At 36.9% G+C, this 72,089-nt stretch overlaps 2 protein-coding genes and 1 pseudogene across 2 annotated transcripts; all 3 read left to right on the top strand.

The window, feature by feature from the left end:
* The first annotated feature begins 17,059 nt into the window (after positions 1-17,059).
* Positions 17,060-29,786, top strand: LOC140974882 (uncharacterized; annotated as a pseudogene).
* A 12,259-nt stretch (positions 29,787-42,045) lies between these two features.
* On the top strand, positions 42,046-42,459 carry LOC140974881 (uncharacterized). The gene has a single exon (XM_073438370.1). It carries the CDS (start codon positions 42,046-42,048, stop codon positions 42,457-42,459), a length of 414 nt encoding a protein of 137 aa, XP_073294471.1.
* Positions 42,460-47,092: 4,633 nt separating this feature from the next.
* On the top strand, positions 47,093-50,352 carry LOC140974880 (uncharacterized). Its single transcript, XM_073438369.1, has 3 exons — positions 47,093-47,755; positions 48,905-49,268; positions 49,814-50,352. The coding sequence occupies exons 1-3, from the start codon at positions 47,093-47,095 to the stop codon at positions 50,350-50,352; spliced, it is 1,566 nt and encodes a 521-aa protein (XP_073294470.1).
* The last annotated feature ends 21,737 nt before the right edge of the window (positions 50,353-72,089 follow it).

The following is a 72,089-nucleotide window of genomic DNA, read 5'->3' as shown; positions in this document are numbered from 1 at the left end:
TGTACCGGACATGCCGTAAGGATACTAGTAGGACAAATCTCATCACCAGAGGGCAACATAATATTGAGTGTAATGGCATAACAGTAGGTTCAAAAAATATAGAATGCATAAACACTTCAGACATAAAAAATGGGTTGCACCAGTATCAATCAATGTGAGTTCTTCCTTGCCATATATTAGAATATTACCTGATATGACTGAAGAATCCGGATTGGCACCTTCTTTTGTCATTGTATAGATTCTGCCCTGAACCTTTCCTTTTTCAGAGGAGAGAGGACATTTCAATGATGTGTGCCCCATTTCCTTGCATCTATAACATCAGCCACTCCAAACTAGACACTCACCTTTTTGTGGCTTGCCACACTTGGGACATAATGGTTGCTCCATAACTGAAGAAGGCGCGGAAGGTTTATTGCTTTGCTCCATTGATAGGATCGGTTTGGGGAAAAATCATTGAGCTACAATATCTCGGTTCTTGAAATATTGAACACCGATGAATTAAATTGAGTTTGATATGAATTCAAGTGGAAAACACTCGAAATAATCCTTCGTGGAAACAGATTAAATATTTTATAAAGAATTTAAAATATATGCAAGTTGAATGAGTAAAAATATTTTAGTTGAAGCATTTTATCAAACACTTGGTATGCAATATTTTGATATTTGAAGAACACATAAAATGCTTCAATAATGTATCTTTAAAACTATGAAAATGATAATTAAGTGCAATAAAAAATAGACACGAATTTGATTATGGATGTTCGGAGACTTCAAATGCTCCTACGTCACCCCTTCTTCCCCTTGGGAAGGTTCACTAGAAGACTTTGATTTTTACAACACCTTGTACAAACCCATTCAGCTAGGACTTACCTACTACCTAAACTGAACTCCTAGCACTCAAGATTATAGGCAGCACCTCACAATCAGCATATTGTTTAATGTCTCATATGCAAAGACTACACACACAAGTTTATTGTATTTGTGCAAGACTCACTCAACTAATCTTTGAAGTTCAACTCTCTTGCATAGGTGTGAGTGATTGTGTGTGTCAAGAATTTATACTTTACAGTGTACATCTCAAATGTATCCTCACACAAGGGCTTGTGCTCTCAACTAGTTGATATATTCATGCTAACTGCCCATGCTTTGAATCCCATTCAAAAGATTTTGATTGATCTTCAATATGTTGTATTTATATGCCCAAACACTGATAAATACGTTAGACTCAAGAATATGATCGTTTGGAAAGTTTCTGTACTGTTTCTGAGATTGCAACGGTCAAATTCTTCTTGCTGGACATTTTCCCTACTAGTCAACTCTGGTCAACTAGTCAACTCTATTCAACTCAACTGGTCAGCTGCTGGTTTAGTTCAGTTCAGTTAGTCAGCTGCTGGTTCGGTTCTGTTCAGCTGGTTCGGTTCGGTTCAGTTCTGTAACGGGCCCGTATTTAGAATTCGTAATTTTGCGGAATTATTTAAATTTTTTCTCTTTAAATAAATAACATGCGTCATTCATAAAATAAACTGATAAATGGATTTAACTTTAAAATAACAGCGGAAATAAATATTGTGTTTCAAAATAACAACTTAAAAATCATTCAACATATTAAAAACTGAGTTTGAATATAAAAAGATGAATAAACTGAAACATGAGGTCCTCGGGTTCCTACTACTGCTGACCCGAGCTAGCTCACTGGTCTCCGCCCTCGATCTCGACCTCATCAGTACCTACAACAATCAAGTCTAGTGAGTCTAAAGACTCAGCATGCATATATCGTGAATAACAAGTAAATATATCATAACATTTCGTGTAACGTAAAAAAAATATCGTATCGTAAAGCGTAAGGTTAAAATCGTGTTATGAGTAATTATATATACGTGCATATCTGAAAATCGTACGTAAAAGATTTGCTCGATAGAGCCCTGTCATAAAAATACCATATCGAGATTTTTCTAGTAGAGATAATGTTTCAACGCAAGTGGCCCGTAACATAACATGAACGTCTGATCAGACTAAACCACAGTATACTGGGCGCTATAGATCACCACAGCCCTTGGACTGGATGTCCATACCTATACATACACATAAACCAGTCGTAAGTCACCGGGTAGAGATCCCATAAGCGTGAGGTGGCTAAAAGACATATCATATATATCTCAAAATAAACATTTTATATTTTATGCATGTAATATAATTATAACCCTGCTTTTACCGAATGAGTTGGATCGTTCCCAGGCTTTCTGCGACCCAATTCTAACATGAGACGTATGCAAATAATCTCAACTTGAGAACAACTTCATAACCGAACCAAAAACGAGACCAACACTCTAATGAGACCATCGTTTATTCATGATCAAAATGCACCTAACATGATGAAATAATATCTCCAAGAATTGTATTCCACGAAAATTAGTGAATGGAGGCCAAAATCATGAAACGCTCTTTCGAGAGTCACTTTGGCACATTGCACCGTAAATTCTCGTACGAGCTCTAAACTTAACCAAATCACAAACAGACAAAAAAATGACCTTCATAACTCATTGAGGTACTGTCCAGTCCAAGGCCATAGGCTAAAAGCCAACCAATAACTCGAACCAACCTTCTGAACCAAAACATTGCTGCTGTGAAAAGCACGGTGGCAGCAGCTGTGTTTTTGCTGTGGTTTATGAAACTAATGACCATTGGGGCTTGAACCACCGACCAAGGTGTCTTACCAACATCCTAAGAGGTGGCTTGGACCATGGCTAAGGGCTAAAAGCCAACCACAAGCCAAGAAAATACCTAGGACAACTCAAAGCTCCAACCGAGAGCACCAAACTTGCGTGTAGTGTGATGTGTTGAATCGTTTGCTGTCTTGTATCGTTTCGGTGGCCATATGACCGACCATGGCTCGATCTAGATATGATGAGGTATTGTGTGAACCATGGTTAAAGGATAAAAGCCAACCAAGATCCAACCCAAACCCCAAAAGCCGAAGCTTCATCCGCACATAATGACAGAAATGAAAATCGAGGAGCACTTGGTTTGTTGTTGAAAAATCGTGATGGAACCGTGGACCAAGCCTTGAAAGGCCATCTTGGTCACGTCCTAGACATGCTAAGGGAGGGTTCTAACCATGGTTACAGGCCCTGGGCCAACCAAGATTCGAACTCTCACCATAGACAGCCAAACCAAAAAAAAAAAAAAACGTGACTCCAAGTTGCAACTATGGGAAAGTTGTTGTCAAACCTTCGTCCTGCGTGTATGGGCTGAAACCAATGAACCAACATGACTCTAACACACTATAATACATGCCTAGATGCAGCCTTGAACTCTGGAACCGACCAACTTCCTGCAACCAACAAAAACAATCCAAACCGTGAAGCATAAAGCCAACCAAAAGAAGCCGAGAAGGGGCTAAGCAGAATTTGTTGCATAGTTGCTGTCATTTCGGTTTTTGCTCCTTAAATCATGAACATATAATGTTTTAAATTGTATATAGGACTGGATTGAAAGAAAAGAACAATATATACATGCCTGGAAATCGGTTTTGAACAAAACAAAGTAATACGACGAACACGGCACGGCGGAGACAAAGTATATTTTCTTTCTTATTTCCTTGCTGCTACTCACGACTCTATCTGTTGTTTCTTTCGGAAATTTTCAAATGAGAGGGTGGGGAGATGCTAAGGAATGAAGGGGAAGGTTACAAATTAAATGGGTCAAGAATGCATCTAGATGGAAGTTTCATATGAGGAGATTGAATGGCAAAAAAAGAAATGCTTCTTTTCCCTTTCTAGTTGCACGAAATGTGGGGGGGAATTAGGGGGTGTGATGACCAAAATTTGATGTCTAGATGCAAGGTAAAATATTGCTTAAATCTCGTATTTTAAATTCTTAAAGTTTTAAACACTCATTATCTATTTTAGTAGATTAGTAAATTAAATTAGGGTAACAATTTCTTGCATGGCATGACTTGGTCTAACAATTAATTATTAAAATGTTAGGTTTTAATTTCTTGAATATATTAGGCCTAGATTAATTTATCCCAATTGGTTATACATTTTAATTTAGGTTTTTAACTAACTATTGGACATAGAAGAACTTATTTAATTACTTAACTCCAATTAACTAAATAAATCTTAAAACATTCTTTATCATTAAAATAAATTATTCTTAGGCTTAAATTAAATTTAGGAATATTTTCTTATTATTAATCTTATCTCTAGTCTCTAAACTCCAGTCCGGCCTCGCGTATTTAATCAAAAAGATAGAACTAAACCTCTGCGCTTAAAATAAATAATCACAACTTAACGATTTTAAAATGAATTAAACACTTTGAATATATATATATATAAATCATTTTTAATTTAAATAATAGCAATTATGCATGGCTTATACGTAATCTGATTTTTGGATTCTACAACTCTTCCCCCCTTAAAAGAAATTTCGTCCTAGAAATTAAAAATTACTGAATAACTCGGGATATCGACTCTTCATTTCTTGCTCAGATTCCCATGTAGCTTCTTCCTCGAAATGATTAAGCTACTTGACCTTCACTAGCTTTACCTTTTTGTTCCGAAGCTTTTTGTGACACCCTAAAAACAAAGGTGCATAAATGCAGTTTTATTAGTATAAATTTTACTATTTTCATTTTTAAAAAAAATTATCATATTATTTGTCGGTAAAAATTTTATTTGTCCAAAGTATCTAGAAATACATTAAAATGCATCACAATACACTTAAAAATTCATCAAGCACTATGTGATTCCCATTCCAAAATCAAATACCCAAAATATAATAAATTATTATAATTAAGCTCAATACATATGTTAAGTAATTAAGTACAATAATTATTAGGTTGAATGTAATACATAGGTTTAATATAATATAATACAAGAATATAATAATATTAAGTTTGGATAAACATCATATTTTAATAAATAAATAAAAAAATAAAAAAAATTAATAATAAAATGAAACGGATAAACATGGAATTCTCAGCTATATATAACCGAACATTTCTTTTCCAACCAACCGAGAGAAAGAGCCGAGAAGAAGGAAAGTAAGGAAGGAAGGAAGGAAAGAAAAAAGGGAAGGGAAAAAGAGAAGAAAAATCTATACCTCTTTCCGAAAAATCCCAATAAATCACCAACTATTCACCTCATATCGTAAAGCAATATAGCACTGAAGGTGACGTAAAAGGATCACTCAAAAACGAGAAAATCAAACAAAGATATTTCGCAAAACGGCAACGGTATCCCGTATTCAAGCTAGGTATTTTTCGCTCATTTTTCTTATAACTACACACCAAACTAGAGGTCGGCTTGAACATGAAAGTTGTACCTCTTGTTGCATAGATAACGTACATACTGCCCGTCGTCCCAAAATATTGCCGGAACTAACATTTTCGGAATGCCGGAGTACCTTAGTTAATCATACGATGATATTTAAATTTGGTATTGATCGGGTAGGAATTTGAAAATACTTTCAACATAAGAATTCAAGATCATAAAAAGTTACATATGCTGAAAAAAAACCGGTCGCGTGTGGCTGCCGGAAGGCCACTCACACGCCGGAACAGTCTGCGCGTGTACTGCACGCGCCGCCGTATCGTCGGTTTTCCGGTGGCCGAACATTTCTGGTGATATTTCCGACTTTTTGGCCAACTTTCGTAATGTTTGGAGATGTTTTCTAATTAATATGAAATTTTCAATCTTAAGTAAAATCATCCGGGTTAAATTTTGAACAAAAAAAATAATCTGGAAATGATCAGCTAGTTACTTAAAAACTCTAACATATAAATATCATTCATAATATATTTTTAGGACTTGTTCCAGCAACTCGAATTATTAATCAAGCCTAAACTGTAAGTTATCAGGTGAGGAAATTACTTTGGCATTTGGCCTGGAAATTTCAATAGCGATTATTTATATTTCAAATATCATCTACAGTTCATTTCAATTACTGATATATTTTCTTGCATATTTATGAATGGATTGATATGCCATTAATGAATGGAGTCATGGACCACTGGACAAAATGGCTTCGGCCCGGAAAATGAGTCCAATGAACAACGGGTCAAAAGTCCAGGGTATATGGTTCATCTGAACAACGCGCACCGAATATTTCGGTCCAGAGAATGTTTCACCTGGCTCGTAAAAAGTGCTTAATTAGAGCCACCAATGTTAATTTATGAAATTTTCATTTTATCTATTATTCCATTGCATAGCATTCATAACATCTAAATTGTTCTGCCTATTACTTCATGCATAATTATAATGAAGTGCTATTTTAATTTATTTAAAAGCTATATACTAATTTAAACTCACTAAGTTCTTAAAGACTTAACCCTCTGTTTCTTTTCGTCTATTGTAATTTCCAGACACAGGAACCCCAGAATTGGAACAGGAGGAAAATAACTGAAGCTGAAATAAGAGCATTTGAAAGTTCGGATGATCTGTTTATAAATAAATGTTAAATTTCCGCTATAAAATAATTTTACATATTTGTAATAAGAATGTAAATATTTGTATATAATATTTTAATGATAGAAGAAAATATTTAAATTTTTACCCACGATATCTTTTTAATAATAATAAAAGAAAAATTAAAGATAGCAGTTCAATAAAGAAAGATTGAAAAAAATGTGGCACTTAGTAAGGAAATAATTATGAATTCCTAAACCGGGAGCCACAGAGGTGGTATCAGAGCATGGTTTCTTAGAGTCTAGAGACAGGAGCCTAAGGTTTATTATAATGTTATATGTTAATTTTTATGTTTTCCTCATAACTGAAATGTCTCCTTTCAGGATGATGGAGTTTAGTGGGACGTCAAAGAATAAACAAACTATAATCATCAAACAAATGGAGGAAGAGATAACAAAATTAATCAAAGAAAACTCGGATTTGAAATGCCTAGTGAATATGTATCGAGAGCATTTTGAAACCTTTGGAACAACTGAAATTTTTCATGGATTTATTGAAGAACGGATGAGGGCTGATAATCTAGCATATCAGGGAGAATTGGGTCATGTACTGTATGAAAGAGACCGCACTCTTATATACTTACTAGACATGCATGAATTCTATGACCGAGGTTTGATTAGTTTCTTAAAAGGAGTCTCACACCCTTCGATCCACATTGACCACTTAATCATGCATGGACGTGAACTGGTTAATCAATCTATCCACGGAATGGAACCTGGTGTTATCGGTCCATCTTACTCAAATCAAGCTAATCAGACGACAACTCCTCCCATCACTAGCACATTTGAAACCGGAAGTAGTAGCTTGATTAACAATATTCCACCGTATGTACCAGCCCTTTTTGTAGAATATCCTGGAGTCATGAACACAACAATAGATAAAACCCCCTTTATGGTAAATGATTATCTGTTGCAGTCACCGGAAGTTGAAATCCTTCTTGACCCCATGTGGGAAAACTTTGTATTTGGAGTAGATGAACTTGTTCCAATGACTATCCTACCTAAAAGTGAAAATGAAAATGAGCTTAGTTATGAACCAGACCCTGTTGAACCACATACATCAATGCCGAATACGGATCAAAATGTTACCATGGGAACCACAGGCACAAATGAAGGCTCGAGCCACACAACTTCTTTAGATCTCTCAGACGACAAATGAAGACAATGACTATTTTGCACTAGTATATAATTAGTATTAATAATCATCATCTTTTGTAGGTATGATGATTATCAAGGTCATCATTTTTTGTAGCCATGATGACTCAGTTTGCTTGTTCTGTTTGTATTATGCTTGTGTATTGTAAATATTTGAAACATGTCCTGTTTATAAATAAAACTGACTGTTTACCCTCTGATATAAATATGTACATTTATGATATAAATATAGTGCAAGATATGTTCGTATTTTATCTTTATGTGTTTAGAATGACGTCTTCACAAAATAGTACTCAAGCCAGAATCGGACAAGACATTCCCCCTCAAGATGACCACAACTCGGCAACTGGTGGAAATTCCAGAAACGCTCAACACAATCGCCCCAAGAACAAAACATACGAAATATGTTTGAAATAATGCATCAATTTGTGAAGTTTTGTCAGCAAAATCCACCACGACCTCATGATCAAGCTCAAGAACATCACATTGAGGCAAATGATTGAGCTCTTGAGAGATTTTTGAGATTTAAACCGCCAAAGTTTGAAGGAAAACCAAATGCTTATCAAGCAGAATCTTGGCTAAGCAAAATCAACAAAATATTCTCTATTCTCAATTATTCTGAAGAACAAAAGGTGAATTTTTCCACTTACTTATTTGAAGAAGCAGCTCATAACTGGTGGCGTACAGTGGAACATAAGTGGACAAAGAATCACACCCCAAAAACGTGGGAAAATTTTCTGCACGAGTTCGAAGGTAAATATATAACTCAAGTTATATTAAATACCCGAGAACGTGAATTTATGGATTTTGTCCAAGGTGACATGACAGTAGCTCAATATGACGAAGAATTCCACCGTCTTATACATTATGCACCACACTACATGGAAGATGAGGTAAGAAAAATGAAAAAATTTGTTCAAGGGTTAAAGCTAGATATTAGTTGGGCAACATTGTCCACAGAAGTTGCCAGTTATGTCTCTGCTGTCAATCAAGCTCTACGAGTGGAAGAAGATATCAAGGCACTTCTTAAAAAAGAGGAAGAAGATAAGAAAATCAGGAAGCCTAACCTTTTTGAGGATAATAACCGGAAAAGAAAATTTGAAAAGAGAACAAAACCAGTCAGGCAAGGAGAAACTGTTAAAGGAAAAGTTCCGAGGAACAACAATAAAAAGTGTGGATATTGTGGATTACTAAATCATGAAGATGAAAAGTGCTGGAGAAAAGGTGGGAAATGTCTTATTTGCAGAAGTGAGCAACACCGTATTCAAGATTGTCCAAAAAGAACGCAGAAGACTCAACCCACAACAAAGCCAAAGATACCTGCTCGAGCCTATGCCCTCTTAGGAAACAAAGAAGAAGAAGATGACCCCACTGCATTTGTAGAAGGTACTGTTACCATATTATCGAGTTCTGCAAAAACTTTATTTGATCCGGGAGCTACTCATTTTTTTATCTCAAAAGTTTTTGTACGTAAATTACGACTGTTATTGGAGCAGCTAACATATAGCTTCATTTGCTCAACTTTAGGGACAACAATGATTACTGACATCATTTACAAAAAATGTCCCTTAAACTTCCAAGAAAAAGAATATCTAGCAGATTGATTGAGCTGCAACGGTTCGAATTTCAAGACATGCGAAGGATTCGCCATGTACTTCTTTAGCATAGAGACGTGGAACACGTTGTGTACTCCGGCCAGATTAGGCGGAAGAGCAACACGATAAGCTAACGTCCCAAACCTGTCGAGGATCTCAAATGGTCCGATGAATCTCGGACTAAGCTTTCTTTTCTTCCCGAACAGCATGACACCTTTCATCGGTCCTATCTTCACGAAAACATGGTCGCCAACGGCAAACTCTAGATCTCTCCTCCTATGATCCGCATAACTCTTCTGTCGACTCTGAGCAGTCCTGATTCTATCACGGATCTTGACTACTACGTCGGCAGTCTGCTGAATAATCTCCGGACCTAATTCTGATCTTTCCCCTACATCATCCCAATTAATAGCTGATCTATACTTACGACCGTACAGTGCTTCATATGGAGCCATACCTATAAACGACTGAAAAATGTTGTTATAGGTAAATTCCATCAATGGCAACTTCGACTCCTAACTCTCTGAGAAATCGATGACGCATGGACGGAGAAGATCCTCCAAAATCTCGATAACTCTCTCTGACTGACCATCTGTCTGAGGATGGAAGGCTTTGCTAAACAACAACTTCGTACCCATAGCTGAATGCAAACTCTTCCAAAAGGAGGAAGTGAATCTAGAATCTCGATCAGACACTATCGAAACGGGAATACCATGAAGTCGGACTGTCTCCCGGATATACAACTTTGCATACTGAATCATGGTGAAAGTCGTCTTAATAGGAAAGAAGTGCGCTGATTTGGTAAGGCGATCAGCAATCACCAAGATAGCATTTGACCCTCTGACTGATTTCGGCAAACCGACAACGAAGTCCATGGTAACATTCTCCCACTTCCACTCGAGAATAGGAAGAGGCTTGAGCATACCTGCTGGTCTCTGATGTTCCGCTTTCACTAGGTGACACGTCAGACACTCGGATACAAAACGTCTTATATACTTCTTCATTCCGGCCCACCAATACAACAACTGCAGATCTTTGTACATCTTCGTACTCCCAGGATGAATAGAGTACGGAGACATGTGGGCCTCAGATAAAATATCTGCTCGAATAGAACCGCCGCTAGGAACCCACATTCTGTCTCGATATCTCGCAATACCGTCGCTAACTGTATACAAGATACTGCCCTTGGCCTCATCTCATTCTCCACTTCGCCAACTGCTCATCTGCTGACTGCCCACCGCGAATACGGTCTAGGAGAGAAGACTGAATCTTCAAGGTAGATAGACGGGGAACTCTACCTCGAGGATATGTCTCTAGATCAAACCTCTGCATCTCAAACTGAAGGGGTCTCGGAATCACCAAATGAGCTATCACTGCGACTTTCCTGCTCAATGCATCCGCAACTACATAAGCCTTTCCAGGGTGGTAGCTAATGTCACAGTCATAGTCCTTCACTAGCTCCAACCAACGCCTCTGACGCATATTCAACTCTTTCTGCGTAAAGAAGTACTTGAGGCTCTTATGGTCGGTAAAGATCTGGCACTTCTTTCCGTACAAATAATGCCTTCAAATCTTCAAGGCAAATACTACGGCTGCTAACTCTAGATTTTGGGTAGGGTAATTCTTCTCATGGATTTTCAATTGACGAGAAGCATACGCTATCACCTTCCCATGCTGCATCAAGACTGCGCCTAAACCGAGCTTCGAACCATCGATATACAAAACAAAATCTCCGGGGTCTTGAGTTCTACCATCTCTGTCGGTGCTAATCGGTATGGTGCTTTTGAGATCGATGCGGTACCTGGCATAGGCTCAATAGAAAATTGTACCTCTCGCGCAGGTGGCATACCAGAGATGTCGTCAGGAAAAACGTCTAGAAAGTCCCTAACAATTGGGACATCGGAGGCTGACTGACTGAGTGCTTCGGGAACAGATACAAAAGTTGCTAAAAACGCGCGGCACCTTCTTTGTATGAGCATCTTAGCCTTGACACAAGATATCATACGTTGTAAATGAAAGTACCTGTCTGGCTCGAATAAAAACTTCTCTTTACCTAGCAGTTGGACTAGCACAGATCTACGCTGGAAATCAATCAAAACCCTGTTCTTTAATAGCCATTCCATTCCAAGAATGATGTCAAACTCCGGCATCGGCAATACGATAAGATCCACATAAACAAGATTACCATGAAGTTCGAGGTCTATGTCTAGGACCACATTAGTAGCTGTCAGCTCTTCTGCAGAAGGCAGTACTACCGAATACGCTATATCTAGCCAGATGGTCTTGACCTTGAGGAAATTTGCAAAGGTCTCTGAAATGAACGAATGAGTAGCCCCTGAATCTATCAAGGCATTCGTAGCTGAACCAGCTATAAAAAGTCTCCCTGAAAGATTGGGACATCAAGCTGAACCCAAAAATTACAAGAACTAAACTCATAGACATGCGAAGGTCAAAGTTCATATAACCTAAATTCCCGAAAATAACACTGATTAGAGCATCCAATCCTATCACAAATTCTAAGTTCAAAATCTTAACCCAGACTCCAAAAACATTGAATTTCAAATGCAAACTTGAATCTTTACGATACCTGTCATGAGCATTGTCTCCGGGTTTGCCTCCACTGCATGGAGAGCAAAAACTCTGCCTTGGGTCGGCAGACTCCCCTGAGGGCAATTTTTCAGTAAGTGGTCAGGACTACCACACTTGTAGCACTTCCCTGAGCCATACATACAAGCTCCAGCATGACGGCGTGTGCACTTAGCACAGACTGGATACTCTGAGGTCCTCGGGATTATCCGTCCCTGTTGCTGCTGTCCTCTGTTCCTGGATGGGCCGTGGAAGAGCTTCTTACTCTGATTCTGCTGATGAGGAGGGCGGTGCGGCACTTGGACTGGTCGCTTGCCCTGACAATCTCTCTCAATATCATTCTGATCCTGCTCTGCGGTTAGAGCTTTGGAGACAGCGACATCATAGGTAGTAGGGCCAGCCACCGTAACATCACGACGCAAGATCGGCCGCAGACCATCCAAAAATTGTCTCATCTTGGCACCAACATCATTGGCGATCAGGGGCACAAAATGGCAACCCCTCTTGAACTTCTGGATAAACTCCGTAACAGTCATGTCTCCGTGCCTCAGGGTCATAAACTCCCTGGTCAACCTGGAACGCACCTCGTCAGTAAAATATTTAGAGTAGAATACCTCTGTAAAGCGCGTCCAGCTCAGAGTGGCAAAATTCAAGGCTACAGATGCTCCTTGCCACCACAAACGAGCGTCTCCTCCAAACAGATAGGTCGCACAATGAACCCTATCCTCATCTCCAAGCCCCATGAATTCGAAGATAACTTCAAGGGACTTAATCCAGCCCTCGGCAATCATAGGATCTGTCGTCCCTGAGAACTCCTTCGGCCTCATCTTCATGAATCTCTCACAAATAGCCTCAGGACCCGTCTGCCTGGTTACCACAGCGTTGTCCCCCGCAAACGGTGCGAAGAACCTAGTCATCCCAGCTAACATCTGGGCGTTTATGTCTGGTGGAAGGGGTGGAGATACATTTCTCTCCTGCCTATGATCCTCACCGTCTTCCTGGCGATGTTCCTCTCCTCCCGCGTGATCGTTCCATACATAACCCACACGTAACCAACATTCATAATTCTATTATTTTTTTAAATTTAAATAAATGGGTACCGCATAATCGAAAGCTTGGCATGAAACATTTCATGAAAACATGCTGTTAAAATATTTCATGCTTTAAACGAAATGCGCAAACGTAAAACTTACAGACCGAAGACGTGACTTCATGAGCTTCTCGAGATCAGTAGTAGTACAACCCTTTACAAGAACATAGGCTCTGATACCAACTGTAACGGGCCCGTATTTCGCATTCATAATTTTGCGGAATTATTTAAAAAAAATTTCTCTTTAAATAAATAACATGCGTCATTCATAAAATAAACTGATAAATTGATTTAACTTTAAAATAACAGCGGAAGTAGATATTGTGTTTCAAAACAACTTCTTAAAAATCATTCAACATATTAAAAACTAAGTTTGAACATAAAAAGATGAATAAACTGAAACATGAGGTCCTCGGGTTCCTAATACTGCTGACCCGAGCTAGCTCACTGGTCCCCGCCCTCGGTCTCGCCCTCATCAGTACCTACAACAATCAAGTCTAGTGAGTCTAAAGACTCAGCATGCATATATCGTGAATAACAAGTAAATATATCATAAAATTTTGTGTAACGTAAAAAAAATATCGTATCGTAAATCGTAAGGTGAAAATCGTGTTATGAGTAATTATAAATACGTGCATATCTGAAAATCATACGTAAAATATTTGCTCGATAGAGCCCTGTCATAAAAATATCATATCGTGATTTTTCTAGTAGAGATAATGTTTCAACGCAAGTGGCTCGTAACGTAACATGAACGTTTGATCAGACTAAACCACAGTATACTTGGCGATACAGAACACCAAAGCCCTTGGACTGGATGTCCGTACCCATACATAAACATAAACTGGTCGTAAGTCACCGGGTAGAGATCCCATAAGCGTGAGGTGCCACAATATCACATATATCTAAAAATAAACATTTTATATTTTATGCACGTAATATAATTATCACCCTGCTTTTACCGAACGAGTTGGATCGTTCCCAAGCTTGCTGCGACCTAATTCTAACATGAGACGTATGCAAAAAATCTCAACTTGAGAACAACTTCATAACCGAACCAAAAACGAGACAAACGAGACCAACACACTAATTTTCAACCATGAATCCGTACCAACCTGAACCAACATCGAACCATCATTTAGTCATGATCAAAATGCACCTACCACGATGAAATAATATCCCTAAGAATTGTATTCAGATAAACATAAAAATTGTACATTAATTAAATGTTTTATAATATAATTATATAGTTTTTGTTTTATTAAATGTTTAAATATTATATGTTTTATAATAAATTGTATAAAATATAAGTTGTTGTGTAATTACAAGTTTTTACTATTTTTTACATGTTCGATAAAACAAGAACAAACTTGGCGTTGCAAATGAGATTAAGATGATTCTTGGACCTGTAGAAAGTTGATTATAATATCTACAATAATGTTGACAAGCATGAGATAAAAATCCTCTCACAGTTGGGATCAAATTAAGCAACAAATAAAGTTACCAAAGGAGTGGCAGTTTTACCATGCTCTAGTATTTTGACCATATCTCTCAAATTACTTGGTCAAATAGTTTAAAAAAAATACCACAACTAGACAACTCAATTATCCACATGTTTTTTTCTATGTGAAGAAGCAAATTCGGAGAAAAATATTTTCAAAAGTGATGTGTAATATAATATAATATCTTGGAACACCAATGAAGACTTATGTATAAAAATAATATTTTATTTGTGGTTGTCTCCCCAAATTTGGCTATAAATAGGGGTGCATTGTAATGTATTGAGATATCCCACATTCTATGAACAAACCTTTGAGTTCATAATATTTCTCTCTATATTTTTCCTTTATTTCCTCATTTAAATACAATTAGCATGTTAATTTCATATTCAAAGTTTTACACTTTGAATAATCAATAGCTAACTTCCTAAAGTTGAGATGATAAGGTGAAACTCTTGGCATGATAATAAGGTTATTAAAAGGTAAGAATCTATGTTTTATATTATTTAATCATTATTTATTGTTTATGTTATATTTATTTCTTTAAGCATTTTTATACCCTACTTATAAGTGGGAGTTTTGATTTATTGTTGCTATATGTTACACTAAATTCTTTGAACCATTTAAATGTTAGTTTGGTATTACCAACCATTTAAAGTGGATGCCTTGATTTATTATATATAAATATATTATAATATTAAATTCTTGGAACCATTTAAATGTTAGTTTGGTTTTACCAACCATTTAACTTGGATTCCTTGATTTATTATATATGAATATATCATAGTATTAATTTATTGGTACCATTTAAATGTTTGTTTGGTTTTACCAACCATTTAAAGTGGGAACCTTGATTTAGTGTTTACAAATATATATAGCACAATAAATACTTAACCACATTTATAAGTTTTAGTATATATTATATACTTATAAGATAATAATTTAAAACATAATATAAATATGATTATTTAATATATTAGAACCATTTTATTAAGTGGATTTCAATATTGTTCGTTAATGTTAAATTTATTAAAATACAAAGAGTGGATCCTTTAATCTCAACTACTTAAATTAAAATTTGAAAAATTAAAATTTACCCATTAAAGATTCAAACAATTAAAATTAAAAAGAAACAAAAACAAAAACAAAACGAAAAGACATTGTAGTGGACTTGTAATTACCTTAGCTTCTCTGTGGATACGATATCGGACTCACCGAATTATACTACTTGTGGACAACCTGCTCTTGGGAGTGCAACAATCAAAGTGACAACAAGTTTTTTGGCGCCGTTGCCGGGGAAGTATAATTTAATTTCAAGTCTATTTGATTTTGTTTATAGTTTATTTTTCTTTATTTGAATTTTTATTGCTTTTGTGTATTTTTATTCTTTTGCATTTGCATTTGCATGAGAATTATTTGGTCACGTACACTTAGTGGTCGACTCATTCGAAATAACCCTTTATTTTCACAAAACATGACGGAAGAACCCATCCAAGAAAATGAAGATGAAATTCAATCTCAACATGATCATGATAGAAGAAGAACACTTAGAGATCATATGAATCCTACATGTACTAGTGCACCTTCATGTCTAGTTTTTCCCCCTGATGCATCTCTTTTCAATTTTAAGCCTGGTATTATCCAACTTTTACCAAACTTTCATGGTTTAGATTCTGAAAATCAATACATGCATTTACGAGAGTTTGAAGAAGTGTGCAATACATATAATGATCTAAATTGTAGAATGAACACCATTCGACTTAAGCTTTTTCCTTTTTCTTTAAAAGATAAAGCTAAAACTTGGCTACAAAATCTTAGATCAGGATCGATTCGAACATGGGATGAATTGCAACAACAATTTTTGAAAATTTTTTTTCCATTTCATAGAACAAATTCTTTCAAAAGACAAATCATCACTTTCACTCAAAAACAAGGAGAAACTTTTTATCAGTGTTGGGATAGATATAAAGAATTGCTTAATCTTTGTCCACATCATGGTTTTGAAATTTGGAGAGTTGTTTCTCAATTTTATGAAGGCTTAACACCTAAAGATAGGCAAATGGTTGAATTTATGTGTAATGGAACATTTGAAGATAAAGATCCAAATGAGGCAATTGAGTATCTCGATTCATTAGCTGACAATGCACAAAATTGGGACACTATAGGTACAATCGAACCATCAAACAAGATTCAATCTCCTACATCTGGTGGAGGTATGTACACTCTCAAATATGAACATGATCTTCAAGCTAGATTTACCTCTTTGGCAAGAAAAGTTGAGGCACTTGAATTGAAAAAGAATGGTCAATTAAAATCTGTTCAAGAATTTGCATGTCACATCTGTGATACAAGTGATCATTCTACAAAAGATTGTTCCACTTTGCCTTCTTTTAAAGAATGTCTCCATGAACAAGCCAATGTTTTAAACAATCTCAAAAGGCCAAAATTTGAACCATTTTCTCAAAGTTACAATCCAGGTTGGCAAAATCATCCAAATTTTAGTTGGAGGAATGATAATGCTGCACAATTTTCACAACCACATTTCCAAAATCAACAAAATTTTCAAAATTATGCACCTTATGTTCCTCCACCTAAAAAGAATTTGGAAGATATATTGAATTCTTTCATTGCAAAGCAAGAGTCTATCAATACTCAAACTGCTCAAACCATGAGAGATTTGAAAGATACTCTTGCTAATTTGCATCTACACTTAATGTTCATGAAAAAGGTAAATTTCCTTCACAACCTCTGCCTAATCTCAAGGATCATCATTCACAAACTGGAACTTCTGGAACTCAACCGATGGATCAGGTAAAATCTGTTATTACCCTTCGAAGTGGTAAGGTTGTTGAAAAATCCATTCTTGAACCTTGTGAAGATGATGATAAATCAACTCCAAAGGGTAAGGAAGTGGAACCCATAACTTGCGAAGAGGAAGTTCAACAGACAGTGTCACCACCATTTCCTCATGCAATGAAAAATATAAAAAAAATCAAATTTGAATTATGATATATATGATATTTTTAAACAAGTAAAAGTTAATATTATTTTATTAGATGCAATAAAACAGGTATCATCATATGCTAAATTTTTGAAAGACTTGTGCACTGTGAAAAGAAAATTGAATGTGAAAAAGAAATCATTTTTAGCCGAACAAGTAAGTGCAATCATTCAAAATAATAATGGTTTGAAATACAAAGACCCTGATTGTCATACTATTTCTTGTATTATTGGAGAACGAAAGATTAAAAAAGCCTTGCTTGACCTTGGAGCTAGTGTGAATTTACTTCCATATTCAGTTTATCAAGAACTCAATCTAGGCGAGTTAAAACTTACTTCGGTAAAACTTTTACTTGCTGATAGTTCTGTTAAAGTGCCAAGAGGTATGGTAGAAGACGTGTTGGTTCAAGTTGATAATTTTGTATATCCTGTCGATTTCATAGTTTTAGATACACAACATATCGAAGCTTGTAATGCAATTCTTGTAATTTTAGGTCGTCCATTTTTAGCAACTTCTAATGCTCTTATAAATTGCAGGAATGGAATAATGAAGTTGTCATTTGGTAACATGACCTTGGAGCTTAATGTGTTTAATCTTTGTAAGCAACCACATGACAAAGGAGATGAAAGTGAAGATGAAAATCTTATTGAAACTCTTGTGGAAGAAAACATTCAAGAAGGGAGTACTCGTGATCAATTAGATATTTGTTCAATTGAAACTGTTAAAGAAAATATTGAAATTGATCTTGATGATTTTATCAGGTATCACTCGTTACCAGGATCAGAGAAAGAACTTGATGCAAAATATGAGAACAAAGACGAACCACCCATATTTGAGTTAAAACCCTTGCCAGAAGAATTGAAGTATGCATTTCTTGGAGAAGATGAAACATATCCGGTGGTAATTTCTTCCAAACTAGCAAGTGATGAAGAAGGTAAATTAGTTGATATGCTTAAAAGACATAAAAAAGCAATTGGTTGGACACTAAAAGATCTCAAGGGCATTAATCCACTAATTTGCACTCACAAAATTCACTTAGAAGAAAATGCAAAAACATCTCAACATACACAAAGGAGATTAAATCCACACATGAAAGATGTTGTGAAAACTGAAGTTCTCAAACTACTTGATGTTGGGATTATCTACCCTATTTCTGATAGTAAGTGGGTAAGCCCAACACAAGTAGTTCCGAAAAAATCTGGCATCACAATGATAAAAAATGAAAAACGTGAATTTGTAACAAGTCGAGTCCCATCTTGTTGGCGTATGTGTATTGATTATAGAAAATTAAATGACGCCACTAGAAAAGATCATTTTCCATTACCATTTTTGGATCAAATTTTAGGAAGAGTAGCAGGTCATCCATACTACTGTTTTCTTGATGGATATTCAGGTTATTATCAAATTCTCATTGCACTCGAAGATCAAGATAAAACTACATTCACATATCTTTTTGGAACATTTGCATTTAGAAGGATGCCATTTGGATTATGCAATGCCCCAGCAACATTTCAAAGATGTATGCTAAGCATTTTTTGCGACATGGTTGAAAATTGTTAGGAAATTTTCATGGATGATTTAACTGTCTTTGGGAATACAGTTGATAATTGTCTTGAAAATTTGGAAAAAGTTTTAAAAAGATGCGAGGAAAAAGGTCTTATTTTAAATTGAGAAAAATGTCATTACATGATTACTTCTGGAATTGTTTTGGGACATGTTGTGTCATCTCATGAAATTGAAGTTGATAAAGCAAAAGTTGATGTCATTGCCAATTTACCCCCTCCAAAAACCATTAAACAAATTCGCTCATTTTTGGGACATGCTGGATTTTATAGGAGGTTTATAAAGAACTTTAGTTTAATCTCTAAACCCATTTGTAACCTCTTAACAAAAGATAGTGCATTTGAGTGGACTCAAGAATGTCAAAATTCTTTTGATAAAATCATTCGACATTTAACATCAGCTCCTATCATGCAACCTCCTGATTGGTTTTTACCATTTAAAATCATGTGCGATGCGAGTGATTATGCAGTCGGTGCAGTATTGGGTCAAAGAAGAAACGGTAAGCCTTATGTGATATATTATGCAAGTAGAACTTTAAACAATGCTCAAATAAATTACTCCACAACTGAAAAAGAACTACTTGCTGTAATATTTGCATTAGATAAATTTCGTTCTTATTTGATTGGATCAACAACTATCGTGTTTACAGATCATTCTGCTATTAGATATTTGTTGACCAAACAGGATGCAAAGCCACGACTGATACGATGAATTTTGTTGCTTCAAGAATTTGACATTGTGATCAAAGATAAAAAAAGGAACCAAGAATGTCGTAGTCGATCATTTACCAAGACTAGTAACAGGATCATCTTGTGAAATGACACCAATTAACGATAATTTTCCTGATGAACATCTATTTTCAGTTACTACTACACCTTGGTTTGCTAACATAGTAAATTTTCTTGTGACAGGAAAAATGCCACCGCAATAGAGTTCTCAAGATAAAAGAAAATTTTTGAATGAGGTAAAAAACTTTTATTGGGATGATCCGCATCTGTTCAAGTATTGTCCGGATCAAATTTTTCGACGTTGCATACCCGACAATGAGGTAAGTAGTGTCATTAAATTTTTTCATTCAGAAGAATGCAGAGGACATTTTTCTTCAAAGAAAACAACTGCAAAAATCTTGTAGTGTGGATTTTATTGGCCCACTTTGTTTAAAGACACCCACGAAATCTGCAAGATCTATGAAAATTGTCAAAAATTGGGTGCGATTTCAAAAAAAAACATGATGCCTTTGAATCCTATTATTGAAATTGAAATCTTTGATTGTTGGGGAATAGATTTTATAGGACCTTTTCCACCGTCGTTTGGATACTTGTATATTTTAGTTGCAGTTGATTATGTTTCCAAATGGATAGAGGCAATTCCATGTCGAACAAATGATCATAAAATCGTCATTAAATTTTTAAAAGAAAATATTTTTAGTAGATTTGGAATTCCTCGAGCCATGATAAGTGATGGGGGAACTCACTTTGTTAATAAACCATTTGCTTCATTAATGAAAAAATATGGTATTACTCACAAAGTAACTACTCCTTATCGTCCTCAAACAAATGGACAAGTTGAATTAGCTAATAGGGAGATAAAGCAAATTTTGGAAAAACTGTTAACTCAAATTGAAAAGATTGTTCTCTGCGACTTAATGATGCACTTTGGGCATATCAAACAGCTTTTAAAACATCATTGAATATGTCTCCCTATACGTTGGTTTATGGAAAACATTGTCATTTGCTTGTGGAATTGGAACATAAAGCTTATTGGGCGATCAAAACTTTAAATTCAAGCATGGATGATGCCAACAAATTGCGCAAATTGCAACTAAATGAACTTGATGAACTCAGAAATGACGCGTATGAGAATTCAAGGATTTATAAAGCAAAAATCAAAACATTTCATGATAAAACAATTCTTAGAAAATCTTTTGAGATTGGTAAAAAAGTTTTGCTTTCTAATTCTCGACTTCACATATTCCCAGGAAAATTACGATCAAGATGGACATGCCCATATGTTGTAAAGCATGTGTATACTTATGGAGCAGTGGATATTGAAAATCCTAAAAATGATGATGTTTTTAAAGTAAATGGACAAAGGTTTAAACCATTTTTAGAAAATGAAATTTTTCAAGAAGAGTTTATTTCTCTTTCCGATCCTTGATTTTTTTTGTGTTGCATTTAATTTTGTTTGTTTTTATTTCAGGTTTCCTTAATCTTTTTATTTTCCCGGTTAAATTGCGGATAACGGTACTCCGTGACTCTCATAGTCGGTTTAATCAGTTTCCCATTATTGGTGATACAAAAATAAAAAAAAATCATTTCTTTTCTTTTCAAAATGGATGAAATTCTCTCAAAAATTTGTAAATATTTTCCCACTGTTTCTGAAAATGTTCTAAGAAAAATTTATGCAGGAAGGTATGAAAGATTGAGATTGCTAATGTAAAAAAGAATTCCAGAAAATATTCGTCTTGTAATAGAAGCTAAGGTTCGATTAGGAGGAGAAGTTCAACAATCATTGCTCATTCGGTATTTGCCTGGATTAGGAAAAAGCACTTATGCAAAAAAACGAACGGCCAAAAGTTTAGGGGTTTGTCATAAGTGTGCAAGATGGACTTGTGACAAATGATGCAGATCTTTGGGATGTGTTTCCAATAACAAAGACGATAAAATTGGTTTCATTAAGAATGGGCTGAGTAAGGAGTCTTTAGATAACATCTTATTGACTCTTGAGACGCATTCTGATGGACATGTGCATATTGAACTTCTCCGTTTATGGAAACAATTCCAAGATGAGCGTCATAGTCATGGGAATCCGACTAAAAAAGACCATGTTTGCCAATTTATAAGAAAATTGGATGGGAAGCATATCCTCGACTCATGGAAGGCGTTGAAGCTGTTTCTGGACGTAAAACCAGAGGAAAATTGTGAGCCACAATCACACTACTGTTTACATGCATGTTTGTCATTATTGTTTTTACTGTTTATTCTGTTTACAACTGTGACCCATAGTTTTGTCCTGATAACATATTACCCCTATAAAATCTCTCATCTTTCTCTCTATTTTCGCAGAAAAAAAAAAGAAGAAAGTAAAAAAACATGACTGGAACCTCTGCACAATCATTGAAAAATATTTGTGTATTTTGTGGGTCGAGTCCTGGAAAAAATGAAGTGTTTGTAGAAGCAGCGAATAATCTTGGAAAGATATTGATTGAGAGAAAAATTCACTTGGTATATGGGGGAGGAAATATTGGGTTACTGGGATCTGTTTCAACATCTGCTCATCTTCGAGGTAGTCAGGTTTTGGGTATTATTCCTACAGCTTTAGCTGAAGGAAATATTACAGGTGTTACGATTGGTGAGAAATTAAAAGTTTCTTCTATGTATGAAAGAATCACAAAAATGATTGAAAATTCTGATACTTTTATCGCACTACCAGCTGGTTTTGGTACATTAGAAGAAATTTTTCACACTGTTTCTTGGGCACAACTTAATATCCATAATAAACCTGTGGGCTTGTTGAATATCAATAATTATTTTGACAGTTTGTTGACATTTCTTGATAATGCCGTGGAACAGAATTTCATTTCAGAAAATTCACGACGGATGCTCATCTGTGCTTCGACTGCCGACCAATTAATTGATGATTTGGAAGCTTTTGTTCATAAGCCTGATCCGATGATAACAAAGATCAATTGGTCGCAATCAAGCAATAAGAAAAGGAAGTTGGATCATTGATTCAAAAGTCGTGGATTGGTTTGCATTTGTTTCAGTTTGTTATCTTCAATAAAATACCAGGTGATATCTTTTTCATTATGTACTCTTTATTAATAGTTATTTTGACATTAGGGACAATGTCATATTCTGATTGGGGGGAGAACAAACTTATAAAAAAAATTTTAAAAAAAAAATAAAAAAATAAAATAAAATATATATATATTATTTTAAAATAAAATTACGTTTATTGTTTGTATCTTAGTAATTTTTGCAAAAATGTCATACATTACATGTTTGAAAGATTTAAATTAGAACATGCATTAATCTATTTAAGAATGTTTAAATTTTTATTTGAAAAAAAAAGTCAATTTTAATATTCTGATTAATATGAAAATATTATTTATGAAATCTTTTTGAGTGATTAACCATTGTGATAAAATCAGGTATTAAAGTATATGGCCCAAGATATACCTTATAAGAGTGCCTAAAATTTTAAACTCACACATATTTTGTGAGTGAGTGGAGAGGACTGAGAAAACAGCTTTCGAGCTTTTATTGATCATGAGAGAGACTATCTATTGTTTAGATCTTGAGTTCTAATTTTAAAAAAAAAAATTGATATTTCCTGAAAAAAAAAGGAGAAAAATACAAAAAGAAAGATATTGAAAATCTATGTAATTTGTAAAGTTATATGCTACGACCCATATATCTCGCATAATAAAAAAAATATAAAAAAAAGAAAGAAAGAGAGAAATTTATTGTACAAATTAAATAAATATGTGGTCAAGAAGCATAAACTTAGTCTGATTCCATGATGTTATGAAAATATATATATATATATCAGGAAAAAATATATAATAAGAACAACTAGATTTTGAATCAATGGATTTTCTATCTTTTGATTAGTTTGGCTCGTTTGTCTGTCTGCATTCTGTAAACCCTTTTACTGAGCATTTATCTGTAGTCCAACTCCATGAGAGAAATCGTTGCCATAAATTGAAACATTTATTAACCTGTGAGGATATGGAGTTGAGACTCATACTAGGAATTTCTTAAAGCCGTGTACATTTAACTACCTGAAATAAGCTTTGAATTGATAATCTCAAATTATTTCATAAATTATAATTATGATGATCTTGATATAACTTTGACAGTTTTCCAATTTAATTTAAACACTTAGATAGTTTTGATTACATTTCTATTTAAATTAATCAATATGTTTTGTATTGCTATTAAAGCTTAAATTGCTAGGGACTAGCAATAAGCTGGTTGGGAGGTGTGATAAACATAAAAATTGTACATTAATTAAATTTTTTATAATATAATTATATAGTTTTTGTTTTATTAAATGTTTAAATATTATATATTTTATAATAAATTGTATAAAATATAAGTTGTTGTGTAATTACAAGTTTTTACTATTTTTTACAGGTTCGATAAAACAAAAATAAACTTGGCGTTGCAAATGAGATTAAGATGATTCTTGGACCTGTAGAAATTTGATTATAATATCTACAATATTGTTGACAAGCATGATATAAAAATTCTCTCACAATTGGGATCAAATTAAGCAACAAATAAAGTTACCAAAAGAGTGGCAGTTTTACCATGCTCTAGTATTTTGACCATATCTCTCAAATTACTTGGTCAAATGGTTTGAAAAAAATACCACAACTAGACAACTCGATTATCCACATGTTTCTTTTTATGTGAAGAAGCAAATTCGGAGAAGAAGATTTTCAAAAGTGATGCGTAATATAATATAATATATTGGAACATCAATGAAGACTTATGTGTAAAAAAATAATATTTCATTTGTGGTTGTCTCCCCAAATTTGGCTATAAATAGAGGTGCATTGTAATGTATTGAGATATCCCTCATTCTATGAACAAACCTTTGAGTTCATAATATTTCTCTCTAAATTTTTCTTTTATTTCTTCATTTAAATACAATTAGCACGTTAATTTCATATTCAAAGTTTTACACTTTGAATAATGAATAGCTAACTTCCTAAAGTTGAGATGATAAGGTGAAACTCTTGGCATGATAATAAGGTTATTAAAAGGTAAGAATCTATGTTTTATATTATTTAATCATTATTTATTGTTTATGTTATATTTATTTCTTTAAGCATTTTTATACCCTACTTATAAGTGGGAGTTTTGATTTATTGTTGCTATATGTTACACTAAATTCTTGGAACCATTTAAATGTTAGTTTGGTATTACCAACCATTTAACTTGGATTCCTTGATTTATTATATATGAATATATCATAGTATTAATTTATTGGTACCATTTAAATGTTTGTTTGGTTTTACCAACCATTTAAAGTGGGAACCTTGATTTAGTGTTTACAAATATATATAGCACAATAAATACTTTACCACATTTATAAGTTTTGGTATATATTATATACTTATAAGATAATAATTTATAACATAATATAAATGTGATTATTTAATATATTGGAACCATTTTATTAAGTGGATTTCAATATTGTTCGTTAATTTTAACTTTATTAAAATACCAAGAGTGGATCATTTAATCTCAACTACTTAAATTAAAATTTGAACAATTAAAATTTACCCATTAAAGATTCAAACAATTAAAATTAAAAAGAAACAAAAACAAAAATAAAACAAAAGGACATTGTAGTGGACTTGTAATTACCTTAGCTTCCCTGTGGATACAATATCGGACTCACCGAATTATACTACTTGTGGACAACCTGCTCTTGGGAGTGCAACAATCAAAGTGACAACATATTCCATGAAAATTTGTGAATGGATGCCAAAATCATGAAACGCTCTTTCGAGAGTCACTTTGGCACATTGCACAGTAAATTCTCGTACGAACTCTAAACTTAACCAAATAACAAAAGGCCAAAAACATGACCTTCCTAACTCATTGAGGTACTGTCCAGTCCAAGACCATAGGTTAAAAACCAACCAAGAACTCGAACCAACCTTCTGAACCGAAACATTGCTGCTGTAAAAGGCACTAAGGCAGCAGCTGCGTTTTTGCTGTGATTTATGAAACAAATGGCCATTGGGGCTTGAACCACCGACCAAGGTCTCTTACCAACATCCTAAGGGGTGGCTTGGACCATGGATAAGGGCTAAAAGCCAACCACAATCCAAGCAAATACCTAGGACAACTCAAAGCTCCAACCGAGAGCACCAAACTTGCGCGTAGTGTGATGTGTTGAATCGTTTGCTGTCTTGTATCGTTCCGGTGGCCATATGACTGACCACGTCTTGATCTAGACATGATGATGTATTGTGTGAATTATAGCTAAAGGATAAAAGCCAAACAAGATCCCACCCAAACCCCAAAAGCCGAAGCTTCACCCGCACAGAATGATAGAAAAGAAAATCGAGGAGCACTTGGCTTGTTGTTGAAAATTCGTGATGGAACCGTGGACCAAGCCTTGAAAGGCCATCTTGGTCACGTCCTAGACATGCTAAGGAAGGGTTCTAACCATGGTTACAGGCCCTGGGCCAACCAAGATTCGAACTCTCACCATAGACAGCCAAACAAAAAAAAAACGTGACTCCAATTGCAACTATGGGAAAGTTGTTGTCAAACCTTTATCCTGCGTGTATGGGATGAAACCAATGAACCAACATGACTCTAACACACTCTAATACATGCCTAGATGCAGCCTTGAGCGCTGGAACCGACCAACTTCCTGCAACCAACAAAAACAATCCAAACCGTGAAGCATAAAGCCAACCAAAAGAAGCCGAGAAGGGGCTGTGTAGAATTTCCTGCAAAGTTGCTGTCATTTCGGTTTTTGCACCTTAAATCATGAATATATAATGTTTTAAAATGTCTATAGGACTTGATTGAAGAGAAAAGAACAATATATACATGCTCGGAAATCGGTTTTGAACAAAACAAAGTAATACGACGAACACGGCACGGCGGAGACGGAATATCTTTTCTTTCTTATTTCCTTGCTGCTACTCACGATTATAGCTGCTGTTTCTTTCTGAAATTTTTGAATGAGAGGGTTGGGAGATGCTAAGGAATGAAGGGAAAGGTTACAAATTAAATGGGTCAAGAATGCATCTAGATGGACGTTTCATATGAGGAGATTGAATAGCAAAAAGGAAATGCTTCTTTTCCCTTTCTAGTTGCACGAAATGTGTGGGGGAATTGGGGGGTGTGATGACCGAAATTTGATGTCTAGATGCAAGGTAAAATATTGCTTAAATCTAGTATTTTAAATTCTTAAAGTTATAAACTCTCATTATATATTTTAGTAGATTAGTAAATTAAATTAGGGTAACAATTTCTTGCATGGCATGGCTTGGTCTAACAATTTATTATTAAAATGTTAGTTTTAATTTCTTGAATATTTTAGGCCTAGATTAATTTACCCCAATTGGTTATACATTTTAATTTAGGTTTTTAACTAACTATTGGACATAGAAGAACTTATTTAATTACTTAACTACAATTAACTAAATAAATCTTAAAACATTATTTATCATTAAAATAAATTATTCTTAGGCTTAAATTAAATTTAGGAATATTTTCTTATTATTAATCTTATCTCTAATCTCTAAACTCCAGTCCGGCCTCGCGTATTTAATCAAAAAGATAGAACTAAACCTCTGCGCTTAAAATAAATAATCACAACTTAACGATTTTAAAATGAATTAAACACTTTGAATATATATATATAAATCATTTTTAATTTAAATAATAGCAATTATGCATGGCTTATACGTAATCTGATTTTTGGGTTCTACAAGTTAAGCTGGTTCAGTTCAACTGGTTCAGCTGGTCTAGTTCAGTTGATCAACATCTAGTTCAGTTCAGCTGGTCTGGTTCAGTTTCAGCTGGTGTGCTGAAATCAGCCTAGCTGATTTCAGTTTGTGCAGAACTAGTAGTTTCATCGTCATTTATCAGCCTTTTAAACTTCGATTCATACTTTAGTTTCTGAAGTTGATTTGTAGATCTTTGTCTTATCTTTCCAACGCAAACAGAATCTCTATATTTAAATAACCGAGCTTATAGATATGACCAAAATACGACAACTGCTCAAACCCAACTGATTGTTGTTTTCGTGTGATCTGTTCGGTAATTCAGCGATCAGTTAGACCATGATAACATCCGATTTTGTTCAACTGTTGTGAAATACGACTTGTTCCAAATTGCGTTTCCTGATTACTCTACTTGGCGGATTGTCATTTAAATCATTCATCTGAGTGATATCTTAAAAAAACCGAAGCTCGACAGAAATTCAGTTTGTGCAGAATTCGGTTTCGGTTTGCTTCTTGTGTTAATAACTTCACACTTGAGTAAATATGTTAGAAACACAATAAAAAGTTTTGTTAATATCAAAATCAAGATTGCGAACTAGAAAATTTCCAACAATCTCCCCTTTTTTTATGATCACAAAACTTGGATAAACAATCAACTCAACTAACATATTTCTCCCCCTTTTTTTATGAATCAAAAAATCATATTTTCAAAACATTTTAAACAAAATTTTCTCCCCCTCAATATTTAAAAATAATCTACTCATTAATATTATAATGAGTTCTCCCACTATATTTTTGAAATTATGAAATTTATAAAAGAAGATGGATAACTAACCAATGTTATCTATGGCTCATTTTCTGCTGCAGCTCATATTCTCTGCTTTCAACGAATAAACTGTATTTTCCCGAGCATAACTAGGCTGCAAATTTTATACCGCTGTAAACCTCTATGAGTCTAGTTTACAACGCAAAAATTGGTCCGTCATTTGGAAACTTGAGTAAGGAGATATGTCATTTTTCCTACAGTCGCTGCAAGCTGCACGAAAATTCAGTTTTGCATATATATGTTTAAAATATCTGAAATTTTTGAATTTTAAACATCAAAATCAGTTTCAATGTTCTTTCAAGAACAACCCGCTCTGATACCAATTGATAGGATCGGTTTGGGGAAAATCATTGAGCTACAATAGCTCGGTTTTTGAAATATTTAACACCGATGAATTAAATCGAGTTTGATATGAAATCAAGCGGAAAACACTCGAAATAATCCTTCGTAAAAACCGATTAAATATTTTGTAAAGCATTTAAAATATAAACAAGTTGAATGAGTAAAAATATTTTAGTTGAAGCATTTTATCAAACACTTGGTATGCAATATTTTGATATTTGAAGAACACATAAAATTCTTCAACAATATATCTTTAAAACTATGAAAATGATAATTAAATGCAATAAACAAATAGACACGAATTTGTTTATGGATGTTCGGAGAATTCAAATGCTCCTACGTCACCTCTTCTTTCCCTTGGGAATGATTCACTAGAAGACTTTGATTTATACAATACCTTGTACAAACCCATTCAGCAAGGACTTACCCACTGCCTAAACTGAACTCCTAGCACTCAAGATTGTAGGCAGCACCTCACAATCAGCATATTGTTTAATGTCTCATATGCAAAGACTACACACACAAGTTTATTGTCTTTGTGCAAGTCTCACTCAACTAATCTTTTATGTTCAACTCTCTTGCATAGGTGTGAGTGATTGTGTGTGTGAGGAATTTATCCTTTATAGTGTACATCTCAAATGTATCCTCACACAAGGGTTTGTGCTCTCAACTAGCTAATATATTCATTCTAGCTGCTCATGCTTTGAATCCCCTTCAAAAGCTCTTGATTGATCTTCAATATGTTGTATTTATAAGCCCCAACACTGATATATACGTTAGACACAAAAATATTACCGTTTGGAAAGTTTCTGTACTGTTTCTGAGATTGCAACGGTCAAATTCGTCTTGCTGTAAATTTTCTCGACTGGTCTCTGATCAACTCAACTGGCTTAACTGGTCAACTCTGATCAACTCAACTGGTTGTTCAGTTCAATTGGTTAGCAGCTGGTTCAGTTCAATTCAGCTGGTCAGTTGCTGGTTCGGTTCTGTTCTGCTGGTTCAGCTGGTTCAGTTCAACTGGTTCTGCTGGTCTAGTTCAGTTGGCTGATTTCAGTTTGTGCAGAATCAGTAGCTTCTTTGTCATTTATCAGCCTATTAAGCTTCGATTCAGACTTTGACTTCTGTAGATGATTTGTAGATCTTTGTCTTATCTTTGTCATTTATCAGCCTATTAAGCTTCAATTACCGAGCTGAGAGATATGACCAAAATACCGTAACTGCTCAAACCCAACAGATTGTTGTTTTCGTGTGATCAGTTCGGTAATTCAACGATCAGTTAGACCATGATAACTTCTGATTTTGCACACCTGACGTGAAATACATCTTGTTCCAAATTGAGTTTTATGATTATTACGATTGGCAGATTGTCATTTAAATCATTCATCTGAGAGATATCTTAAAAACACCAAAGCTCGCCAGAAATTCAATTTGTGCAGAATTCGGTTTCGGTTTGTTTCATGTGTTAATAACTTCATACTTGAGTAAATATGTTAGAAACACAATAATAAGTTTTGTTAACATCAAAATCAAGATTGCGAACTTGAAAAGTTCCAACAATCTCCCCCTTTTTTTATGATCACAAAACTTGGATAAACAATTAACTCAATTAACATATTTCTCCCCCTTTTTGTGTGAATCAAAAAGTCATATTTTCAAAATATTTTAAACAAAATTTTCTCCCCCTCAATATTTAAAATTATTCTACTCATTAATATTATAATGAGTTCTCCCCCTTTATTTTTGAAAATTTGAAATTTATAAAAGTAGAGGGATAACTAACCAATTTTCTCCATGGCTCATTTTCTGCTGCAACACATATGCTCTGGCTTCAACGAACAAACTTTATTTTCTCGAGCTTAACTAGGCTACAAATTTTATACCGCTATAAACCTCTATGAGTCTAGTTTGCAACACAAAAATTGGTTTGTCGTTTGGACACTCGATCAAGGAGATATGTCATTTTTCCTACAGTCGCTGCAAACTGCACGAAAATTTAGTTTTGCATATATATGTTTAAAAAATCTTAAAATTTTGAATTTTAAACATCAAAATTAGTTTCAATGTTCTTTCAAGATCAACCCACTCTGATACCAATTGATAGGATCGGTTTGGGGGAAAATCGTTGAGCTACAATAGCTCGGTTCTTGAAATATTGAACAACGATGAATTAAATCGAGTTTGATATGAAATCAAGCGGAAAACGCTCGAAATAATCCTTCGTAGAAACTAATTAAATATTTTTTAAAGCATTTAAAATATAAGAAAGTTGAATAAGTAAAAATATTTTAGTTAAAGCATTTTATCAAACACTTGGTATGCAATATTTTGATATTTGAAGAACACATAAAATGCTTCAATAATGTATCTTTAAAACTATTAAAATGATAATTAAATGCAATAAACAAATAGACACGAATTTGTTTATGGATGTTCGGAGACTTCAAATTCTCTTACGTCACCCCTTGTACAACACCTTGCACAAACCCATTCAGCTAGGACTTACCCACTGCCTAAACTGAACTCCTAGCACTCAAGATTGTAGGCAGCACCTCACAATCAGCATATTGTTTAATGTCTCATATACAAAGACTACACACACAAGTTTATTGTCTTTGTTTAAGACTCACTCAACTAATCTTTGAAGTTCAACTCTCTTGCATCGGTGTGAGTGATTGTGTTTGTGAGGAATTTACCCTTTATAGTGTACATCTCAAATGTATCGTCACACAAGGGCTTCTGCTCTCAACTAGCTGATATATTAATGCTAACTGCCCATGCTTTGAATCCACTTCAAAAGCTCTTGATTGATCTTCAATATGTTGTATTTATAAGCCCCAACACTGATATATACGTTAAACACAAGAATTTGACCGTTTGGAAAGTTTCTGTACTGTTTCTGAGATTGCAACGATCAAATTCGTCTTGCTGGACATTTTGCCTACTGGTCAACTCTAGTCAACTGGTCAACTCAACTGGTAATTCAGTTCAACTGGTCAGCAGCTGGTTCAGTTCAGTTCAATTGATCAGCTGCTGATTCGGTTCAGTTCAGTTCAGCTGGTTCAGTTCAACTAGTTCAGCTGGTTTGGTTCAGTTTAGCTGGGTAAGTTTAACTGGTTTAGCTGGTATGGTTCAGTTGATTAGCATCTGGTTCAGTACAGCTGGTCTGGTTCAGTTGTTCAGCAGCTAGTTCAGTTCAGCTGGTCTGGTTCAGTTTCAGTTGGTATGCTGAAATCAGCCTAGCTGATTTCAGTTTGTGCAGAACTAGTAGATTCATCATCATTTATCAGCCTCTTAAGCTTCGATTCAGACTTTGACTTCTGAAGATGATTTGTAGATCTTTGTCTTATCTTTCCAACGCATACTGAATTGCTTCATTTTAGTAACCGAGCTGAGGGATATGACCAAAATACCGCAACTGCTCAAACCCAACTTATTGCTGTTTTCGTGAGATCAGTTCGGTAATTCAGCGATCAGTTAAACCATGATAACATCCGATTTTTCCCAACTGACGTGACATACGACTTGTTCCAAATTAAGTTTTATGATCAGTCCAATTAGTGGATTATCATTTACGTCATTCATCTAAGAGATATCTTCAAAACACCAAAGCTCGCCAGAAATTCAGTTTGTGCAGAATTCGGTTTCGGTTTGCTACTTGTGTTAATAACTTCACACTTGAGTAAATATGTTAGAAACACAATAACAAGTTTTGTTAACATCAAAATCAAGATTGCGAACTTGAAAAGTTCCAACATCCATCTCACCTTTTCATTTGTAACCACCTCGAGCACTAGTGCTTGTCCCTTGCCCTTTAGCTTGAAAAGCTTTCCTTCTTAACTGCCGTTCCTTTTCAATTTCTTGTTCATTGTGCTCGGCAAGTAAGGCACTTCCAACGATGTCTTGATAAGTAATCACTTTTGCCATATGAGCATCCCGTCAAATTTCTGTTTCAAGCCCCGAAGGAAATGTTCTCCTTTGTCTTTATCATTTTTAGCAATGAACGGAACAAACACACATCCTTCTTCAAATTTCAATATATACTCAGCAACAGACAAGGAATCTTGTCTTAACTCAAGAAATTCTTTAACTTTCTTCGCTTTAACTTCTCTTGAAAAATACTTGGCATAAAATAACTCTTTGAACTCATCCCATTTTAACTCGCGAACATTGACAGTCACTTTCGTAGCTTCTCACCAGATGCGAGCCGCTTTCACTAGCATAAACACAGTACAACTCACTCTATCTCGATCAGTGAACTTCAGATAGTCAAATATAGCATCAAATGATTTGACCCATTCAAGAGCTACGAGTGGATCGGCACCACCGAAAAATTCAGGAGGGTTCATACGCCTGAATAATTCATAAGAACCACCTTCGGTACCTTCCACTCTACCATGTCCTCGTTCTTGACCACGACCTTGAATTGGATGGTGGATGCTCAGTAGCTGTTGAATCTGATCACTATGTACCTTCGCTTGTTCTTTCAATAACTTACTAAATTCATCGACAACTTTTACAGTCTTATCAATGGGAGGGGTCCTATCGTCCCTTTCGGTAATCTTTCGTTTAGGAGGCATATCCTACACATATGCTCACTATAACATAGATATGAAGAAAGAGTACATCAATGGCAATGAAATAAAATCAATTCTCAATGTTAAAATCAATAGATGCAAGATCGAAAACATACCGGATTGTCCTAGGTAGAAGAAGTCATATATGGTCCAGGAAACTTGTGCTCTGATGCCAATTGAAACAACCCACTCTCATAACAAAAACATTTTAAAAAAATACCGTATGCAGAAGCCTTAACATTTAAAAGGGAATAAACCTTAAAACATTTGATCATAAACATTTTTCAACTAATGACATATAATCATTTACAAAGTTTCCATAGTTCCATTTCCCAACATACATGTCCCTTAAAATTTTTCCATGTTCACTACATCAAAAATAAGAGTGACATGATCAAAAGTCCAAAAGTTTCCCTTCCTTTGCTATATGACTTCTTCTTCTTTGGACAATCCGCTTCAATCTTTTCTAGCTCTTGCATCACATGACATTAACTGGAATGAGATAAAACTCACTAAGTAGAAAGCTATACATAACATGTAGAACCCGTAACTTAGACTACGTATAAGTCATGCATAATTCTAGTATTTAAATTAAAATGATTTTTATTGCATGAGTTTCTAAATTTGATTATTTTACGTAGTAGTTTAAATTTTTATCATTTCAGTTATTTCAGTGAGGCCGGACTGGAGTTGGAGTTTAGAGATAAAATTTTAGATTCAAGAAACTTTTCCAGAATTTAATTTAGCTTGCAAGTAAGTTAATTTAAGTTATTAAGGAGGTTTGAGGATTTATTTAAGCAACTTGAGGTGAGTAGAAAATAAATTCGTTTAAGTTCCATAATTAAGGAATTAGTTCACTAAATTATTTAAAGAATAAGTAAGGCTTTTAAGGGTTATAAATTTAGTAAATAATCAACATTTCCTCTCCATATATTAGTGAATTTTCGGCCCCTTAGTATCTAGACTAGTCATTGCCAACTCATCACCCTTTTGACCCATTCTTTGTTGAGTTAGCATACTAATCTTTTTAATTCTTTATCCACCTTAATTAATTAATTAGTGAGCATTATCCTAGTCTAGAAAACATGAGTATTCGGCCACCTCACCCCAACAAGCACCAACAAATCATTTGATATCAAACAAGAATTCAAATTTCAAAAAGAGTAGACTTGGTCTTGATATTTTCTCCCTATATTTTGCACCCATTCTCCTCACCCTCTTAACCACCATTCCCCTTCCATAAGTCTCGAAATCCAGAGTGTTTGTGGAGAGAAAAATCGTGGCTAGCACTTGAGAAAACTAGAGAGAAAATTTAGTAGAAGAAAAGGAAAGAAAACGCTCCACCTCCTCCGCGCCGGATCGTCTCGTTCTTTTCGTTTTTCTTTCAAACGAAACCAGGCATGCATATATTCTTCCTTGACTCTTCAATCAAGTCATACTATCATTATTTTTATGATTTATGATCATCATTTCATGCATGAACCGAAATACATCAAGAAATTTCAGAAAATGCAACATGCAGAATTTTTCGGTTTTCTCTTGTGCTTCACGGGTTGCTTTGTTTTGTGGGTTTCAGGTATTGGTTCGATTCCAGGCTCCCAAGGCGACATCTAGACATGTAATAGGATGTATTAGGATCACTTTGGTCCATTCATTCGAGCCCCACACCCACTGGAAACAAGAAATGACAGCAGCTTCCCATTCTTGCCATATTGAGTTTCGATTTTCTCATGTTGCTGTCAAAGGGAAATGAATCTGATCTTGGCTGCCCTAAGGGCTTATAGCCATGGTTGGATCACTTCCCTAGCATGTCTAAGACGTGACTAAGTCGCCCTTTTGGTGGCTCGGTCCATGGTTACTCGGTTTTCAACTAAAACATCAAGAACAGCCCTTACCCCATTTCGGCCCTTCATTTTTACAGCATGTGTCATTTTGGTTTGGTGGATGGTGTGGATCTTGGTTGGCCTATGGCCCTTAGCCACGGTTCATACCATGCCCCTAGATGTCTAGATCGTGTCATGGTCAATCAAATGGCCATTGGAACGATTCGTGACAGCAAAACAAAAGCAATGCATCCTACGTGCAGAATTTGTTCTCGGTTGTAACGTTTGGGTCGTTGCTGGAATATTTCGAATTGTGGCTGGTCTAAAGCCCTTAGCCATGGTTCAAATCATTCCTTGGGATGTTGGTAAGAGATTTTGGTCGGTGGTTCAAGCCCCAATGGCCATTAGCCTCGCAATCGACGCAAGAAACCAAAGCACAGCTGCTGTATTTCTGGACAGCAACTTGCTGTGACGGTTCAGTGGCTCGTTCGAGTTCTCGGTTGGCTTTTAGCCCATGGCCTTGGACTGGACAGTGCCTCATCGAGTTAGGAAGGTCATGTTTTTGACCGTTCGTGATTCGGATCATTTTTGAGGTCGTACGAGAATTTACGGTGCGATGTGCCAAATTGACTCTCGAAAGAGCGTTTCATGTTTTGGCCTCCATTCACCTAGATTTCGGCCCTCACCATTTTAGGAGCATTATTTGATCATTTTAGACGTATTTTAATCATGACTACATGATGGTTCAGTGTTGGTTCGGGTTGGCTCGGAGTCATGATTTAATACGAAGTCGGTAGGCGTAATTGTCACATTTTTTAAAGTTATTGTATAGTTTGGTCCCATAAATCTATTGCATATTTTTCATGGCATATTTAGGTTGCAGCGAGCCTGGGAGCGATCCAATCCAAGCAGTAAAATGGGTACAGGATATTTAATTCAGTTATTTAATTATATTACGTGCAAAAATACAAATTTTGAGATTTATGCGATATTGCTTGTGGTCACTTTACTATCATGCTTAAGTCCGGTCCCCAGTATCGGCCCGGTCACCAGTTACCGGTCAGTTCAGTTGTTTCACCCAGTACTGTGGCAGTAGTCTGATCAGACGTAAATCCGATCCCCAGTATCGGTCCGGTCACCAGTATCGGTCAGCTCAGTTCAGTTCAGTTCAGGGACCACTTGCGTAGACCATAATCTCACAGAAAATTATTATATGCTATTTCAGTACAGGGCTCCAAGGAGCAAACAGTTTCACTATGATTTTCAGTTCAGCTATGCACGTATTATAATTAATCATGACACGACATTTTACGATATGCCTCATGACATGAAATTTTACTCCCATGCAATTTTACTATATTTACTCGTTATTTACGATATATGCATGTTGAGTCTTTAGACTCACTAGACTTGATTGTTGTAGGTACTGATGATGTCGGGATCGAGGGCGGGGACCAGTGAGCTAGCTCGAGTCGGCAGTAGTGGCACCCGAGGACCTCAGTTTCAGCACTTGCCATTTTGATGCTCAAATATTTTATTAGTTATTGAATACTTTAACTTGTTATTTTGGCAAGTAATAATTTCTTCCGCTGCTGTTTTGAACGTTAAATATTTTATCAGTTTTTGGTATGAATGAGGCACTCCATTTATTCTAAAAGAAAAAAAAATTAAATTTTCCGCAAATTTTCAAGTAAGGATTTTTAGGCCTCTACATAACAAGTACATATACATGACTTGGCTTGAAATATGGCAATGAACAATGAATAATACCATCCTCAATGAACAATAGATAACAAATCAATATAGATGGTATATCATGGCATGAAATAAAGGAAAGGAAATGATAGTTCTGTGACCTGTGACCTGTGGATAGTATCTCTATGATATAAATATCATAACTGTGAGAGATACCCAAAATCACAACATTGGCCAATGATATGTATGAATTACTATCATTCCTTGGCTTTAATTATAGGAAAGTTCATTGAGGAATTATAACAAACACTTGGTAGACACAATGAAATTATTAGCTCCTTTATCAACAAATTCAATAGAAATGCTTGCTCAATGGATACATAACAACAAATATATCAAGAACATAGCAATGAAAGGAGCTAGACATCAATCAAAATGGCTTTTGTGCATATATATCATGTGAGCATTTGAAGGGAAAGCTTCTACTTACAACCCAACAAGTAAATGATGGCTATGATGATCTTAAATGATTCCTACAACAATAAGCACAACAATAAAATAAATCATCACCATTATTCCAAGAAATCAATCAATTCAAATTAATCCTTCAAAACTCCAAACCCTTATTAACTACAAAAATATAGAATGATTATCTTGTAACTTTAAATCTTAGGTAGGAGACACTAAAAATTCTACTAGAACCCTTGAACTCTGAGTAGAGATTGAAGGGAAGAAAATCTTGAAGGGAAAAGACAAGAAAAGATCAAAGAGAAGGAGAGAAATGAGAAATGAGTAGAAGGGTCAAGAATTAAATTTAAAAGCCTACAAAATACACTAAAAACGTGTTTTCTATGCAATAGACACGGACCCCGTGCCCCCCTCCGTGTATGGGTCTGTGTACACTCTGAAAATCACACATTTTGCTTGGCAAGACCCGGACCCCATGTAGGGGTCCGTGTATGGGTCCGTGTACCCACTGTCCAAGGGCCAAAACTGTACTTTTTTTTCCGAATTAGCCAAAATGGTAAACATAAAAGTAGTAGCCCTAAGTCTTTTCTTGCATCTCCAATTAGCTTAATGTCATTTGAAGGTCTGAGTAAAAAGTTATGCCCATTCTCCCAACATGTGTCAGTGCAGGAACAATGATACACACGACACACTTCGGGCCACTTTTGGCTCGTCTTTATTAATGGTTTGAACAAAACTTAAAACATGAAAGTTATAGCCTTATACCTTGTCTTTCTAATGGAATTGACCTCACATCAATTGGATCAATATAAAAAACAATATACTAAAAACCACAACTATTGCCACATTTTTCATACCGTTTCTGCACTTCTATTTCCTATTTGGCTCAAGATCAACTTTCTATTCTACCAATTCATTTCCATAAACAACACTAACCATAAACATAACTCCAAACAATAACAATATTTAATCATCCCAATAAACATATCCATATCTGATACCCCCATAAGGATACAGGTCATGGATCGACCAAGGACAATAATTGGATAGCCTATATCAGAGTCGATAGGCTGGGTACCTTTCCCATAGCCCGGGCCTTTTCTTCTCTTCCTGAGCAGGACATAACCCGGGCCCCCATGCTATCACCCGGGCACTTCTCTTACAAGGCAACCATTATTTATAGCCCGGACTTTTAAACTGATCCCCGGGTACTTTGCCACTTGAGCTACCTCCTGCATCCATTCACAAGTTTTTTGATTGTGTGCAGGTGCTATTGCAGCCATTATCTTCACTCAAATTCCCAAACACTGTAAATTATTGATTTGATCCATTAGAGCCCCATACCCGGCTCATCGATTTCAGCGTGTTCACATCATCGGCGCCGTCTGTGGGAAATTGAGACTTAGACGTTGATATGGCTCATACACGAAGAAATAAACAAGATAATTCTCGGGCTCTTGGGGATAATGCGCGTACTTCGGGACAAGGTGGTGGTGTTCCTCCCACAGGACCCAATCTCATTACCATGACCCCGGAGGACCTGACTAGAATGATCTCCGAAGCAGTGGATAAAGCTGTGGCCCGGAGAGAACATTCACGCCAGGCCACCCCTCCAAGAGAAGAGCAGGAGCAGGATCAGGGAAGAAAGGAAGAGGATGAAGTAAGAGAGGTGGATGGTGAGTCTAGTGCTGAGTTCAAATCCCAGACTATGGCGAAAGAGCTGTTGGAATTGAGACAAAAGATGAAGGTCTTAGAAAGGCAGCTGGAAAGTTGAAGTACTTCTCGGGCATTAACCAAAGTTGCCCATTTGCTGAATCCATTGTCCGGGAACCACTTCCCGGGAACTTCAAATCTGCCAAAGTGAAAGACTATGATGGCAATGCAGACCCCGAGGAGCACCTGACCAGGTTTGAAAATATGGTCATGTTACACTGTTATACTGATCTAATCAAGTGTAAGGTGTTCCTGACAACGCTGGTGGATTCTGCTCAGAGATGGTTGGAGGGGTTGGCCCCTCAAAGTATCAATTCCTTCAAAGAATTCCAGAATCTGTTCTCACACCATTTTAGCAGCAGCAAGAAATACAAGAAGACTGCATTAAGTCTTTTTGAGGTCAAGAAAAGCCCGGAAAGAGAGTTTGAGGGCTTATGTAAGAATATTTAATAAAGTGGCTTTGGATGTCCCTACTTGTGCCACCGAAACAAAGACAACTGCCTTAACTCAAGGCTTAAGGGAAGGTGAGTTTTTAAGATCTTTGACTAAAAAAGTACCCAGGAACTTCGAGGACTTGTTATCCTGGGCAGAAAAATACATTAATGTGGAAGAAGCCCAGAAACAGAAGAGAGAAGCGAGAAGGAAAGAGAGGGGAGACCGGGTGGTAAAGCCCGAGGAGAGAGGATAGAGGAGGAATAATCCGGGGCATTTTTCTCAGCACGTACCCTTGAAGATCAGTCGGGATCGGGAGGTCCAAGAGTGTAGCATGGATTTGTTGCCATCACAGCAGTTCACCAGGCTCGAGAAGAGTGGGTTCTGCACTCTTCATGGGGTCTGTTACCATAATACTTGGGATTGCAAGACTTTGAAAAGAGATTATGTTTCGCCTACCATCCATGGGCATAATCAATCTAACAAAAGGCCGAAAGGTCCACCGTGGACACCTCGAGAGTTGATATCCCGAGAGGTGATCTTGGGAAGAGGAGAGAGCAAGAGCCCGAGAGGAAGAAATCTTCGCCCCCGGCTGTGGGGATAATAAAGATGATATCAGGAGGCTCCATTGATGGAGATTCCAATCGGGCAAGGAAGTCGAGGAGTAGACAATATTGTATGGAGGTGGAAGGGATGAGGAGAAATGAGGCGGTGATACGTTTCGGCCTGGAAGATTTAAAGGGGATAAATCTACCCCATAATGACGCCATGGTTATCCAAGCCCGGGTAGCCAATTATGATATTTTGTGAGTCTTCGTGGACTCGGGCAACTCTGTTAATGTTATCTGTAAAGATGCCTTTGTGCAGATGGATTTGCAGGGTTATCATTTGGAAGCTATAGAGACTGCACTCGTTGGCTTTGCTGGCCATGTGGTTTACCAGGAAGGGGAGATTGTTTTGCCACTAACTTTGGGCTCCCAAGATCTTAAAAAGACAGTTATGACCCCTTTCACTGTGGTGGACTCCCCGTCATCGTTTAACATTATTCTAAGGAGGCCGGCTATGAATGAATTAAGGGCCGTGGCATCCACCTACCACTAAAAGATCAAATTTCATGTGGGAACCCGGGTAGGAGAAGTCCGGGGAGATCAACCTTCTTTCCGAAAATGCTATATGGAAGCAGTTCGGGCTGATCAGAGCAAAACCAGAAGGGAGGGGAAGAGAGCAAGGGTTGATGAAGTAGGGGGAAGAGTAGTGGAAAAGGGAGAGGTACATTTTGTGGCTGAGTAAGAGCAGGAAGTTGTAGAAGTTGGACCAGGCGAGCAGATCCGGGTGGCTCGAGACCTCAATCCATCCACCCGGGTCAGTTTAATCAATTGTTTAAAAGCTAATATTCATGTGTTTGCCTGGTCCCAACAGGAGTTGACGGGGATCTCACCCCTGATATAGGAGCATCAACTGAATATTCTCCCGGGATCTTACTCGGTGAAACAAAAAAAAAGGCACTTTGGTCCGGAAAAGGACAAAGTTATTAACGAACAGGTAAGAGATCTGTTGTAGGCCGGACACATTCGAGAAATCCAATTTCTTACCTGGCTCTCGAATTTAGTTTTGCTGCCTAAGTCCACCAAGAAGTGGAGGATGTGCGTGGACTTCCGTGATCTCAACAAGGCTTGTCCTAAAGATCATTATCCCCTGCCCAGAATAGACAAACTGGTGGATTCCACCTCGGGCTTTGAGTTGCTGAGTTTCATGGATGTTACCAGGGGTATCATCAAATCCTCTTGACCAAAAATGATCAAGATAAAGCAAGCTTCATCATCTTGAGAGGTACATTTTGTTATGTTGTAGTGCCTTTCGGGTTGAAAAATGTAGGGGCCACTTACCAGCGTCTTATGAATAAAGTCTTTGAGAAGCAGCTGGGCAGGAATGTGGAGGTGTATGCGGATGATATTTTGGGCAAGTCTAAAGAGGTTGCGGACTTTATTGCCGATTTAGAAGAAACATTTGCCACTCTAAGGCAATATGGGATCAAGCTTAATCCGACCAAATGTATCTTTGGCGTAAAGAGTTGCAAGTTTTTGTTGTTCATAGAGACAGACCAGGAGATTGAGGTAAATAAGGAGAAAGTCAAATCTGTTTTACGCATGTCATCTCCCCGATCTGTCAAAGAAGTGCAAGGGCCGACCGGGAGGATTGCTTCTCTTTCTCGATTTATATCTCGGTCAGCACACCGGAGTTATCCATTCTTTCAGGTCCTGAGGAAGGCCCAACAATTCGGGTGGGATGAGAAGTGTGAACAGGACTTCCAGGATTTGAAGATCCATCTTGCTGAGCTCCCTGTATTGGTAAAGCCCGAGCCCGGGGAAAAATTGTTTGTTTATCTCTCTGCTACAGAGTATACTGTCAGTTTAGTACTGATAAAAGAAGAAGACTCTGACCAAAAGCCTGTGTATTATGTCATTCATGCTCTGAGAGGCCCCGAGCTCCGGTACAGTGAAATAGAAAAGATTGCCCTGGACTTGGTTGTGACCGCCAGGAAGCTGCGACCATACTTCCTATCTCATCAAATCATATTGCTCACTAATAGCCCTTTGAGGAGAATTATGACTCACTCAGAAGTAGCCGGGCGGATGATCAATTGGGCGGTGGAATTAGGGTAGTATGATATCGAGTACGAACCCCGGGTGGCCATCAAAGCACAGGCTTTGTCGGATTTTTTATCCGAGATGGTCCAACCCGATGAAGAGAAAGTATGGAGAGTGTTCGTGGATGGGGCGTCTAGCCTTGCGGGGTGTGGAGTAGGGGTTGTGATAATATCCTCCCCAAGAGAAAAGATTAAAATGACTGTAAGGATTGATTCCCTGGTAACCTATAATAAGGCCGAGTATGAAGCTATCCTCGTCGGTATCCGAGCTGCTCGGGAGATCAGAACTTCCCGGGTTATGCTGTATTTTGATTCGCAATTAATCACTCAGCAGATAAAGGGTGCTTATGAAGCTAAGGATGACAGGATGCTAAAATATTTACAGTTCATAAAAACCCAGGCAAAAATCTTTGTGGATTGGGGTATTGAACAAATACCTCGGGAGGAGAATGGAGAGGTGGATGCTCTGGCAAAAGTGGATGCTTCATTGTCATAAGCCAGCACCCAGGAGGTCTTGCAAGTTTCCCGGATGGTCCTTTCCACCGAGGAAGAAATATTACCAGTACCCGAGGATTCCTGGATGAGACCACTGATCAAATTCATTACAAACAATGAATTACCCGAGGACAAAGCTCGAGCTCAAAAGATTAAAATACAAGCTCCTAGGTTTGTTCTCTTAAATAATGTCCTATACAGGATATCATTCCAGGGACCTCTATTAAAATGCTTACCAGAGGGAGAGGTTGATTATGTCCTCCGGTAGATTCGTGAAGGGTGTTGTGCTGAGCATCTCGGAGGAACAGCTTTGACCTAGAAGACAATACTTGCCGGGTTCTGGTGGCCAACTCTTAGCCAAGATTCTGCTCGAGTGGTCCAGGCTTGTGAGGGATGTCAACATCATTCAAATTTTCAACATACCCCAGCCACTCCTATGAAGCCTATTTGGGCATCTTGCCCCTTTGATCAATGGGGTATGGATATTGTGGGCCCTTTTCCAAATGCCCGGGCTCACAAGAAGTTCTTACTGGTGGCTGTGGATTATTTTTCCAAATGGGTAAAAGTCGAGCCATTGGCCAAGATCACTGAACAAGAAGTTTTAAAGTCTTTGTTGAAGAACATAGTATGCCAGTTTGGAGTACCCAGAAGACTGATCTCAGATAATGGAAGACAATTCCAGGGAAGGGAGATTACATCCTGGTGCCGGGAAATGAAAATCACTCAGTCTTTTACTTCCATTGCCTACCCTCAAACTAATGGCCAAACAGAAGTTTTCAACAGAGTTATTGTACAAGCATTGAAAACCAGGCTACAAGGCAAAGGAAAGGACTGGGTGGAAGAATTATCCAGTGTTCTCTAGGCGTATAGAACCACTCCCCGGGCACCTACTCAAGAAACTCCCTTCAACTTGGTATACGGTGCCGAAGCATTCTTACCAGTTGAGATCGGACAAACTTCTTCCCGTGTAGAATCTAACCCGGACAGCAATGGTCAAAGCCGGGCCATGGAATTGGATTTGGTAGAAGACAAGAGAGATCGAGCAATGATTCGAATGGAAGCATACCGGGGCCGGGTCATTAAATCATACAACAAGAAGGTCCGAGCCCGAGACTTCCAAGTGGGGGATCTAGTCATGAAAAAAGTCAATCTAGTTGGGGATGTTGGGAAACTAGAAGCTCGGTGGGAAGGACCTTATAAAATAACTCGGAAGGTCAGCTCAGGATTTTTTTATCTAGAAGATGCCCAAGGACATTCTCTCAAAAGGCCTTGGAATGTTTTTCATTTAAAAAAGTACTGTACTTAACAGTTGTAATTTTTTATTGCAAGATATAATGAAAGATCTATTTTCTCAGAGAAATATTGTGTAATGCCTGAAGTAAATATTACAACTAGAAAATAGTATTGATGGCATTTTTGTAAATAAGTTGAAAAATATTCAATTTATTTTGATGGTATTTTCGTAAATAAGTTGAAAAATAATGAATTAATTTTAAAAGCAAAATGGTAATTCGTGACATATCTTACTCATATGAAGTCCAAATGATTTGAGATTTGGATATAATGTAGAAAACTCAAAGATATAGAAGTTCCATGTTTTGAGTTTTAAAAAATTGGATCGTTTGACTGGTCCAAAGGGATATACCGGGTTAAAATGTTAAATAGTATATATTATATTATATTATATTATTTTAATAATATAATATAATATATAAAAAAAAGAAGATAAATTTGAAAAGAGACGGTGGATTCATTTCTTCAATTCACAGTAACATTACGGGAGAAAAGAGAATAAGGTTTTAGATTTTTCTATTCGATCTTGCGACTTATCGGTTTATCCAATCGACGAACCGACTTCAGTTCTGGGATCGTTGACACGAGGTCTTCGATTTGAGGTACAAATTTTATAGTTTTGGTGATGTTTAAAATTCGTCGATTTCTGGAATAAATCCGATAAATTGTTAAATCATAATGAAATTGAAGATTTTTTAATAGTGTATGATTTTAACGAAGTTGAGAAGATTATTGTGTTGTTGTTTTGAATTATTCCTAATTTATTATAATTAGGGATTTTAATCGTTGAATTGAGATTGGAGAGTTGTTTGTTAGTTGTTATTAATTCTGATTGTATATTCGGAGTCTACGAAGTATAGGCTACACGTTGATATAAAGTTTTTGTAATTTTACGGATGTTGTAAAATAGCCTATTATTTGAAGTTAATTAATTATGGTGTATTTGATGGTAGTATTGTGAATTAAATACATCAGAATATTAAATTGTTGAACGATAAGAATTTATAATCGAGTTTTATATTTTGTTGAATTAATTGTTGTCGGGCTATTTGATGTTATATATTGAGGCTGTTATGACTGTGTTGATACGTTGACAATGATCTGATAATTGTTGTTGAATTATCTAGATACATCACAAGCCTCGGGATCAAAGAAATAGCAAGATTTTATATATACTCGATTATCGGGTACGTGTTGACGTACGAGCATATGTTGTTATTGTTTAGTATTGATAAATACTATTGCGTTGAACGATGATAAATCACTGGTATTGGGTGATTTGATATTATATCTGTCGTTGTTTGTTATCGTTGATATTGTTGGCTGTCGTTTGTTGGGAGACGTCACGTTGATGTTGTTCGTTCGACGATATTGCTGTCGCCGGTGTTGGGGTGCGACGTATCATCGATGTTATTCGTTCAACGATATTGCTGTCGCCGGAGTAGGGGTGCGACATATCGTTGGTTTTATTCGTTCGACGATATTGCTTTCGCCGGTGTTGGGGTGTGACGTATCGTCGATGTTGTTGTAGCAGTAGTATGGTAGTGATGACGTTGATATCGTTGGTGGTTTGATTGTCCAGAGACAGCAAAGAGAGTATTTCTGTTATCATTCCAGTTATATTTTATATTGTTGATGATATAACTGTTGTGTATTACGATGATGATTGTTGTGTATGCTCACCCTTTGGAGGCTGTTTCTGTTGGACAGGTTACAGGACTATGCTGTGAGACAGGATAGTGGTGAAGGACTAGGTGTGTCTAGTCAAACAGTCCTGTAGTTGATAGTAGATAGAAACAGTATAATTTATTGTCTTACTTGAGTTGTATGTGTGTTTATTATACTGTTTCTGCTGCATTGACGTAGATAGTGTGGTGATTGCACTATTTTGTCGTATATGCATTATATTAATACGTCGTTGAAAAGAAAATTTTTATGCATATGACGTCGCATGTTGTATGATTACGTGGCGAGGTTTGGGGCGACACAATTGGTGGTATCAGAGCATATGTTAGATGTCTGAGATGGTTAGAAGTTGGGTTTGTGATGAGGGAGTTGGATGACGATATTATCTGCGTGTGTCTGTGCATTTGACTTGTTTTTGATGATTTCTACGTATGATTGATTGTTCTTTAGTTGCGTGTGCTTTCGTACAAAAGGTGTGTTGATGATTACTGGATTGTAATTGTTAAATATTTTGATTAACAATTTGATTTCCAGTGATGGCAGCTAGAGAACAGGTACATCCACGCGAGGAAACGGACGAGGTTGACAGTGGGTTTGGGCAGATGAATCCATTGCCACCTCCTCCTATAAGACAGGCACCTGCAAATCAGCCTTTATTGCATGGTGAATTGACTTTGGCACAGTTCAGCAGTTATCTTCCGCCGAGATTTGATAGCTCTGAGACTGGCGAGCGAGCAGAGGAGTGGATTGAGAGGATAGAACAGATATTTGTGACTGCACCGTGTGCTAGATCTGCTTGGTTACTATTGGCTACATTTCAGCTTTCGCGAAATGTATTATTATGGTGGCAGACGACTGAGGCCGGATTGAGAGCTCAGGGACGTATTGTTGATTGGGATGTGTTTCGGTCTCGTTTTCTTGATAAATATTTTTCTATATCAGCCAGGCAAAAGAAAGATAAAGAATTTGAAGATTTGAGACAGGGTAGTATGTCTGTTGCTGAGTATGAGACTCGATATTCTGCATTGCTGAAATATGTGCCACATGTTGCTACGAATGTTCATGCGAAGATGAGGCACTTCTTGAAAGGGTTGAAGTTAGAATTATTTGATCATGTGCAATCAAATAACCCGGTATCATTTGAGGATGCAGTGACAAGGGCTGAGATGGCTGAGATGGTTATGCAGGAGTATGGGGCTCAGAGACGATTATCAGAGCCGACTAAGGAGTCATTGCGACCGCAGGGACAATCTTTTAAATATCAGAAGGGTTCATCTTCTTCAACAGCATCATCTGGGAAGCGCCGATTTGATTCACGATGGGTTGAGAGTCGTGGGGGCAGTTCTCAGTCTGTTCAGGGACAGAANCTGAGGATCTACCTCTATCACTCCTGGGCTCTCGCTGTCCCTCACGGCTAGGACATTGTCTCGCTATATGGCCAACACCGCCACACTCAAAACAGGTGATCTANGCCTCAGGCACAGGTGTATGCGTTGACACGAGAGCAGGCAGAGGAGGCACGAGAGGAGATGATAGCGGGTAAGTGTTATTTATGTTCTTATCCTGCTTATATTCTTGTTGATACAGGTGCCTCGCATACATTTATATCGAAGAGGTTTGTGGTTGAGCATCATATGCGCTCGTCTTAATTGTCTATGCCTCTTTCTGTTTCGACACCCTCTGGAGTTGATATATCAGTTGTATCAATGATATCAGATGGTATTATTTCTTATGAGGGCTATGAGTTGAGATCTGGTATGATTATTCTAGAGATGACTGATTTTGATTGTATTGTGGGAATTAATGTGTTGAGGAGATATTGTGCGACTGTTGATTGTTATCAGCGAGTAGTATATTTTTACACCGATGAGAAAGAGCGGTGGACATTTTATGGGAAGGGTTCTCGTCCCCGTGTTCCGTTGGTATCTGCTATCCGGATGTCTCGGTTATTGGAGCATGGCCATGCGGGTTATCTTATTTATGCTGTAGATGTGACAGAGAAGAAAAAAGAGGTGGGAAGAGAGGAGATACATGTAGTTGCTGAGTTTGCTGATGTATTTCCGGATGAGATTCCAGGCTTCCCACCAGTCCGTGAGGTGGATTTTGGGATTGAGTTGATGCCAGGTACTTCCCCTATTTCTCGTGATCCTTACAAAATGGCACCAGCAGAGTTGAGAGAGTTGAAAGCCCAGTTACAGGACTTGCTGGACAATGGATACATTCGCCCTAGTGTATCTCCTTGGAGTGCACCAGTCTTATTTGTAAGAAAGAAAGATGGAACGATGCGGCTTTGTATTGACTATCGACAGCTGAATAAGGTAACGATTAAGAATAGATATCCCCTCCCTCGTATTGATGATTTGTTTGATCAGTTGCAGGGAACCTCAGTATATTCGAAGATTGATTTGAGGTCAGGATATCATCAGATACGAGATAGAGAGGAGGATATTCAGAAGACAGCATTCAGGACCATATATGGGCATTATGAGTTTTTGGTTATGCCTTTTGGGTTGACGAATGCTCCAGCTGTGTTCATGAGTTTGATGAATAGGGTATTTCAGCCTTATCTCGATCGGTTTGTTATCGTGTTTATTGATGATATATTGATATATTCCAGGAGTGAGGCTGAGCATGTTTGGCATTTACGTTCAGTATTACAAGTACTGCGAGATAGACAGTTGTATGCCAAACTCAGTAAGTGTGAGTTTTGGTTGGATCGAGTGGTCTTCTTGGGTCATGTTATATCGAGAGATGGGTTTTCTGTTGATCCAACGAAGGTCGAAGCCGTGTTACAGTGGTCTGCATCTACATCTGTACCAGAGATCCGTAGTTTCTTGGGTTTAGCAGGTTATTTTCGTCGATTTATCGAGGGATTTTCAAAGATTGCTAGACTTTTGACACAGTTGACTCAGAAAGGTGTGCGATTTCAGTGGTCTGAAGCATGTGAGAGGAGTTTTCAGGAGTTGAAGCATCGACTGACGACCGCACCGGTGTTATCAATCGCAACAGAAATCGAGAGGTTTGTTGTTTATACTGATGCATCATTACATGGTTTGGGATGTGTTTTGATGCAGAATCGACATGTTGTGGCATACGCCTCGAGACAGCTGAAACCACACGAAACTAGGTACCCTGTGCACGATTTGAAGTTGGCAGCCATTATCTTTGCCTTGAAAATATGACGACACTATTTATATGGTACCTCATTTACGATTTATACGGATCATAAGAGTTTGAGATTTTTGTTTACTCGGACAGAGTTGAATATGAGGCAGAGACGGTGGTTAGACTTGTTGAAAGATTATGATTGTGAAATTGAGTATCATCCTGGTGGAGCCAATCTTACAGCTGATGCATTGAGTCGTAAAGTTAGTTGTACTGCAGAGGATGTGAGTCGTTTATCAGCTATGATGATGTCTTGTTGTTCCTTGGGAAATGATTTTGATATCTCGACGACTCCTATCCAGGTATCGACCTTATTAGCTGAACCTGATATATATGGTTGTATTCGTGAAGCACAGATGACAGATGAGAGAGTTCAGCGATGGAAAGAGTTGGTTTCTCAGAAACAAGATAATCGGTTTAGAGTTGCTGATGATGGCATTTTGAGGATGAATGATAGATGGGTAGTTCCTGATACTTCGGAGTTGCGCCAGGGCATATTGCGGCGTGCACATTGTAGTCGTTATTCTATCCACCCTGGTGGTAAGAAGTTGTATAAGGATCTACGCTCTCAATTTTGGTGGAAGGGAATGAAACGTAATGTTATTGATTTTGTGCGTCGATGTCTTAATTGTCAACAGATCAAAGCTGAGAGGAGAAGGCCAGGAGGTGAATTGAGGAGTTTAGAAGTATCGACTTTGAAATGGGAGCAATATCGATGGATTTTGTGACTCATTTGCCAATAAGCACTGGAACTATTGATGCTATTTGGGTGATTGTTGATCGATTGACGAAAGTTGCACATTTTATACCCTATAGCATGAGTAGTACGTAATTGACGATGGCACAGTTGTATATACGAGAGATCGTACGGTTGCATGGGATTCCAGTGTCTATTATATCTGATAGAGATCCTCGATTTTCTTCTCATTTTTGGGAAGGATTGCAGACTGCGATGGAGACAGAGTTGAGATTGAGTACAGCTTATCATCCTCAGACAGATGGTCAGACTGAGAGTACTATTCAAACGCTGGAGGATATGTTGCGTGCTTATGTTATGGATTTTAAATCTGTTTGGCAGTCATCTATTCCATTGGTGGAGTTTGCGTATAACAATAGTTATCAAAGTAGTATTCAGATGGCTCCATTTGAGGCATTGTATGGGAGGCGTTGTAGATCTCTGTGATACTGGGATGATGTTGATCGAGCTGCAGTTACCGGTCTTGAGAGGATTTTTGAGATGGAACAGAAAGTAAAGTTGATACAGCAGCGATTGAAATCAGCTCAAGATAGACAGGCCGCCTATGCAAATAAAAGACGAAGACCCTTGGAGTTTCAGCAGGGCGATCGAGTATTTTTGAAAGTGTCTCCTTTTCGTGGTACAGTACGATTCGGTATGAAAGGAAAGTTAGCACCGAGATATGTTGGCCCGTATGAGATATTGCAGCGGATAGGCACTTTGGATCGATTGGCTCTACCTCCATCTTTATCTGGTATTCATGATGTATTTCATGTGTCGATGTTGTGGAAGTATGAGCCAGGCCCTTCACATGTGTTGGATATTTCTGAGGTTCAGTTAGATCCTGATGTGTCTTATGTTGAGAGACCAGTTTGTATTTTGGATCGATCTGAACGGAAGCTTCGTAGTAAGCTTATACCTATTGTGAAGGTTCAGTGGGAGCATAGAGGTGTCGAAGAGGCCACTTGGGAGGCAGAGCGGCATATGAGGGAGCTCTACCCCTACTTATTCTGATGGTATGAGGTATCTTTATTTGTGCATGTTATTACTGTTGTTGATTAATTTCGGGGTCGAAATTCATTTAAGGGGGTAGAAATGTAATGTCTGAAGTAAATATTACAACTAGAAAATAGTATTGATGGCATTTTTGTAAATAAGTTGAAAAAGATTCAATTTATTTTGATGACATTTTCGTAAATAAGTTGAAAAACAATGAATTAATTTTAATGACAAAATGGTAATACGTGACATATCTTGCTCATATAAAGTCCAAATGATTTGAGATTTGGATATAACGTAGAAAACTCAAAGATATAGAAGTTCCATGTTTTGAGTTTTGAAAAATTGGATCGTTTGACTGTTCCAAAGGGATATACCGTGTTAAAATGTTAAATAGTATATATTATATTATATTATATTATTTTAATAATATAATATAATATATATAAAAAAAAAGAAGATAAATTTGAAAAGAGACGGTGGATTCATTTCTTCAATACACAGTAATATTTCTGGAGAAAAGAGAATAAGGTTTTAGATTTTTCTATTCGATCTTGCGACTTATCGTTTTATCCAATCGATGAACCGACTTCAGTTCTGGGATCGTTGACACGAGGTCTTTGATTTGATATATAAATTTTATAGTTTTGGTGATGTTTAAAATTCGACGATTTCTGGAATAAATCCGATAAATTGTTAAATCATAATGAAATTGAAGATTTTTGAATAGTGTATGATCTTAACGAAGTTGAGAAGATTATTGTGTTGTTGTTTTGAATTATTCCTAATTTATTATAATTAGGGATTTTAATCGTTGAATTGAGATTGGAGAGTTGTTTGTTAGTTGTTATTAATTCTGATTGTATATTCGGAGTCTACGAAGTATAGGCTACACGTTGATATAAAGTTTTTGTAATTTGACGGATGTTGTAAAATAGCCTATTATTTGAAGTTAATTAATTATGATGTATTTGATGGTAGTATTGTGAATTAAATACATCAGAATATTAAATTGTTGAACGATAAGAATTTATAATCGAGTTTTATATTTTGTTGAATTAATTGTTGTCGGGCTATTTGATGTTATATATTGAGGCTGTTATGACTGTGTTGATACGTTGACAATGATCTGATAATTGTTGTTGAATTATCTAGATACATCCCAAGCCTCGGGATCAAAGAAATAGCCAGATTTTATATATACTCGATTATCATGTACGTGTTGACGTACGAGCATATGTTGTTATTGTTTAGTATTGATGAATACTATTGCGTTGAACGATGATAAATCACTGGTATTGGGTGATTTGATATTATATCTGTTGTTGTTTATTATCGTTGATATTGTTGGCTGTCGTTTGTTGGGAGACGTCACGTTGATGTTGTTCGTTCGACGATATTGCTGTCGCCGGTGTTGGGGTGCGACGTATCGTCGATGTTATTCGTTCAACGATATTGCTGTCGCCGGAGTAGGGGTGCGACGTATCGTTGATGTTATTCATTCGACGATATTGCTGTCGCCGGTGTTGGGGTGCGACGATAGACGTATCGTCGATGTTGTTGTAGCAGTAGTATGGTAGTGATGACGTTGATATCGTTGGTGGTTTGATTGTCCAGAGACAGCAAAGAGAGTATTTTTGTTATCATTCCAGTTATATTTTATATTGTTGATGATATAACTGTTATGTATTACGATGATGATTGTTGTGTATGCTCACCCTTTGGGGGATGTTTCTGTTGGACAGGTTACAGGACTCTGCTGTGAGACAGGATAGTGGTGAATGACTAGGTGTGTCTTGTCAAACTGTCCTGTAGTTGATAGTAGATAGAAACAGTATAGTTTATTGTCTTACTTGAGTTGTATGTGTGTATTTATTATACTGTTTCTGCTGCATTGACGTAGATAGTGTGGTTATTGCACTATTGTGTTGTATATGCATTATATTATTACGTCGTTGAAAAGAAATTTTTTATGCATATGACGTCGCATGTTGTATGATTACGTGGCGAGGTTTGAGGCGCCACATATTGTGCATCTAGTTATTATATATTCACTCGGGGAACCACACCTCGATCAACAAAAAGCCCAGGGCACAGACACCCTGGCTCGAGGAACCACACCTCCATCAACAAAAAGCCCAAGGCACAAATACCCTGGCTCGGGGAACCACACCTTGATCAACAAAAAGCCCAGGGCACTACACCCTGGCTCGAGGCACCACACCTCGACCATTCCAAAGTCTCGGGACATGCTCCCCGGCCCAAGGCTCCGTACCTTGGTTCATAAAAAGCATAGGGAACTACACCCTGGCTCGTGGCACCACACCTCGACCATTCCAAAGTCCCGGGACATGCTCCCAGGCCCAAGGCTCCGTACCTTTGTTCTTAAAAAGCCCAGGGCACTACACCCTGGCTCGGGGCAACACACCTCGACCATTCCCAAGTCCCGGGACATGCTCCCCGGCCTATGGTTTCTATACTGCCATTCATACGATGCAAAGTCTTTGTGCCTTGACTTAAAGGGTTTATACCTCGAGCATTTATTAAAATACAAGGATTATTATTAGGATTCGAAAGCTTAGCAGCCCGGACACTTACTAAGGTTCCCGGTTATTTCTCAACACTTAGAAATTTTTTGACTTATTGAGACATAAACATTGTGATTATGTTAGAAGACCGGGTGCTGAATATATGGCAAGTTGTTATTACGAGAAGGATGAAAGGAAAAGAAAATTTTTATTAATGAGAGCACGGAGGCCAAGAACTACAAAAGAAAAAGTACAAAAATACAAAAATTATAATCCTATTCTAAGTCTACTGCAGTAGATTGTTCCCTGGCCTCCTCGGGAGCCTTCTCAGCTTCCTTCTTAGCAGCATCGTCCTTGGGAAGGGAGTCGATGGCCTTGTCAATGTCCGGGAAGCCCTCCTTGCCTGCCGGGATTAGGCCCTCTTCCTCGAACTGCTCCTGGCATTTTTCGAAGCCGACTTTGAAGTAGTTTTAAGACTTGTCTTCAACAGCCGCTTGAAATTCCGAGGATTGGAGGAAGACGGACCGCCATTCTTCTTGGGTCAGCTGCAAGAGCCCGAGCTTATCTTCAGCAATAACAGCCCGATGTTTCTGTGTGCTGGCTTCATCCTCGAGATAGCGAACTCGAGACTCCAGGAACGCAATTTTCCTCTGAAAGGCTTCCTCCCGAGCTAGGCCTTCATCTCGGGCAATCTGAGTGGAGGCCAATTGTTGATTGGCCATTTCCAGGGAAGCCTAGAGACCGACGGTTTTCTCCTCATGAAGTTTCTGAACCCGGGCAATCTCTCCTTGAAGTTGGTCATGGATTTCTTGAGCCGCCCAGGCTTGTTGACCTTTTTTCGTGGCCACTGTAGCTACCTCCTCAAATGCCAAGACAATCATCTAAGCCGCCTGTACAAAGGGTGTTTAAAAAAAAAACAAACAACAACAACAAAGGAAGAAGAAAGAGATAAAGGATAGAGCTTACAGACAGAAGCCGGTTTGATCCTTCCAGGAAACTAACGCCGACAGGGGCGCTTTTCAAAAATGCCTCCTCAGCAGGGTTGAGTATCTGCTTGAGGCGCCTAACACCAGTGGAAGTAGCCCCCTCAAAAAAGATATTAGCCTGGGTAGGCTAATCAGTTTGAGGAAGCTCTTGGCCGGGTTCATTGGAGGGTTGTTGGCGGAGGGGAGTCGATTGAACGGACCAGGAGGTGCCCTGACTGCCTTCAAGGACGATCAGCTCTGGGTTGGGGACAGCTTTTCGCTTCCTCTGCCTAATAGAAATGAGATCATCGGGTTACTCTATGGTCTCGAGCACCACCCGAGGACCGTGCTCTTCTTGATCCCGGGGAGTATTATCCCGGGCAGCTTCAGATCTTAAGGCTGCCTCCTCTTCAACTCGCCTTTTTTCTTCTTCAACAGCTGCTCGGCAAGCTGCCATGTTCTTCTCTTGGGCTGCCTTCTCAGCTGCCCGCTTCTTGGCAAAGGCCGCCTACATCTTGGAATTATCTGAATAAAGAAGTGACAGGGTTATGAGAAATTAAACAAGTAAACTAAGATAATAGGAAGACAGATAAGAGAAGAGAATTACCGGGTAGAGAACCCGAGCCAGAAACTTCGTCGATCACCCGGTCCATTGGGTCCTCGACCCGGGGGCTCAAACCGTATGCTATCAGGTTATCGGTAGAGATAAGGATAGAAGAGGAGTATTTTTTATCCTCTACCAATTTCTGGCTTATGAGGAAGGGTTCCTCATATTTGTAGGCCTTGGGAAGGGTAGGTTGTGGGGGTAGAGAAGGGAGGAAACCGGTTAGGCAAAGGGGTCGGGAGTTGAATGAAGAAATATCTTCCTTTCCATCCCTTTTGGGAAGAAGGGATGTCATCAAGGAACTGGGCATTAAGCCTGGCAGTCAGGGAAAAGGCGTTATCCCCAAGCCAGCAGGAGAAATAGTAGTGAACAATGAGGGGGGTGATGGCAAAGTTGTGCATTTTGAAAAAGACATAGGCCGAGGCCATAATCCTGAAAGAGTTAGGATGGAGTTGGTTGATAGGTACACCAAAAAATTTGGCAACCTCAATATAAAAGGAGGGAAGGGGGAACCGGAGACCATTTCTGACTTGATCTTGGAAAAAGGTAGTACAGCAGGGTGGGGGTGATCTACCCGCTCAGAGGGATCGAGGATCAGAATGGAAAAATTGGAAGGGATAGAGCCCGGAGCTCCTCGTCTGCCCCCGAGCACAGGGTGCTTCTCATGGAGGAGAACCAGGGGGATCTCGGTTGAAGGAGGGCTCGGAGCCCGGGCTTTGCCCTTGCCCTTGTTCTTTGCAAGAGCTCGGGAGTGGCTAGAAGAAAAAGGTTTTGAAGAAGTCGGTTTGGTTTGGTGGGCTGAGGGTTTTTAGAAGGCTGGGTAATAGAGCGGCGAGGGGGAGACGGGGGAGAATCAGAACGCATCACGGTGGACTCATACCTCGATGAGGCTCGTGCATTCGCTCCTGAGGTGGAAGAAGTAGAATTAAACATGATTTTAAAAAGAAAAACTTACGAGTTCGAGGAGGAAAGCGGTAGAATATCGTCGGAAGATGGTGGTTTTGCGCGACGGAGTTTCGAGAAAAGATTTTGCAAGGGCTTCGCCGATAGCTTGAATTTGAAAGTGATTTTTGAAAAACTGGTTAGCCAATATTTATAAGGGGAGGGAATCAATTTCCACCGTTGAACTAGATCAAATTGGATGATCAGGATGAATCTAGGAAGTTGTGCGGGCATATGGAAGGACACGCACAATTATTAATGTGTCAGACTTATCGGCTTCTCGGAATACGAAACGTTTCCGACCGTTGGAATTAAAGAGCACACGTCTTTATTACATGGTATTAATTACCCGAGAATACTAAACGAAAAAATATTTGAACCCGGGAGATATGAGGCCCCAGCATCTTTGCTTGAGCCCGGGAGATATGAGGCCCCGGCATCTTATCTCGAGCGCGGGATATATGAGGCCTCGACAAAAATCTGAATTATTATATATGGAAAAACAAGTATGACTGATCGGGACAGCGAGTCAGACTATAGCCCGACTATTTTACGGATGGGTGGTGATACCCCCATAAGGATACGGGTCATGGATCGACCCGGGACAATAATTGTATAGCCCATATCAGAGTCGATAGGCTGGGTACCTTTCCCATAGCCCGGGCCTTTTCTTCTCTTCTTGGGCAGAACATAACCGGGGCCCCCATGCTATCACCAGGGCACTTCTCTTACCGGGAAATCATTATTAATAGCCCGGGCTTTCAAGCTAATACCCGGGTACTTTGCCACTTGAGCTACCTCGGAAATTGTACCACACTTAAGTGTGATCTATACAGGCTATCTAATCTGTCAGAACCACTTGGATTTGGAGTGTCTTAGAAGTCATCAGAAGCTATAGTATGGTAGCCGACTAACCATACTTATTAGGTGGCTCTGGAAACGAGGTACCTACCTATTTTCTACTATAAATAGAAGGTATTAATGTCATTTATAGATTCTGAAATCCTTGAACTCTCAAGCATTTACAGATTTTCTCTCAAATATTGCTTGTGTTCATCTGAAAACCTGCTGACTTTAGCATCGGAGTGGCTACGTCGGACACTCCTCCGGCGCCCATTCACGAGTTTCTTTTATTGTGTGCAGGTGCTATTGCAGCCATTATCTTCACTCAAATTCCCAAACACTATAAATTACTGATTTGATCCGTTGGAGCCCCTTACCCGGCTCATCCATTTCAGCGTGTTCACATCAATAACCAATAACCATGAAAATATCTATAACCATACCTTATCACAAGAAATCATGAATTACACCATCAACAATAACATGAAAAAAGGTCGGGATATTACAGATACCAACTGTAACATAACGTATTTTGAACAACTTTTAAAATTTGCTGAAACATAAAAATTTTCTTAAATAAGAAATAAACCTTCAAATTGCGATAAAAATAAACATTTCATCCAAAATATTTGCATTAAAAAGATCACAATAAAGTTTAATAAAAATACTTGTTTAAACATCGTAAACGATAACTAGAAATCAGAGTTGCATCAACAAGCATAAAATTCTTAAAACATAGGAGGTCCTCGGGTTTAGCCTCCTGCGCAGTCCAATCCGGCTCATTGGTCCCCACCTCTCGTCTCCTCAAAGTCATCCTCACCTGCATCGATCAAGTGTAGTGAGTCTAAAGACTCAGCATGAATAAACTGGATATAACAAGTAATACGTAATAAAATAACATGCAACTTAAAAGTAGAGCATACATACATAAACTTTAACGTAACAACATGAACAAAGACGTGCCATCCTCATAAAACTTTTCATAAACATACTTGCATCATACATACTTGAACATACATAAACTTCATCATTTTGCGTAGAGATATGTTTCAAAGCAAGTGACCCATACATAAATGTGCTTGATCATAATAAAACACTGTACTGGGCTGGCAGGGAAAAGCCACTACCACATACATGAGATCCCTGGTCACACTTTACCGGGTGGATTGGTCCTTGGTCATGCTTTACCGCTTTCAAATCCTGATCTAAACCCGGTCATGCTTTACCGGGGTGGAGAGGTCCTCGACCACGTTCACCGACTTCGAAACCCGTTCATAATTGGTTACACGACATTTAGCATACCTCAAAAAAATAAAATATTTTCTTTTGCACGTCGAACCTACTTACATGGCGTTGAGAGATTCGTTGGATTTCGCTTGAGGCCACTGCTGCACATACCAACATGAGTTCAAACACTTATCTTTCATAAATTAGACGTATTAGTCATGCTCACACCCAAAAATGACAAATTTTCTTATGACGTTTTAAATCTCTTAGGGCTCGACCTCGTTTAATCATCATACTAAACCATGACATCGAACCCCAAAACAATCCCTATATGAAGTGAAGACACGGACCCTGTGTACACATCCGGGTCTGGGTCCGTGTAGCCTCGGTAACTCAAGGCACAGACCCCGTGTCAGGGTCAGGGTCTGGGTCCGTGTAGAATCTGAAATTCACACTTCGAAAGAAACAAGGGCACGGACCCTGTGTCAGAGTCCGGCTTCGGGTCCGTGTACCAACGAAAATGGTAAACCAACGGAAATCACTACACTTGTGGCTTAATCCTCCTAACTCGATCATGCGGACCATGAACCAACACGAGTTTAAAACAATGCAATCTGATTAGGGTTATTACAATGCAATCTGATTATGTTAATTAATTTCAACGGAAAACATGTTTAATTTTTTTTTACAATGAGCCCAAAATATATCATTTGAATACTAAAAAAATTATTTCATCTCACATCATAAAAACATGCCCACACATAATCAAAATCAACCACATATAAACAACTCATATCCTCGGGACATGCCCTGGTATATAGGTACATATATACACTGGGAAAAACATAAGCCTTAGCTCAAACTGTGACTCCCTCCAGAAGCACCCTCTCCGGCCTCCTGATATCCTGGAGTACCTGTCATTGTCCACGTACAAAGACAACAACAGCTCCTATGGGGTCAGCAAAGCTCAATCTGAAGCAACAACAATATATACCACAAATATCTAAACGATGATATATGATATGCAATGCATGTATGTCATGGAGGTATGAGGTCGAATGCTCATCCACTGAGCACATGTCAAAATCAATCAAATCGCTATCAAATCATTGCTCGAGCTGGCACACCGGCCTCAATCAGGGATACTCATATAATAACGTCGACAAAGCGTCATCAAATCCCAAATCTCAATCAATCATCGGGGCCACAAATGACTATGCTTTAAGGGTCATGTAATACCAAACATAGCATCATGTTCACAAACACCATAATCAAATCAAATCATATCAGGGTATCCAAAGATCATAGCTCAACGTGCATGTCATGTATGCCACATAAACTCAACAAATAAGGCATATAGAAATGTATTCTCAATCCAATCAATTAAACATATATCATATAATACAGTTACATGTCGTATGTTACCCGGTCGCAACACACCTCAATTCTTCGTTTTTAATTGATGTAGCTTTAAGATTTCAGTATAGAAACTCTATCTACATCAATAACACATTCATTTCAATCAATAATTTAATTCAAATTCAATAATATAAGTTTCGAATATCTTTTGAAACTTTGAAAATTCATATCAAATAAAAATCATAACATAATTCAATTCCTACTTCAAAACATAGTTTCTTGTTGGTTATTCTACCACATATATGAATCTCGACTTCAAATACATGCTATTCCAGCACTTTAATAATTAAATGTGCTGAAACTAGAAGAATATTACCTCAAAAGGAAGCTCTCGACGCGAGGATTCCGAATATATAATTTGTTCCAAGTTTGGACAACGTTTCGAGGTGATTTCGTACGGTAGAAATCGATTTCCCTCTTTTCTCTCTCAAAGATTCAAAGAAAAATGAAGATATGTACTGAAAACTCATCTTTATGAGCCTTATAACGTGTGCTACAGAGGTACTCGTGCATATGCGTGATCAAACTCGCGCATATATGCGCGAGTTCAGTCGCGCATATGCGCGGGTAGTTCTGCCCGCGCACGCAGTTCTGCGAGGGTACGCGCCTTGCTCGTCCGAAACACTATTTTAGGTTTTGAATTAGAAACAGTAATAAACATGAAGGTTGTAGATTTATATCTTGGCTTTCATTTGCCACCAACCTCACTCAATGTGGATATCGTATGCCAGAGTTATGCTCATTCTCTCAAAATGTGTCAGTGCATGAACTGCAAAGCACACGATATACTTCGGGATGATTTTGCCCCTATTTCCAAATGGATTTGGACAAAACTCAAGACATGAAAGTTTTAGTACTGTGTATTAGCTTTCCAATGAAGTTGGCCTCATTCCATTTGGACTAATACTAGTTAAGTATGCTAAAAACCATAACATGTGTCATTTTTCTTTCGCGGTTCAGCATACTTTTCAAACACAAATAAATTTATAATACAATCTTTCATTATCATCACATATTTTCTCATTTTCATTGTCATGATATACATCATATACGTAATCACATGATTATTTCATGAATTATCAATAATCAACATAAGATTTATGATAATACGATACAAGGTCCTTACACAAATGGACAAGTTGAATTAGCTAATAGGGAGATAAAGGAAATTTTGGAAATAACTGTTAACTCAAATAGAAAAGATTGGTCTCTGTGACTTAATGATGCAATTTAGGAATATCGAACAACTTTTAAAACATCATTGAATATGTCTCCCTATAGATTGGTTTACGAAAAACATAGTCATTTGCCTGTAGAATTAGGACATAAAGCTTATTGGACGATTAGAACTTTTAATTCATGCATAGATGATACCAACAAATTGCGCAAATTGCAACTTAATGAACTTGATGATCTCAGAAATGACGTGTATGAGAATTCAATGATTTATAAAGCAAAATTCAAATCATTTCATGATAGAACAATTCATAGAAAATCATTTGATATTCGTAAAAAAGTTTTGCTTTATAATTCTCGACTTCATATATTCCGAGGAAAATTACGATCAAGATGGACAGGTCCATATGTTGTAAAACATGTGTACCCTTATGGAGCTGTGGACATTGAAAATCCTAAAAATTGTGATATTTTTAAAGTAAATAGACAAAGGCTTAAACCATTTTTAGAAAATGAAATCTTTCAAGAAGTGTTTATTTCCCTTTCCGATCCTTGATTTTTTTGTGTTGCATTTAATTTGGTTTGTTTTTATTTGAGGTTTCCTTAATCTTTTTTATTTTCCCGGTTAAATGGCGGATAACGGTACTCCATGGCTCTCATATTCGGTTGAATCAGTTTCCCACAATTGCTGATAAAAAAACCATTTCTTTTCTTTTTAAAATGGATGAAATTCTCTCAAAAATTTGTAAATATTTTCCCTCTTTTTCTAAAAATTTTCTCAGACGAATTTATGAAAGAAGGTGTGAAAGATTGAGATTGCTAATGCAAAAAAAAATTCAAGAAGATATTCGTCTTGTAATAGAAGCTAAGGTCCTATTAGGAGGAGAAGTTCCACAGTCATTGCTCATTCGATATTTGTCTGGATTAGGAAAAAACACTTATGCAAAAAAAGGGGGGCCAAAAGGTTAGGGGTTTGTCATAAGTGTGCAAGATGGACTTGTGACAAAAGATGCAGATCTTTAGGATGTGTTTCCAATAACAGAGAAGATAAAATTGATTTCATTAATAATTGGTTGAGTAAAGAGTCTTTAGATGACATCTTATTGACTCTTGAGACGCATTCTAGTGGACACGTGCATATTTAACTTCTCCGTTTTTGGAAACAATTCCAAGATGAGCGTCATCGTAATAGTCTTGGGAATCCGACTAAAAAAGACCCAGTTTGCCAATTTGTAAGGAAATTGGATGGGAAGCATATCCTCGACTCATAGAAGGCGTTAAAGCAGTTTCTGGACGTAAAACCAGAGAAAAATTAACAAAAAGAAAGTAAAAATATGGCTGTATCCTCTGCAAAAACATTGAAAAATATTTGTGTATTTTGGGGGTCGAGTAAATAAAGTGTTTATCGAAGTAGTAAATAATCTTGGAAAGATATTTGTTGAGAGAAAAATTCACTTGGTATATGGGGGAGGTAATATTGGGTTAATGGGATTTGTTTCAACATCTGCTCATCTTGGTGGTAGTTAGGTTTCGGGTATTATTCCTACAGCTTTCGCTGAAGGAAATATTAAACGAGTTACGATTGGGGAGGAATAAAAATTTTCTTCTATGTATGTAAAATCACCATAATGATTGAAAATTATGATGCTTTTATCGTACTACCAGGTGGTTTTTGGACATTAGAAGAAATTTCTCACATTGTTTCTTGGGTACAACTTAATATCCATAATAAACACGTGGGCTTGTTAAATATCAATAATTATAATGACAGTTTGTTGAAATTTCTCGATAAAGCTGTGGAACAGAATGTCATTTCAGAAAATTCACGAAGGATGCTCATCTCTGCTTCGACTGCTGACCAATTAATTGATGATTTGGAAGTTTTTTTTCATAAGTCTGATCCGATGGTAACAAAGATCAATTGGTCGCAATCAAACAGTAAGAAAAGAAAGTTGGATCATTGATTCAAAATTTATAGATTGGTTTGTGTTTGTTATCTTCAATAAAATTTTAGGTGATATCTCTTTCATTATGTACTCTTTATTAGTAGTTATTTTGAGATTAAGGACAATGTCAGATTCTGATTGGGGGAGAACAAACTTATAAAAAAAACTTAAAAAAAATTACAAAAATATATATTAAAAAAAATTATTTTAAAATAAAACCTTGTTTATTGTTTGTATCTTAATAATTTTTTAAAAAATATCATACATTAAATGTTTGAAAGGCTTAAATTAGAAAATATATTAATCTTTATAAGGATTTTTAAATTTTTATTTGAAAAAAAAATCAATTTTAATATTCTGATCACTATAAAAATATGATTAATGAAATCTTTTAGAGTGATTAACCAATGTGATAAGATCTATTATTAAAGTATATGGCACAAGCTATACCTTATAAGAATGTCTAAAATTTAAAACTCACACATATTTTGTGAGTGAATGGAGATGATTGAGAAAATATTTTTCGAGCCTTTATTGATCACTAGAGAGGCTATCTATTGTTTAGATCTTGAGTTCTTATTTCGAAAATATAAATTATATATTTCTAGAAAATAATGTTGAATATCTATGTAATTTTAAAGTTATATCTCTCATATAAAAAAAAAAGAAAAAAGAAAGAAAAAATTAGAATGAGAGAAATAAATTGTCCAAATTAAATAAATATGTGGTAAAAAAGGCATAAACTTTGTCTGATTCCATGATTTTATGAAAAAAAAGATAAGAAAAAAATATATATGTATATTAAGAATAACTAGATTTAGAATCAATGGATTTCCTATCTTTTGATTAATTTGGCTCGTTTGTCTGTCTGCATTCTGTAAACTATTTTCCTGAGCATTTATATGTATTCCAACTCCATGAGAGAAATCCTTCCCATGAATTGAAACATTTGTTAACATGTGCGGATCTGGAGTTGAGACTCTTAGCTTACTAGGAATTTGTGAAGGCCTTGTACATTTAATTACCTGAAAATAAGCTTTGAATTGAGCAGCTCGGATTATTTCATAAATTATAATTATGATGATCTTGATATAACTTTGAAAGTTTTCAACTTTAATTTAAACACTTGGATAGTTCTGATTACATTTCTATTTAAATTAATTAATATGTTTTGTATTGCTATTAACGCTTAAATTTCTAGGGACTAGTAATAAGCTGGTTGGAAGGTGTGATAAACATAAAAAAATGTACATTAATTAAATGTTCTACAATATAAATTTATAATTTTTGTTTTAATAATGTTTAAATATTATATGTTTTATAATAAATTGTATAAATATAAGTTTTTGTGTAATTATAAGTTTTTACTATTTTTACAGGTTCGATAAAACAAGAATAACCTTGTCGTTACAAATAGGATTAAGATGATTTTTGGACATGTACAAAGTTGATGTTAATATCTACAATATTGGTGGCAAGCATGAGATAAAAATCCTCTCACAATTGGGATCAAATTAAGCAACAAATAAAGTTACCAAAGGAGTGGAAGTTTTACCATGCTCTAGCATTTTGACCATATCTCTCCAATTACTTGGTCAAATGATCAGAAAAGATTACCAAAATTCAAACAACTCAATTATCAACATGTTTTGTTTTATGTGAAAAAGAAAATTCGGATTGGAAGTGTAAGGTACAAAATTAAGACGACTTAATCTAATTGCATGCAAATTTAGGGAATATGACAAAATGGTTAATTAAATGATTTTTCTTGCTAAATTGATTATGTTTGATATGTTTATATGGTTTCAAATTAGTTTTCTGCTTGAATGCATAAAACTGTATTTTTAAAGGGTATTCAAAATGCTATCGAGGAAAAGAGATAGAGAGCTGAAAACGAAAAATATTTTTATTAAATAATTGTTTTTAATTATTTAAAATATGGTTGATGCTTTATGTTAATTTTGAAAATAAAGAGTTTTTGAGGTGAATTTGTACGTCGAGACGTAATTTTTTATCGGTCATCTATTTTCAACGAAAATATGAAATTTTTGACAACTCGGCTAATATTTTCACGAATTTTCCTAAACGAAATATTTTAAATATGCACTATTGGGCTTATTTGGCCTAATATACTAGAATAATGGACCCTAGCTTGTGCTCATGTTATTCATCATTATTTAAAGCATAAACCCTCCCTAATAACCCTTTTAAACTCACGCCCCTCTCCCCTCAAAACACATGAAAACTCCTTCAGCATCAAAAACATGGCACACAATTTTTCAAGAGGAAAGCATCGGTTTCTTGAGGATTATTCAGCCAAGGGTTCTCGTCGCCGTTCTTCGCAATCGTCAACGTATTTTCGTGCGTAATATACGAAAAAGCACGCCATATTTCTTTCTTTCTCATCTATCACATCATAATACTTGTTTGAATTGTGTTTGCATCGAAAATATGATGGCCTTGTAAATATTTCCGTTTTTATGCATAGGCCTGTGATAAACTCATGATTTTATGTCCCACACTTGTTACATATGTGCATGAAGGGGATGCCATGATTAAGGAACTTATAGTGATGCTCTTCCACGAGTTTAAGGGCAATAAAACGTACGGTTTTAGGCTACACACGTTAGGGACTCAAGCTGATCAAGTTATTGCATGTTTTGATAAAAGAAGGTTCGGTTAGGTTCCAACCCACGCACGGCTTGTCCAGGGCGGGACCAGGGCTCAGGCCAGTCATGGTTGAGTGTGAGGAAGAGTCCAAGCCATGCTAGGGCTCGAGCACAGTGGCCAGGTAAGAGTCCATGCGAGCTAGGACTCTCCCCGAAGCCATACGAGATCAGCTGATGCGCGAGGGGTTATGGCTCGGCCAGGGTGATCAGGGCTAGGCTAGGCTAGGTCACAGAGAAGTCCAAGAATGTTCCAGAGGGTGAGGGTGAGGGTGGTGGCGTGGGCGAGGAGTCCTAGTGAGGCTATGAGTCATGTTCGCGATAGGGGTGAACACGCACAAGCTATTTTCTCGTGCAAATGGCTTCGAGGAAAAACGAGACATGGCTCGAGGGTTTAGTAGGGTTCGAAAACAGGGTTTGAAATGGCTAAAGGGTCCGAACATGGCTCACGGGGGTCGAGTCATGGTTCACGAGGGATAAAATAATATAAAAAGTCTAATTTTTTTATTTGGAAATTTTATATTAAAGATTGAAATTATTCGGGATTAAAACGAATAATTAAATATTAATTAAAAAGTCTAGTATTTAAGCTAGATAAAGTTATGAGAAATTTAATTTAAGATTAAATAATTATTTGGGATATGTTAGAGCCAACAGAATTAAAAAAATGTCAAAAGAGTTAAATTTTACGTCTAATGGCAAAACGATAAATTTACACCCGAAAATTAGTAAACGTCATGGCAGTGTCCTGAATGCTATTTTATATGTTAAAATGTGTATTTTAAATTTTTATGGATTTTAATATGTTAAAATGATAATTTTAAATGTTTATGGAATTTTATGATGAAATGGTAACATTAAAAGATATGTTGCATACTTGGTTTAAAAAAAACGTTATATGCATGTTTAATTTTTTTAAAGTGATGAGAATACGAAACGTTAAAGGAAGTGAAGTAATTGTAACTAATACAATGATATGTAGGAGATATCGTGAGGGAGAAGGTCTCAGTGGAAGCCCGACGATCGTATTTCCATAGACAATATATGATATGTTAATACGTAAGGCCAAGGCTCAGTTGACAAGTGAGAGTGTCATTGATGTCCCTGCCGCCCAGTACTGTGTTTACATGTAGATGGATCCATCGCCCAACACGTAAACGAACACGAAAGTCACAATTAACGATATAAATTCAACAAAAAGGAAAAAGAGAATATGTATATGTTGATGATAATATGTATATGAATATGTTGATGATAATATGAGTATGGACATGTTGATGATGATATAAAATTTTTTATGAAAATGGGTATGTTAAAGTTTATGCATCTTCATTAAATGTTATTTTAAGTACAAGTATTTTTCACTGTTGTATGTGATCTGTATATGTATTATGTTGTTATCAAGATTATGGTATGTTGAGTCTTTAGACTCACTACGTGTGATTGATGCAGGTGAGTTGGATAATAATGATGTTGGAGGTCTTGATGGTTGAATTTGATGGACTGACGGTGCACATGACCCGAGGACCAGCGCTTCTATTTTTTCGCACTAATGATTTACGTTTATGATTATGTTAAAGATTTTACGAATTTTATTTATGCTTTTTGAGAGGTTTTTGAGAGGTGATAGTATGAGCTATACTTTTCAAATTATTTCTTTTTTTTTTTAGTTTGGTAAAACGTTCGACGATTTCATATTTTGACAATTTCCTTTGATATTCAAATACTAGTTGATTGTTTCATTTTAAAATGGTGCAAAATATTTTATAAAAATATATGAGTAATTCGGACGAACTAAGGGAGTGTAAAAAAAATATTCTAGTACTTTTTAAGAAAACGAATAGTGGACGTTTAATGAAGATTTTCAAAAGTAATGTGTATGATGACATAATTTCTTGGAACACCAATGAAAACTTATGTGTAAAAAATTAATATTTTTTTTGTGGTTGTCTCCCCAAATTTTTGCTATAAATAGGAGTGCATTGTAATGTATTGAGATATCCATCATTCTATGGACAAACATTTGAGTTCAAAATATTTTTCTCTTTGTTTTTCCTTTATTTTTTCATTTAAATTTAATTAGCATGTCAATTTCATATTCAAAGTTTTATACTTTAAATAATGAGTAGCTAACTTCCCAAGGTTGAGATGAAAAGGTGAAACTCTTGATATGATAATAAGGTTATTTAAAGGTAATAATCTATGTTTTATATTATTTAATCATTATTTATTATTTATGTTATATTTATTTCTTAAAACATTTTTATACCCTACTTATAAGTGGGAGTTTTAATTTAAAATGGTAATAAGGTTATTAAAAGGGATCCTAATATGATTAAAAATGATTTACTTTTCCTAAAAATGTTGGAGTTCGAATGATTTTACGAGTCGAGCTCGATTTTTCTCGGGAAGCCGGTTTTGGGCAACAAGAAGGAGTTTTAAAATATCAAAAATATTATTTTATGGAAACTAATTTTATAAACTTTTATTATTTAATTAAATAAGTGTTATTGAGCTCAGTTACCCTTAAGCATGCAAGCCCAAAACTAAAGCCCATTAATATGTTAATTAAATTATAAATAAGACTCCTAGATCTTTTAAACCACACAATTCAGCTATCATAGCTGCCGAAATTCTCCCTTGCACACACCTACAATTTTCAAAAAAATAAGAAGGAAGAAAAGCTCGTGTTCTTCGTCGTCCGGTCATCCAACGTCGCACCCTCGCCAACGATAGTATATTCGAGCGTTACAAACGCAAATACACGTTTTCTAAACCCTTTTAAACATCATTCAAATCATAATATACTTGATTTAATTTTTTATGCATGAGAAATATAGGTTTTTGATCACTTTTATGGTAGAACATTTATTTTCGAAAATACGATGATTTTACACTTGTTTTAAAAAAAACGTTTTTGAATCCAATGATACTCTGCAAAGGTAGGATGTTATAGGATTGAATTGTGATTAAAACATGATAAAAATTCAATAGAAAACAAGCTGGAAACCAAGGATCAAATAGAGTAGAGGACCGAGTTTTTGAGTGCAATTCATGCACGGCTTGGCTCTGAGGGTTGGCTACTGTTCATGGGGCATGTGGGCTTTGAGGGCCTTGTAGAGTCTTAGCATGACTAGGACTCGAGGGAAACGCTAGGGAAGAGTCCACGGCAGTTGGGACTCTTCCCCATATGCGAACAGGTTGGTCTCGGGCTGGGGGCTCTCGGCTCGGTATGGGGCTGGGCTTGGTGGTCTGGTCGGTACCATAGGATGGTCCAAAGAAGGGTAGGAAGGGTCAGGGCTCGTGGTGGCTTGAGCAAGGATCCCCACACGAAGTAGGACTCCCCTGCGTGAAAGAGAGCAGGGCTTGTTTCTGGTGCAGGGCTTGTAGCGCGGGTGCGAAGGGTGGGTCAGGGCTGGCATGGGCCTGAGCGTGGTCTAGGGTCAGTAAGGGTCATGGGTAGTCAGTGGTTAGATGTCTTGATGATTCAGTCGGGTACTATTATACTTAATACAACTAGGACTCCCCTGCGTGAAAGAGAGCAGGGCTTGTTTCTGGTGCAGGGCTTGTAGCGCTGGTGCGAAGGATGGGTCAGGGCTGGCATGGGTCTGAGCGTGGTCTAGGGTCAGTAAGGGTCAGGGGTGGTCAGTGGTTAGATGGCTTGATGAGTCCTAAGGCAACTAGGATACCTAATACAACTAGGACACCAACACACGCACACAAGCATGCACTCGGGTCCAGGGTACAGAAGCTTTAACGTGGTTCTAAGAGCTAGTCAAGGGCTTGGGCTTGGTCAGTAGGGTTCCTAGGTAGGTCAGCTTGGGTTTGGCTCGAGGTGGCTCAACCATGGCTCGAGTGATTTGGAAGATGGCTTGATGTTATCATATAAGAGTCAAAAACGAGATTTAAAAGAATAAAATTAGAACCATTGGTCCATGGGTGTGGTTCATGTCTCACAAGGGTAGAATAGGTAATAAAAATGTTATGTTTAAAATATGGGATCAAAATAATGAGTTTTGGATTTATTCGAGATTTAATCGCCTCACGAAACGTTAGTTAAAGACTTAATTGAAACACCTAGATTTAAGTGGAATAAGATTATGGAAAATTTGATTTAATCTTAAATAATTATTTGGAATAAGCCTATGTCATTAAAAGTGAGAAAATTATAAAATCGAGATTTTTTATGTCTAGGAGCAAAACGGTAATTTTACACTTAGGAAAATACATAAAGCTGTGTAATTTATACTGCGTTTACGTCTATGATTTAAAATGATGATTTTGATGAAAATATGTTATTTTATGATTTATGGTAAAGCTGTGTAATTTATACTGTTTAAAATGCTATTTTTGGAAAGCTGTGTTATTTTATGATTGTTTTAAAAGAAAAAGAAAAATATTTTGAGGGATGTGAATTGACTGTGACATATGATATATGATTTGTGAGGGATCCGTTTATGTGAGGACGGTGAACTTACAATTTTGTGGGGATGACGTGAGGGCCAAGGCCCCAAAGGGAGCACATATACGGGCCAAGGCCCCAGAGGGACCCCGTTTATGGGCCAAGGTCCCAGAGGACCCCGTGTATGGGAAAAAGCCCCATAGGATCGTATTTCCACGGTGGAGCCTAGTGCACACCGCCATGGGCCATGTGGAGCTGGAGACTGATCAGTCGATCGGAGGATAAAAGCTAGTCACTTTCAAGGATCAAACTTTACCCAAAATGATATATGATAGAAAGCTTTATGATTAAAATGATTTATGATATATGATTTATGGATGCTCGAAAGATATTTTTAAAATGATTTATTTATGTCCAAAAGCTATTTTAAATGAGTTTACTATTTATGATTTAATAATGCTAAAAAATGATTTTTAATTTGTTTATTTATGTTCAAAAGCTATTTTAAATAAAAATATTATTTTTAAATGCATGTGAATGTGTATATATTATTTGTTATCCATGTTTAGAACGTGCTGAGTCATTAGACTCACTAGGTTTGTATGATGCAAGATCTATGATATTATGGGTGGCGCTGACGATTGATTGGATCGAGTGCAGCAGTACACACCCGATGGCCTTTATGTTTTCGCACTAGTTTGTTAGATAAAAAATTTAAAAGATTTATGTTAATGATTTTATTAGAGATATTTTATGCTTTAATTGTTAATTGATCTTTTAAAGGTCGACATAGGATTTTTGGTTAGTTGACGATTTAGGGTTTATCTTACGCACTTGAGATTTCAAAGGTTGATTAATTATGTTTTATGAAAATGTTAAGTTATTTTATTTATTATTTTTGAGTTTATGATTTATGATTTTTTTTTTAAAAAAAAGTAGAGGTCGTTTCAGTAAAAGCACCAGTGGATCATGTCAGTTTCTAGGAGACAGACTGATCTCATGGTTCAGCAAAAAGCAAACATCCATAGGATTAAATGATCTCACGATTTCCTTAACGGTCGGAAAGGACATAACAACGTTAACCTGATTCTCTGTACAGACGTGTTGCTGTCGATATGTTGAGCATTAAATGATATTTGATAAATGCATTTAATGTTCCTTTTGCACAACATCGTTCTGAGTCGCTTTTCTTGATGAGTTCTTTTTAAGGAAACTGTTTTGGGCAACAGAGCTTTGAGTCTATGCTTGGTCTTCCTCTTTCTGAAAAAAATAATTGAATGTAGATCAATCTTGGAACTGATGTAAGTATGCGTTGACTTCAAGGCGGTGTAATACTTTGACTGTATTAGGCCGGTCAGAGAATGTCTTTGAGCAATAAATAGTTCTCTTTAATGATCCGGTTCTGAGATACATTAAGTTTCAAGTTGAATCTGCTATCGGTCTTGAAGTAAGCGGCTGAAACTCCTTTGAGCTTTGAAGCGGTCGAACTGATGCATATCTTATAAACTAACCACAGCTGATTTCGAGCTGGTTAGTTTTTGTCACTCACCAAAATTCTTGGGAATAATAATGTTTCAACAATTTCCCCATTTTTGGTGATGACAAAACCTAGCTGTATGGCTATACGAAGATATATATGATCGAAAATATTGTATTTCATTAAGTGAATGAAATTAAAATGAACATAGTAACCAGCTGTATTTTGAAAATTTGCAAGAAAAGTTTCTATGAACCTTTTACTTTGATCCACTGCTTTTCGCCTCATCTCCCATTTCTTTTAATTTATGTAATTTCTTCATAACATGTATTTCTGCTTCTTGTATTACCTTTTGACACTCTCTTTCGCCCTTTTTGACATCACCACGAACAAGAAATTCCATGATTTCGGCAAGCTGAGCAACTTGAGCATCGAGACATTGTTCAAAATTTGTTTGAAGACGGGCTATTTGCCCTTATAGACCGAGGCATAGTTCAAGATGTGCAGAACTATGTTTTGCTTGCTTGAGAGAAAAACTTGATTCCATGGTGGAAAGATAATTTCGGAGAGCAGTCTTGAGTGATCGAAAATCTTCCTTGAGATCAAATTGTTTTTGAGTGAGAGCCAAAATGGATTTATCCATGGTGATCAACTGAGTCAAAATCTGTTGTTGACGACTATCTTCTAGAGCTACTTCTTCTCCATGTTGTCCTTCTTCGAATAAAGACTTGTCTGTGAACGTAACCAATTGAGAGGAGGAGAGCTTACCAGCAGATTTTGAGTAATCGGGCTCGTGGAGTTCAACAGTAAAGCTCAGAATGATTTTATCAATATCATCCGGAGAGTCAGAGGTTTTGGTGCCAGTTACAATTTGTTCCTCAGGTTTTGTTGCTGAAGGACTAGATGGTTGAGAGTGGGCAAGCAGTGAAGACATGATTGGCTCGGCTTCCTGTACTTCCTTGGTAGATGACAACATCTGTTCTGAATAAGCTGTTGGATCATTGTTAGTGGGAGAGATCGGTGGAGAGACTGTTTGATCTTGAAAAGTCACAGCTTTATCAAAATCAGATAAAAACGTTTTTGCCTCATCAACCGAGGCAGTTTGATCTGCTGAAAGATCAAGTGGAGGAAGTTGAGTAGACTTTTCCATGGCAGAGATCATAGGAGACTCGGATGGAATATCGGTGGCAATCTGATGACTCTGTGTTTTAGCACTTGGAAATGCTTCAGGCGTGATTTCTTCAGAATGAGGCATGGTAGTTTCTTCATCACCTGATTGATCTTGCACAGAAAATACTGGTGAAGAAGGTTTAGTGCTTGCACCAAGAGAAAGAGATGAAGAATCCTTTTTGGTAGGGATGGCTTGAAGCCGTGCTGAATCCAGATCTTCATTAATATCTATCAGATAATCAAACTTGCCCTGTTCTGCAGTGGCTGGAAGGTTGAGATCCTGACGCATTTGAGCGACGCTCATAGCAAGTCCCAAAGCGTCAATCTCAAGTTGAGATATTACTGCAGAATCATCCATGGCAGTAGGACTTACAACATCAAAATTTT

This window comes from Primulina huaijiensis, chromosome 4 (genome assembly GCF_012295235.1).
Source record: "Primulina huaijiensis isolate GDHJ02 chromosome 4, ASM1229523v2, whole genome shotgun sequence".
Taxonomy (NCBI): domain Eukaryota; kingdom Viridiplantae; phylum Streptophyta; class Magnoliopsida; order Lamiales; family Gesneriaceae; genus Primulina; species Primulina huaijiensis.
The sequence above is the reverse complement of the archived record's forward strand: the minus strand, read 5'-3'. Positions and strand labels throughout refer to the sequence as shown.

Bases quoted from the DNA above. Each gene is read 5' to 3' on its own strand.
- LOC140974881 (XM_073438370.1), top strand. From the start codon at position 42,046: ATGGTCCAACCCGATGAAGAGAAAGTATGGAGAGTGTTCGTGGATGGG.
- LOC140974880 (XM_073438369.1), top strand. From the start codon at position 47,093: ATGCCTCTTTCTGTTTCGACACCCTCTGGAGTTGATATATCAGTTGTA. The intron at 47,756-48,904 runs GTAACGATTAAG...ACTCCTATCCAG, and splicing joins ACTATCGACAGCTGAATAAG to GTATCGACCTTATTAGCTGA. The intron at 49,269-49,813 runs GTGAATTGAGGA...ATCGAGCTGCAG, and splicing joins TGAGAGGAGAAGGCCAGGAG to TTACCGGTCTTGAGAGGATT.